Raw genomic sequence first — 72089 nt, 5'->3', positions numbered from 1 at the left:
GTCCATTTATAATCTCATTGGTCATGTAATATAAAAAGACACATATATATGAATAATAATAACAGATAAATATAAATTACATAATAAAAATTAAACTGTCATAAAATTGAGAGACTGGGACCTCTTGGCAGATATTGAGAAAGATGTATTAAAGCTGAACCTCATAGGGAAGACTTAGTTTAAAATATGAAAAGGTAAGGAGAGGAAACCAAACTATTAAAGAATTTAACATCAATGAATGCATAAATGAATATACTGTGTTCAGTCACTAAGTCATGTCTGACTCTGAGACTCCATGGACTGCAGCATGCCATGCTTCCCTGTCCTTCACTATCTCCTGGAGTTTGCTCAAACTCGTGTCTGTTGTGTCGATGATATCACTCAACCATCTCATCCTCGATCCACCCTTTCTCCTCCTGGCTCAATCTTTTCCAACATCAGGGTCTTTTTCAGTGAATAGGCTCTTTGCATCAGGTGGCCAAAGTACTGGAGCTTCAGCTTCATCATCAGTCCTTCCAATCAATATTCAGGGTTTATTTCCTTTAAGATTGACTAGTTTGATCTCCTTGCTGTCCAAGGGACTCTCAAGAGTCTTCTACAGCATCACAACTCAAAAGCATCAATTGTTTGATGCTAAGCCTTCTTTATGGTCCAACTCTCACATCCATACATGACTAATGGAAGAACCATAACACTGAATACATGGACCTTTGTTCACTAAGTGATGTCTCTGCTTTTAAATACACTGTCTAGGTTTGTCGTAGCTTCCAAGAAGCAAGCATCTTTTAATTTCATAGCTACAGTCACCATTCACAGTGATTTTGGAGCCCAAGAAAATAAAATCTGTCACTGTTTCCACTTTTTCTGCATCTATTTGCCATGAAGTAATGGAATCAGATGCCATGTTCTTAGTTTTTTGAATGTTGAGTTTCAAGCCAGTTTTTTTTTTTTTTTGCTTTTTGACCCTCATCAAGAGACTCTTCAGTTCCTCTTCACTCTCTGCCATTAGAGTGATATCATCTGCATATCTAATGCTGTTGATATTTCTCCCAGCAATCTTGATTCCAACTCGTGATTCATCTAGCCTGATATTTTACATGATGTGTTCTGCATGTAAATTAAATAAATAGGGTGACAATATACAGCCTTGTCATACTCCTCTCTCAATTTTGAACCAGTCCATTGTTCTATGTCTGATTCTGACTGTTGCTTCTTGACTTCCTTCTTAGGAGACTGGTAAGGTGGTCTGGCATTCCCATCTCTTAAGAATTTTCAACAGTTTGTTGTAATCCACATGGTCAAATGAATATACACATAAAATCATTTATTTATTCTTTTAAAAATAAACATTTAAGATAGCTAGGTAAAATAAACAATGCCTTACCTGGTTAAATTTAAATTAAAAAAACAGTGATTTTTTAAGTATACATATGTACCATATATTGCGTGAAATATACTTTTAAAGGTTTAACATTGAAATCAAATTTCTGAGCATCTTGTATTTTCATTTGTTACATTTGACAACCCTAATTTTATTGACTATGCCCTGAATATGTTCTAGGTGTTGTGAACATGAATTTGAATCAAAGACAAGCACATATTCTTGATTTGCCTGTTGTTTGTTAGAAGGTATACATATAACCCTGTTGAAGGTTGACTATGCTGAGGGGAATGGGACCAGAGAAACAGAAAATCTGTTACATGTAAATCATTGAAATGTAACATAATTTTTGTAAGCCTATTTGGTATTTTTTAATATACCAGAAGTCAAAAAGTAATGAAAATGACCCCATTCTGCCTAATATCTGTAAAATAGCAGTATTTGTCTCAGATGAGAAAAGCAAGGCTTAGAGAGGTTTCCCTAAGATTGGACTTATTCCGTGACACCACTCTGGCCTTCTTGACCCAGAAAGACTTAAGTATCAAGGCTCAATGTTCCCATAAACTACTATCCTTGAGGTTCTGAAATGTTTCCCTGTACCATCCCTCCTCTCTCAGTTCACCATGGGCCACAAATTGGAAACATCTGTGAATTCTTTTCCTCCATTTCTCCTCTCCAGTACCCTTTCCCTGCAGGAGGTCAAGAGCATCTCTGTGCCTGGCACTGGCTGCTTACATACAAACCTAGGATAACATCACTAGGGTAGCATCTCCATTGAGTAAAATGGTCTCTTATTTTGTTTGTCTTTGGGTGCAGTTGAGAAAGACTTCAGGCTTCTTCCCTGGGAGTGGCTCCTAAATGAATCTATAGACCAGGATCTCATCTGCAGCTCAAGCTGAGAGAAAGAAGTGAGACTCCCTAACTGTTCTTCAGGAAAAACCATTTCTTTGTAAAATGTTAGGATCAAGGCTGACGCTTCTGTCTCCTGGAGATAAGCTGCATTCCCATCATATACCTCAGGGCATTTGCAGGGAAAAGCCATGGTTAGGATAAGGTGGCACTAGTTAAGGTGTGTCTTACCCCCATTTATGGGGACTTCCAAAAATTAATCTACTTGCTGTGGATTGAGTCATATTTCCCCAAAATTCATGTGTGGAATCCCTAATCCCCAAGGTGATGATATTTAGAGACAGAGCCTTTGGGAAATAATTAGGGTTAGATGAGGTCATGAGATGGGAGCTCCAATGAAAAGGGACTCAGTTCAGTTCAGTCGCTCAGTCGTGTCTGACTCTTTGAGACCCCATGAACTGCAGCACGCTAGGCCTCCCTGTCCATCCTCGACCCCAGGAGTTTACATAAACTCACGTCCATTGAGTCGGTGATGCCATCCAACCATCTCATCCTCTGTCGTCCCCTTCTTCTCCTGCCCTCAGTCTTTCCCAGCATCAGGGTCATTTCAAATGAGTCAGCTCTTCGCATTGGGTGGCCAAAATATTGGAGTTTCAGCTTCAACATCAGCCCTTCCAATGAACACCCAGGACTGATCTCCTTTAGGATGGACTGGTTGGGTCTCCTTGCAGTCCAAGGGACTCTCAAGACTCTTCTCCAACACCACTATTCAAAAGCATGAATTCTTCTGCATTCAGCTTTCTTGATAGTCCAACATGAACATCATGTAAACTCCTGGAGTTGAGGATGGACAGGGAGGCCTGGCGTGCTGCAGTTCATGGGGTCTCAAAGAGTCAGACACGACTGAGCAACTGAACTGAACTGAATTGTGTGGGAAGAGACTGTCAAGATAGGGGTGCAAAGAAACAGGAGGGTTTAAAAGCAAGCACTAAATGAAAGTAACTCCAAACATTCCCCACGAAGCTGGTCCACTTATTGCCAAGGTCAGTGGAGGTCTCAAAGAGGCACAACTGAAAGAAACCTCTAAGTCAACTTGCTGATATTTGTATTTTGCAGCTGGCACTCATGGAAGTGTTCATTTGGTCTATTTGACAATTGAAATGCTCAATAGAAGGAAATGAGATCTTTCTGGTTTTGAGATGTCAGCTTCTGAGAGATGTTTTAAAGTGCGTCTGTCCTGGGAAATGGAACCACTCTGAATGCTGACAATTCAGGTGTCAAGCCTCCAAGACAGAATGGTGCTCATACTGTGGCTCTTCCTCAAGGTGAACAGTGACCTCAGGATACTCTAACTTTTCCTTGATGGCTCCCTGTATGTTTAATTATCTTTCTTTTTCAAATGGCAACAGGATCCCTAATAAATCTAGAGCCTCTGTTCATCTCAAAAAATCTAATGAAGCCAAATGTAAAACTCTATGTCTTTATCTGTTTCGGGTTAACCATTTTTAAAAATACTTTACCAATTTTACCCTTGTCCCCACTTTCTCCTCCAGAAGTCCTGTTACATTTAGGGGATTGGATGGTAAGGACCATCTCCCTTCCTTAACCATCACTTTCTGTCTCAACTGACATTTGTTAGAAGACAACAAAGTAAATGGTTTTTCTCCTTCACCACTGCCATTCATTATTTCACCAAAAGTCAAGTAAGCTGATAGGGTGGTTGATCACTCCTTTAGAAGCATAAAAACCAAGAGATGAAATTGAAAAAAAAAAAATGTGTCTTTTAGGAAACAAACAATAATTTTCTTGCAGAAAAATATCTTACAAATTATCAGCAAATTAGAATCAGAAAATACTAGGACTGGAGATGAGTTTAGAAGTCATCTAATCTATCTCTTTGATGTCATGATTGGGGAAATTGACAAAACAATTGGAGAGGGAGACGAGAAGGAGAATGAGAGAGAGGATGATTACGTTGGAGTCTGTAATTGAAGCTAAATGCTTCCATGCCACAGTTTGTTTAAAATTCTAAAACATTCAATGCAAACAGAAAACTGCATAAAACATGAATGAGCACCTCAATAAATTATCACTAAGTGAATATACATGTGAAACCAGAGCTTCAGGTGGAGAATTTAAGCACTGATGACATTTCAGACTTACTCCATCTTGCCCCATCTCTATCATTACTAAATCTTTCTGAAGGTAACCAACTTATCACTTATGATATTAACATCCACATCTTAAAATGGATAACCTTACCATTCATGCATCCCTAAATATTGTGTTTTAGTTTCTCATTTTCAAGCACTTTGTAATGGTAACATAGAACATGTATACTTTGTCTGTCTATACTCATTCAGTATTTGTATTCATCTGTGTTGTGAGGCTAGCTGTGGTTTGTTGGTTTTCATTGCCTAATAAAATTTCATGCTATGAACATTCTGCAGTTTATGGTCTAACTTTTCTGTTGATAGATAATTGTTTTGAGATTTTGCCCATAATGAATGATACTGGTGTGATTTGTTTAGTTATGACTTGATGCATGTGCTAAATCATACCATATGTATATATTTAGGATATTACTGCAAACAGATTTTACTGCGAAACAGACCAATGCCTACAGGGAGCAAACGTCACCTCCTAGTCTGGTCATTAGAGAAATAAAAATAAAGAGAACTTTAAAAGATATAAGAAAGTTATGTAAATATCTGGGAAGCTGAAAAAAAATAAAGTTGCATGGAGTATCAGGAAATAAGATAAATAATCTGAATTTTAAAATTTAACCAAAAGACCGGAAAGAAAAGAAGCTATTTCTTCCAAGTGCATCTACATAAAATTCTTGGGGCCAGGTTGCCCCTCATAGACAATGGCAATTATTCATAAATTATTTTACTTGCTGAAATATAGTCATATTAACCTTCCATAGTGCTGTTTAGTTAAATCTCTATAACTAATCAAACTTCATTAATTTCATTTATTATGAAATGTCAGGATATGGTCATATGACCAAGGAAAAAGAAATATTATAGATACTGAGACAAGCATTTTATAATTAAAGTCTCAAATTAGTATGAAATATAATTTTCATCTCTTCTTTGTTTGAAACACTTTAAATAGGCAACTACTGAGATTTTGAATCATCTTTCCTATCATTATTTTGAACTATTTTACAGGTAGTTTATTTCCTCTTAATTTATTTGGTCCTTTTTTTACTTTGTTCCTTTATTTGCAAAATGTTTCTCTGTCTTTTAATTTTGTCTGACTTGCTGTGTTTAAGGTCTCATTTCCCCAGGCTATAGGTTGTAATTCTTGCTATTGTTCTCTGTCCTTGGTGAGTTAAGTCGGTCTAGTGGCTTGTGCAAGCCTGTGTTGGGAGGGATTTGTGCCTGCATTCTGGTGGGAGGTGAGTTTTTCCCCTTGGATGGTGATAGTCCATGTGAGGTGATGTGTTTTGGGCTGTCTGTGGGCAGCCTATCTGCTGATGATTTGGTCTGTGTTCTTATCTTGCTTGCTTGCTCGAGGCATCTGCTGCTAGATGTTGCAGCCAGTTGGGTGGTGCCGGGTCTTGTATTCAGTGGAGGATTTCACGGGAATACTCTCTGAGATCAAGAGTTCTTTGGTAGTCCAGTGTCCTGGACTCAGCCCTTCCATCCCAGAGTCACAGATCTGACTTCTAGTTGGAGAACTAAGATCCCATAAACTGTTTGTTATGGCAACAAAGGGAATTAAAACAAACAAACAAAATAGAAAACAGACAAAAAAAAAGAAAAGAAAAACAACAGCCAAAAAAAACAAGAAACATAAAATGAATCCCATACAAATGGTAAAAGCAAAATAAGGCAAATAGAAACAAAACAAAGGAACACACACACACACACACACACACACACTCACACACACAAATGAAACCAAAACAAAGAAAAGAAACAAAGTACGAGAGTGACTCAGCAGACAAAGAAAACAAAAATGATATCAACCAATTAATAACAAAACTAAGACAAAATAAGACCAAAGCAGAGTGTCAATTTAGGAATTAAGCAAAGAAAACAAAACAAACACACAGCATGGTGGGAAAAAAAACTATAAAAACAAAGTTAAAAAGGACTATATATGTACTAAGGCAGAACTACAAGTAGAGAACAACAAAATCTGCAGAACTGCAGAAAGCCAAAGTAGAAGTAGAAATAGATACAGGAAATTTAAAAAATATATGATTAAAATTTCCAAAAGCTTAAATAGAGATAATAATAAAATGAACAATGGAGAAAAAGCTGAAGAGAAAAACAATCCAGAACCAACTACAGAATGAATTAAAACATCATCATCATAATAAATGTTTTTCTCAGGTCTCAGCTGTCAGTATCCTTACCTCTGCTATGAGCCACAGCCTACCTCTACCTCCCTAGGAGGCCCTTCAATCCTGGGAAGGGCTGGTCTCTGGACCTGCTGTAGGGACAGCTCAGATTCTAGTCTGGCCCTACTCCTGCATATGCTTGCCTCCAATGCCCACAGCTGCCAGAGCTAGAGCATTTTCTTTTGTGGAAACACTCATTGTCCTTTTATGTATTCCACAGACACAGAGTCTACCTATTTGATTATGTGGATTTAATCTGTAGCTTGTACAGCTAGTGGAAATTTTTCTTTCTTAGTCACTCTGCCGCTGGAACTCAACTGTGGTTTTATTCCCAGCTCTGCATGTGGATTATCCATAGGAGTTAGCTTATGAAGCTTCAATAGAGGACTTGGGTCTGTTCCAGTGAGGACCAGGCATGGAGGTGGCATGGCTGCTTGGATCATAGGGATTCTGATGGAGCCAGGTGCACAGGGAAGCCAGTGGCCATGGGCACAGGAGATATGGGTCTATTAGGATTCTTTTTAAATAGGCAATTATCTACGTGAGAAAAGAGTTAAATGAATTCAGCAGGTCCAGAAATTTGAACACTCATGGATGGTTTGAATCCAGAGGATTAACTGAAGGCATGCTGAAATTGTAGCAGGAAATAAAACTATGCAACAGTGGTTCTTAGATCACTGGCAAGCAAAAAGTAAAACAGCATTCTGCATTCAGTGGCTGAATTGCTTCCATGGTTTCTGGACAAATTGAGAACAAGTGTCAGTCTGCAAAATCAAAAGAAAATAATTCAGTGCCTCATCATTGCGTATATAACACACATATTCTCTTCCAAAGAAAAGAAAAAAAATGATAACAAGTTGGTGCATTGTAGAACAGAAATTGATGGTGTTTCAACCTAGAATACCTGGAGAAGGAAATGGCAAACCATTCCAATATTCTTGGCTGGGAAATCCCATGGATAAAGGAGCCTGATGAGCTAAAGTCCATGGGGTTGCAATAGAGTCAGACATGATTTAGCTTCCAAGGAGTAAGCATCTTTTAATTTCATGGCTGCAGTCACCATCTGCAGTCATTTTGGAGCCCTAAAAAACAAAGTCTGACACTGTTTCCACTGTTTCCCCATCTATTTCCCATGAAGTGATGGGACCAGATGCCATGATCTTCGTTTTCTGAATGTTGAGCTTTAAGCCAACTCTTTCACTCTCCACTTTCACCTTCATCAAGAGGCTTTTTAGCTCCTCTTCACTTTCTGCCATAAAGGTGGTGTCATCTGCATGTCTGAGGTTATTGATATTTCTCCCTGGCAATCTTGATTCCAGCTTGTGTTTCTTCCAGTCCAGCGTTTCTCATGATGTACTCTGCATACAAGTTAAATGAGCAGGGTGACAATATACAGCCTTGACATACTCCTTTTCCTATTTGGAACCAGTCTATTGTTCCATGTCCAGTTCTAACTGTTTCTTCCTGACCTGCATACAGATTTCTCAAGAGGTAGATTAGGTGGTCTGGTATTCCCATCTCTTTCAGAATTTTCCACACTTTCTTGTGATCCACACAGTCAAAGGCTTTGGCATAGTCAATAAAGCAGAAATAGATGTTTTTCTGGAACTCTTTCTTTTTCCATGATCCAGCAGATGTTGGCAATTTGATCTCTTTTTCCTCTGCTTTTTCAATTTGAACATCAGGAAGTTCACGGTTCATGTATTGCTGAAGCCTGGCTTGGAGAATTTTGAGCATTACTTTACTAGCATATGGATGTGAGAGTTGGACTGTGAAGAAGGCTGAGCACCGAAGAATTGATGCGTTTGAACTGTGGTGTTGGAGAAGACTCTTGAGAGTCCCTTGGACTGCAAGAAGATGCAACCAATACTTTCTGAAGGAGATCAGCCCTGGGATTTCTTTGGAAGAAATGATACTAAAGCTGAAACTCCAGTACTTTGGCCACCTCATGAGAAGAGTTGACTCATTGGAAAAGACTCTGATGCTGGGAGGGATTGGGGACAGGAGGAGAAGGGGATCACAGAGGATGAGATGGCTGGATGGCATCACTGACTTGATGGATGTGAGTCTGAGTGAACTCCGGGAGTTGGTGATGGACAGGGAGGCCAGGCGTGCTGCGATTCATGGGGTCGCAAAGAGTTGGACACGACTGAGTGACTGAACTGAACTGAACTGACTGAGCTACTTAACAACACAACAACCTAGAATAGTGGAAAGTCTAAGGGCTTTAGAGGCAATATTCACCTATGTTAACATACCCTGTGACCTAGGCAAGTTTACTTAATCTTCAAAATTTCTGATTTTCCTTTTTGTTCAATGGATTAAAATGTCTTCTGGCATGGTAGCCATGAGCAGTAGGAGTAGGAGTATTAATGGAGTATTACCATATTCCTAGGCCCCTTGCAAGAGCTCAGTCACTATCATTTTCTTTGCATTCATTCAGCATTCAGTTCAGTTCAGTTGCTCAGTCATGTACAACTCTTTGCAACCCTATGGAGTGTGGCACTCCAGGCCTTCCTGTCCGTCACCAACTCCCAGAGTTTACCCAAACTCATGTCCATTGAGTCGATGATATCATCCAACCATCTCATCTTCTGTCATACCCTTCTTCTCCTGCCTTCAAACTTTCCCAGCATCAGGGTCTTTTCAAATGAGTCAGCTCTTCAGTGGCCAAAGTCAGGTGGCCAAAGGATTGGAGTTTCAACATCAGTCCTTCCAATGAACACTGAGGACTTACCTCCTTTAGGATGGACTGGTTGGATCTCCTTGCAGTCCAAGGGGACTTTATTTTTTTGGGCTCCAAAATCACTGCAGATGATGATTACAGCCATGAAATTAAAATATACTTACTCCTTGGCAGGAAAGTTGTGATCAACCTAGACAGCATATTAGAAATCAGAGACATTACTTTGCCAATAAATGTCCATTTAGTCAAGGCTATGGTTTTTCCAGTAGTCATTTATGGATGTGAGAGTTGGACTATAAAGAAACAAGTAATTACTGAACACCTAACATTTGCCAAACCACAGTCAAAGCAATGGCTTTTCCAGTAGTCATGTATTAATGTGAGAATTGGACCATAAAGAAGGCTGAACACTGAAGAATTGATGCTTTTGAACTGTGGTGTTGGAGAAGACTCTTGAAAGTCCTTTGGACTGCAAAGAGATCAAACCAGCCAATCCCAAAGGAAATCAACCTTGAATATTCATCGAAAGAACTGATGCTGAAGCTGAAACTCCAATACTTTGGCCACCTGATGCAAAGAGCCAACTCATTAGAAAAGACCCTGATGTTGGGGAAGATTGAGGGCAGAGGGAGAAGACGGTGATAGAGGTTGAGATAATTGGATGGCATCAGTGGATATGAGTTTGAGCAAAATCTGTGAAGGACAGGGAAGCCAGGTGTGCTGCAGTCCATGGAGTCAAAAAGAGTTGGACACCACTTAGTGCCTGAACAACAACAGTAATGTTTGCCAAACAGTAATGTTTGCCAGTTCCTGGTGCAGAGGATAAAGTAGCTAGAAAAAGAAAAACAGAAACCTCCTGCAAGGAGCTAACAGTATAGTGTTTGTGAAGGGAAAGGAAAAAGGAAAAAAATCAAGCAGCTACGACACATACCATTTGGATCTCCTGTCAAGAAATTACCTGCTGTCCTATTACTCAGGTGTTAGGATGCAGTTAGTTGCAATGTTTGAGCTCAGGACACACCTCCCAGCAGCCCCTAGCTGGTGACTCAGTATGGCTTATGTTCTTGGGCCTGGCTGTTTTTGTGTGATGTGGGGTTCTTTGCATTCAAGTTCATCGTTGATCTGGCCAAGATTTTTTCATGGTCATACAACATACCAAGAGCTGGGTAGTCTGAATCTTTTCCTACCCAGCCCTCTTCCCTTATTTCACAAGGGTCAGAGTAGAATGATGGCTGGCAGACTCTCCTACTTCTACTCCCCTACGTTTAATTTGTCATAGTTGTTCCCCATCTTATTCTTCTTCCTTTGTCTTAGATCTGCTTTCTGGAGAATGCCACCAACACATGTGGTGTGTTTGAAAGTAAAATGTGTAGAAAAGCACCCCAACGGAACCATACAGAGGCAGTTCTGTGCACTGTTTGTGAGATATTTTCTGTGCCCTCTGAAGGACTCCTGCCCAACCCACACTGAAGCCACATTTTACCCTATCTTTGTGGGGAAGAGGTTGTTCAATGCTGATACTAAAAATACACAAATAAGTACTCGGTTGAAGAAAAAGTTTTCCCAACCACATTGCCTTGTTCATATAAGTTTCAAAATCAAGAGAGTGCAATTAATTCACAAATTCCAGCCCCCCCACACCTTCTTCCACACTATAATGTCAGGTTGAAAGATGAGAAGAAAATTATCACAGCTCTCTTGACATCTGCTGCGTGGAGTGAAATGGAGACTCATAACTGCTGCAGGCTGTGCTATCATGAAATTGCTTCTTTTTATTTAGAAAATCCCATTGGTGATGAATGCAATTCTGCTTTCCTGGCAGCTGCAGTGGAACTCCGCAAGCAGCTCATGTCATCAGTTAATTCTTTGAAGGCTATTCTTCTGACTGGCTGAAGGCCAACTGATAAACCAAACACTGGTAGGGCTGACTGGTGTGTAGAAGCTGAGTCTCTAGGTTATGCACAAACACATTTTAACAAGAGTCTGATGGATTTTGGGGAAGTTCACTCTGAAATGTTCTCAAGTTATTTAAATGTCATTTAAGTGAAGCCCATTTTTGCCCTGGTGTTTCTTTTTCTCCCTCTTTGTTCACAAAATCTGTATCTTTCTCCTTGGGTTTACGGCAGGCACCACTCCTCTCACGACTCTGGGAATTCGTATTAACTAGTGTTGCTTGTGCTCATTTTTGCATTTGCTTTTCCAGCTATGAATGTTCTTCTCCTGCCATCTCCCTTTAGTAGTTCAGTGGGTACAAATTGATGCTTGTGATGAGAGTCTACAGATTCCTTCACTCATGCAGGATGTATTAAGGAAAAAAAGTCTGTATTTGAATGTGTGTTAGGGTTATAAATAGGGCACCAATTGCTTCCAGAGAGCATAAAATTACCTTTCTAGAATGGAAGATACTTATATAAACAAATAATATCAATAATGCAATTTTTTTTACTGCAATAGTATACAGATGAAAAATTATGTCAGCCCCGAGGACAAAGTGACTTTTGCTTGAAGGAATTTGATAAGGGAAGATCTAGGGGAATACGGACTGCCTGCTATCTCCACCAACCTTCTTCATGTCTCCTTCCCATGAACATATTCTCCCCCAACTTTACAACAAATAGCTGCCATTAAGAGAGAAGTTCTGGACCTGCCCCAACTTGAAACTTGTCAGAATACGCCAGGTGGTCAAGCAAGGTATTGCATGGTGCAAGGACAGCATATGCAGTGCTGCTGCTGCTGCTGCTGCTGCTAAGTCGCTTCAGTTGTGTCCAATTCTGTGCGACCCCATAGACAGCAGCCCACCTGGCTCCCCCGTCCCTGGGATTCTCCAGGCAAGAACACTGGAATGGGTTGCCATTTCCTTCTCCAATGCATGAAAGTGAAAAGTGAAAGTGAAGTCGCTCAGTCATGTTTGACTCTTCACGATCCCATGGACTGTAGCCCACCAGGCTCCTCCGCCCATGGGATTTTCCAGGCAAGAGTGCTGGAGTGGGGTGCCATTTCTTTCTCCGCATATGCAGTGACTCTGCTATTTAGTTGCTAGCAGGGCTAGTAGTGCTTAGTTGCTCAGTCGTATCCAACTGTTGGTGACACTTTGGACTGGATCCCACCAGGCTCCTCTGTCCATGGGATTTTTCAGGCAGGAATACTGGAGTGGGTTGTCATTTCCTTCTCCATGGGGTCTTCGTGACCCAGGGATTAAGCCCATGTTTCCAGCATTGGCAGGCAGATTCTTTACTATTGAGGCACCAGGGAAGCCCATGTGTACATATATGTATATATTAAGGTTTGCTTCATTGAAACTGTATATAAAGAAGCAAAGGGGAAATTATAAATCATTACATTTTCACTAAATATTTGAGTAGGATAATGTTGATAATTGATACTGAAAATGTAGTCAATAAATAGTTGGTGAAGTGCCCTTATTCTGTGCATTATATGCTGAGCAAAGTAGTCCCATCTTATGTGCACTATTTTGGAAAACACATGTCACATCACCAAAGTTTCTTCTATCTGTTATAGGAAGTGAAATGACCATTGATGTAAATTGATGACAATTTACCATTCACTAAAAATAGCTATTGCCAGAACATACTCTGAAAAGGAATTGAAAATATTTATCCTCTGCACTGTCAATTAGCCAAAAGAATTTCCTTTGTTGGCTTGCCAAGATGTATAAAACTCTAAGTATAGACAGTCAGTTCTTTATGGCTTTATCTTATTTCTATAAACATTCCTTCAATGTCTTTAGCAAAGCTAACAGATCTTGATTAATGACTTAGTGGATAAATTGATGACCGACCCTGAGAGAAAATGGCTAAACCTTGGGGGTCAGGAAATACCATGAAAGAACAAAATGGAGATATTGGGAACACTTTCCAATTTGGCCAATGGCCAGATGCAATTGCTTTCATTCATCTTGGGAATTATACCTTTGCACTGAAAGTGTTCTTTGCAATTTTGTTATTTAATAGCAATTTATGTCATTATCCTTAAGCCATAACAGAGTGAAATTGCAGTAAATACAAAGATATAAACTACAATGCAAGTCCTATCCTTGACAAGAAGAAAATGAAAACATGCTCTCAATATTAATACCTTCTTTGTGACCTCTGAAGCTTTAGTCATTCATTTTACAAAAGTTGGAAGGCTGCCAGATTCAGAAACAACATGTATGAGTCTGGGCACTATTGCAGAAAACTGAGTCGGTAGCTAGTTTCAGTAAGAAAACATTTACTACAGGAAAATGAATAGCTTAAATATTTATTGGGAGAGCTGAAAAGACGGATTTCCAATGAGAAGTTCTCAATCCTGTCTCTGCATGGGAATCAACTGAGAAGATTATGAAAATATCCATATCCCAAATTCATTCCCTGAGATGATAATGATTGTCTGGGGTGCAGGTAGTGGAACTTGACAGCCCCTTTAGGTGATTGTTATTTGTGACTAAGTTGAGACTGCTCCAAGTTGAGTAGTCATTGTTTCAAGAACCATACTACAGAATCAAGCCACTAAGGGAACTGCTGCTGCCTCTACAACCAGGAAACTTCAGGCTCTGTAATCTCATTGCTATCATCATGATCAGTTTCATGCAGTTCTAAACTTCTGACATTACACCTGGTGCCAGCATGCTCTTCAGCAGCAGAACAGATTTATTGTGCCTTGACACCTGCAAAAGTAAATAATACTAGAACTCAATTATTGTTAAAACAGTAAACATACACACACAAATCAGATGACTCCATGATCAAATTTATAGAAGAAAGAGAAAAACTTGCAGAAATGTAGCTTCATTTTCTCCTCTCAGACCTCGAAGGAATGCATTTTATTGACTAAAACAAAGTTATGTGCACTATTGTAGCTGCAAAGAAGCCTGGAATATGGCAATTTTTGCTCTCCATTCTCTGCAGCACTAGAAGAAACAATAGACAAAGAGTGAAATAGAAGTCAAGGACTAGTCTATTTTATCCAAACACAGCATATGCAAGAGAATCAATATTTATATTAGATATTTGAATTTAAAAATTATGTATTTATTCCCACTACTGCTAACTTGCTTCAGTCATGTCTGACTCTTTGCGACCCTATGGACAGTAACTCACCAGGCCCCACTGTCCATAGGATTTCCTTGGCAAGAATACTGGAATGGATTGCCATTTCCTTCTCCAATTTACTTATATGAATAATCAATGCTAATTTAAAACTTGACAAATAGGTTTATTTTAGTACATTAGGAAGTAGAATTGTTCAAAAGTATCATCTGCTTTCCACTCCAAAATGAGTCTGGTTCACAACAAGAAAAAATGTTAAACAAATACTAGCAACTCTTCTTAGATCAACTGGAAAAGAGAGGGCAAATGGATACATGAAAATATAGAGATAACTGAATACAGAGTATCATAGCTTACCAGGATCAGAAGCTGCCCCTGGAAACAGGAACTGGTAGGGACAATTAAATGGTAACTGAAAAATTATAGGAGGCTAAATATGAGCTAAATTGGAAGCTAACAATTCATGAAAACCCAGTCATAGGAAGCCCCACACTTTCATAAGCTTGGCCAAGTCTTATGGTAAAGGTAGTAGAAAAAAACCCTATGCTTCAAGAAGGGGAAGTAGAAGCAGTTATTTAAAAATACGACCAGAGAATTGTGTTCTTCGTGGCATGAACTTGTTCTTGGTAGAAAATAATTTGGAGAACCTTGCTTGACACAGCAGAAGGACAACCAGCTGTCTCAAGACCTTTCCTGACTTTCTATCTCACATAACAGAGACAAATATTGCAGCTAGGAAACACTTCTGAAGGTCATAGCCCAGGAACTCAAGCCCATTAATAAATAGATTTCAACACAAAGATTATGCCATTCTTTTTCTCTTCCCTGATGTCTTAACAACATATCAATAGAACTCCAATAACATAATACAACTGAGAGAACTGAAGGACACAGACTCTACTTAAGACGGAAACCTAAAGACAATAAGTAGATAACATCAATAAATACTAGAGGAAATAGAAGCCTCTCACATTTATAGCTGTAGCAAACATTAAACACAGCTTAACTCTTATCTAGATAAACACAAAGTGAAAAGTGAAAGCAAAAGTCTTAATTACTCAATCAGTTCAGTCACTCAGTCATGTCCGACTTTTGTGACCCCATAGACTGCAGTGTGCCAGGGTTCCCTGTCTATCACCAACTCCCGGAGCTTGCTCAACTTCACAGTGATGCCATCCCACCATCTCATCCTCTCTTGTCCCCTTCTCCTGCCTTCAATCTTTCCCAGCATCAGGGTCTTTTAAAATGAGTAAGTTCTTCACATCAGATGGCAAATTATTGGAGTTTCAGCTTCATTATCAGTCCTTCCAATGAATATTCAGGACTGATTTCCTTTAGGATGGACTGGTTGGATCTCCTTGCTGGCCAAGGGACTCTCAAGAATCTTCTCCAACATCACAGCTCAAAAGCATCAGTTCTTCAGTGCTCAGCTTTCTTTATAGTCCAACTCTCACATCCAGACATGACTACTGGTAAAACCATACCTTTGACTAGATGGACCTTGTTGGCAAAGTAACATCTCTGTTTTAATATGATGCCTAGGCTGGTCATAGCTTTTCTTCCAAGGGGCAAGAATCTTTTAATTTCATGGTTGCAGTCACCATCTGAAGTGATTTTGGAGCCCCCAAAAATAAAGTCTCACTGTTTCCATTGTTTCCCCACCTATTTGCCATGAAGTGATGGGACTGGATGTCATGATCTTAGTTTTCTGAATGTTGAGTTTTTTTGTTGTTTGTTTTTTGTTTTTTTAATGTTGAGTTTTTTTTAATATATAAATTTATTTATTTTAATTGGAGGTTAATTACTTTACAATATGGTATTGATTTTGCCATACATCAACATGAATGTTGAGTTTTAAGCCAACATTTTCACTCTCCTTTTTCACTTTCATCAAGAGGCCCTTTAGTTCTTCACTTTCTGCCATAAGGGTGGTGTCATCTGCATATCTGAAGTTATTGATATTTCTCCTGGCAATCTTGATTCCAGCTTGTGCTTCATCCAGTCCAGCATTTCTCATGATGTACTCTGTATACAAGTTAAATGAGCAGGGTGAAAATATACAGCCTTGACATACTCCTTTTCCTATTTGGAGCCAGTTGTTCCATGTCTGTTTCTAACTGTTGCTTCTTGAGCTGCATACAGATTTCTCAGGAGGCAGGTCAGGTAGTCTGGTATTCCCACCTCTTGAAGAATTTTCCACAGTTTGTTGTGGTCCACACAGTCAAAGGCTTTGGCATAGTCAATAAAGCAGAAATAGATGTTTTTCTGGAACTCTCTTGCATTTTCAATGATTCAGCAGATGTTGGTAATTTGATCTCTGTTTCCTCTGCCTTGTCTAAATTCAGCTTGAACATCTGGATGTTCATGTACTGTTGAAACCTTGCTTGGAGAATTTTGACCATTACTTTAATAGCTTGCGATATTAGTGCAATAGTCTGGTAGTTTGAGCATTCTTTGGCATTGCCTTTCTTTGGGATTGGAATGAAAACTGACCTTTTCCAGTCCTGTGGCTACTACTGAGTAGTATGGCCACTTAATTGCTCAATAGCGTTCAACTCTTTCCCACCACATGACTGTAACTTGCCAGGATCCTCAGTCCATGGAATCTTCCAGGCAAGAATACCGGAGTGGATTGTCATCCCCCATTTCAAACTTGACACTAAAGGGCCTGTTTCCCTCAGCCTCTATTACTGGATACATCATTTACAATGCTCAAGACAAATCACAAGGCATGAGAAAAGGCAAGAACAAAAGGGTGTAAAGATCAATACCAAACTCAAACATGGCAGAGATTTTGGAATTATGAGAACAGAAATACAAAATAGCTGATTAATATGGGCTTCCCTGTGGCTCAGACAGTAAAGAATGGGAAAACTCATCAGTGGCCATAGGACTGGAAAAACCACTCAGCCTTCTTTGTTGGGAGTGTTGGGATATCTCATGCCAAACAACAAGTTGGGTGGGGAAACAGCCCTACCCGTTAACAGAAAGCCTGCCTAAAGACCTCTTGCGCTCACAGTTGCCTCTAGACATGCCCCCAGACAGAGCCTTGCCCACCAGAGGACCAAGACCTAGCTCCACCCACCAGGGGGCAGGCACCAAAACAGTAAAACTATTGCAAGACTGCAAAGTCAACCCACTCTAGGCAGACACTATCGTTGGATCAACTGGTCACTGGCCCTTGAGTGACAAGTAGGACCTGCACATCTGGGATGCATAGGACATCTATACAGAGGACACCTTCTCCAAGTTGAGAAATATAACTAACCTATCACACACATAAAAATACACATAACAATTGAAATACAGTGAGACAACAGAAGAACACATTGCAGACAAAAGAACAAGATAAAACCCCAGAAGAACTAAGTGATGTTTAGATAGGCAATCTACTCAAGGAGCTTAGAAGTTTAGCATAATGATTACAAAGATGATCAAAGAAATTGGGACGAGAATGGTCGCAAAGAGCAAGAAATTGGAAGTTTTAACAAAGAATTAGAAAAGATAAAGAACAACCAAACAGAATTGAAGAATACAATAATGGAAATGTTTTCACTGAAAACATTTAAAAATACACTAGAAGGTACCAGTATTAGACTAAATGAGACAAAAGAACAGATAAATGAGCTGGAAGACAGAGTAGTGATGCTGCCAAAGATAGAAAGAAAAAAAAGGATGAAAATAAATGAGGACAGTTTAAGAGATCTCTGGAACAACAGGAAGAACACTAATATTTGCATTTTAAAGATTCCAGAAGGAGAAGAGAGAGCGGAAAGGACCTGAGAAAATATTTGAAGAGATAATAGATGAAAAACTTCCTTAACCTAGGAAAGGAAGCAGTTACCCAAATCCAGAAAGCACAGAGTTCTACATAAGTTTAACCCACAGAGGAACACACCAAAACACACTGTAATTAAAACGATAAAAATTAAAGATAAACAGAATATTAAAAGCAGCAAGTGTTAGTCACTTAGTTATGTCTTTGCGACCCCGTGGACTGTAGCCCATCAGGCTCTTCAATCCATTCGATCTTCCAGGCAAGAATATGGCAGTGAGTTGTCTTTTCCTTCTCCCAGGGGATCTTCCCAACCCAGGAATCAAACCCTGGTCTCCTGCATTGCAAGCAGATTCTTTACTCTTTGAGTCACCGGGGAAGCCCCTAAAAGCAGCATAAGAAAAGCAACAATATACAAGGAACTCCCATAATGCTACCAGCTGATTTTTCTGCATAAACTCTGTAGGCTAGAAGAGAGTGGAACATTAAACTTACAGTGATGAAAGAGAAAAACCTACAGCCAAGAATATTCTACACAGTAGGGCTCTTGTTCAGATTTGGTAGAGAAATCAAAGCTTTACAGGTAAGCAAGAGCTAAAAGAATCCATCACCACCAATAACCAGTTTTACAAGAAATGCGAAAGGAACTTCTCTGGAAGATAAAGAAAAGGCCACAACTAGAAAGAAGAAAAATGCAAAATGAAAAAGCTCACTGGTAAAGACAACCATACAACAAAGGTAGGAATCATTCATGAACAAAACTAATAGGGAAGTTAAAAGACAAATTATAAAAATCATTTGTATCCACAATAAGCACTTAAAGGGTACACAAAATACCTAGATGTAAAATCTAAAATCAAAACCAGTAACCATGAAGGGATGAGAATACAAATCCATGGTATCTAAAATGCTTTTGAAGTTTAAGAGATCAGCAACTTAAAACAAGTACATTTATCTATAGGATCTTATACAAAAACCTCATGGTAACTGTAAACCAAAAATTTATAATAGATAAAAACATAAAAAAAGAAAACAGAATCCAAACTTAACACTAAAGATAGTCAACAATTCATAAGAAAACAAAAGAAGAAAAGGGAAATAAGACCTACAAAAATGAATTCAAAACAATTAACAAAATGGCAAAATGATCATACAAACAAATGTAAACAGAGTGAATGGCACAACCAAACGGCACAGATTGGCTGAATGGATACAAAATAAGATTCATATATTTGTTACCTACAAGAGAATCACTTCAGATCTAGAGACTCAAACACACTAAAAGTAAGGGAATGAAAAAGGGTATTTGATAGAAATGGAAATCAAAAGAAAGCCAGAGTTACAATACTTATATCAGATAAAATAGACTTGAAAATAAATACTGTTACAATAAACAAAGAAGGACACTTTATAATGATCAAAGGATAAATCTAAGAAGATAAAATAATTTTAAATATATATGCACCCAACATAGAAGCACCTCAGTGTACAAGGTAAATGTCAACAGACATAAAAGGAAAAATTGATAGTAACAAAGTAATAATAACACCTTACTTACATCAATGGACAAAATCATCCAGAGAGAAGGTCAAGAAGGAAACACAGGCTTTAAATGACACATTAGATCAGATGGGCTTAACTGATATTTATAAAGAATTCCATCTGAAAGCAGCAGAATACACATTATTTTCAAGTGTACATGGAGCATTCACCAGGATAGATTATATTCTGGGCCATAATGTATGTCTTGGTAATTTTGGAAATGCTTTGCAAATGCATGGAAATCGTATCAAGCATCTTTCTGACCACAGTTCTATGAGGCTACAAGTCAACTACAAGGAAAAATATAACTGCAAAACCACAAATACATGGAGGCTAAATAATAGGCTAAGAAAAGTTATGACCAACCTAGATAGCATATTGAAAAACAGAGACATTACTTTGCCAACAAAGGTCTGTCTAGTCAAGGCTATGGTTTTTCCAGTGGTCATGTATGGATGTGAGAGTTGGACTGTGAAGAAGGCTGAGTGCCCAAGAATTGATGCTTTTAATTTTTCTTTCTTTTTTTTGGGGCGGGGATGTTTATTTATTTATTTATTTATTTTACTTAACAATACTGTATTGGTTTTGCCATACATTGACATGAATCTGCCATGGGTGTACATGAGTTGCCAATCCTGAAGCCCCCTCCCACGACCCTCCCCATATCACAGAATTGATGGCTTTGAACTGTGGTGTTGGAGAAGACTCTTGAGAATCCCTTGGACTGCAAGCAGATCCAACCAGTCCATTGTAAAGGAAATCAGTACTGAATATTCATTGGAAGCACTGATGAAGCCAAAACTCCAATACTTTGGCTACCTGATGCAAAGAGTTGATTCATTCGAAAAGACTCTGATGTTGGGAAAGATTAAAAGTGGGAGGAGAAGGTGATGACAGAGGATAAGATGGTTGGATGGCATCACTGACTCAATGGACATGACTTTGAGTAAACTCCAGGAGTTGATGATAGACAGGGAGGCCTGGCGTGCTGAGATTCATGGGGTCACAAAGAGTCGGACATGACTGAGTGACTGAACTGAACTGAAGTGACCAGTGGGTCATTGAAGAAATCAAAGAGGAAATTAAAAAAAAAAATACCTAGAGAGAAATGCAGAGAAGGCAGTGGCACCCCACTCCAGTACTCTTGCCTGGAAAATCCCATGGACGGAGGAGCCTGGTAGGCTACAGTCCATGGGGTCGCTAAGAGTCAGACATGACTGAGCAACTTCACTTTCTCTTTTCACCTTCATGCATTGGAGAAGGAAATGGCAACCCACTCCAGTGTTCTTACCTGGAGAATCCCAGGGATGGGGAAGCCTGGTGGGCTGCCATCTATGGTGTCGCACAGAGTCGGATACGACTGAAGCGACTTAGCAGCAGCAGCAGAGACAAATGAAAACCACACAATGATCCAAAGCCTATGGGACACAGAAAAAGCAGTTCTAAGAAGGAAGTTTATAACAATACAATCTTACCTCAGGAAACAAGAAAAATCTCAAATAAACTACCTAACCTAATCCTATACTTAAAACAGAGAAAGAACAAGCAAAATATAGATAGATAAACAAAGATAAACATAACCGATAAACCATTAGCCAGATAAACAATTGATAAACCTTTAACCAGACTCATACTGGCACAGAAAAGACACATAGATCGATGCAACAGGATAGAAAGACCAGAAATAACCAGTGCACTTGTTATGATCAAATCTGTTGATATAACAAAGGAGGAAGGAATATACAATGGAGAAAAGACAGTCTCAGGGTCTTTTCAAATGAGTCAACTCTTCACATCAGGTGGCCAAAATATTGGAGTTTCAGCTTGAACATCAGTCCTTCCAATGAATACCCAGGACTGATCTCCTTTAGGATGGACTGGTTGGATCTCCTTGCAATCCAAGGAACTCTCAAGAGTCTTCTCCAATACCACAGTTCAACAGAATCAATTCTTTGGCACTCAGTTTTCTTTATAGTCCAACTCTCACATCCATATATGACCACTGGAATAACCATAGCCTTGACTATATGGACGTTTGTTGGCAAAGTAATGTCTCTGCTTTTTAATATGCTGTCTAGGTTGGTCAACTTTCCTTTCAAGAGGTAAGCATCTTTTAATTTCATGGCTGTAATCACCATCTGCAGTGATTTTGGACCCCATAAAAATAGTCAGCCACTGCGTCCATTGTTTCCCCATCTATTTGTCTTAAAGTGATGGGAATGGATGCCATGATCTTAGTTTTCTGACTGTTGAGCTTGAAGCCAACTTTTTCACTCTCTTCTTTTACTTTCATCAAGAGGTTCTTTAGTTTTTCTTCACTTTCTGCCATAAGGGTGGTGTCATCTGCATATCTGAGGTTATTGATATTCCTCCCAGCAATCTTGATTCCAGCCTGTGCATTATCCAGTCCAGCGTTTCTCATGATGTACTCTGCATAGAAATTAAATAAGCAGGGTAGCAATATACAGCCTTGATGCTCTTTTTCCTATTTGGAACCAGTCTGTTGTTCCATGTCCAGTTCTAATTGTTGCTTCCTGACCTGCATATGGGTTTCTCAAGAGGCAGGTCAGGTGGTCTGGTATTCCCATCTCTTTCAGAATTTTCCATAGTTTATTGTGATCCACATGGTCAAAGGCTTTAGTCAATCTATGCCTGATTGGCATTGTCAATCAAGCAGAAATAGATATTTTATGGAACTCTCTTGCTTTTTCAATGATCCAGCAGATGTTGGCAACTTGATCTCTGGTTCCTCTGCCTTTTCTGAAAGTAGCTTGAACATCTGGAAGTTCCCAGTTCACATATTGCTGAAGCCTGGCTTGGAGAATTTTAAGCATCACTTTACTAGCATGTGCAATGAGTGCAATTGTGGAAAGAAAAACAAAATAAATAAGTAAAAAAAAAAAAAAAAACTAAACTAAACTTAAAATGACCACAGAGTAAATTATAAACAAAACTAGAAGATAATCTATGAACTAGAAAAACAATTTGCAAAAAATGCAAACAATGGGACTTTATTTCTAAAATATACAAAGTGCATTCAGGTTAATATCAAAATACCAACAACCACACCATTAAAAAATGGGCAGAAGACCTAAATAGACATTTCTTTAACTAAGACATACAGATGACCAAGAAGCGAAGAAAAGATGCTCAACATTGCTAATTATTAGAGAAATGCAAATCAAAACCATAATGAAGTATCACCTCCTACCAGTCAAAATGGCTGCATTAAAATGTCTACAAATAAGAAATAGAGGAGAGAGTATGGAAGAAAATTAACCTTCCTATAGTATTGGTAGGAATATAAATTGGTACAGTCACTATGAAGAACAGAATGGATGGTCCTTATAAATGAAAGCTAGAGTTGCCATATCATCCTGCACTCCCAATCCTGGGCAATATCCAGAGAAAACTCTAATCCAAAAAGATACACGTACCCCAAAGTTCATTATACCACTACTTCAATAGCCAGGGCATGGAAACAATGTAAGTGTCCATCAACAGATGAGTGGATAAAGAAAATATATAATGGAATATTACTCAGTCATAACAAATAATGAAATAATGACATTTGCAGTAACACAGATGGACCTGATGCTGCTGCTAAGTCGCTTAAGTTGTGTCCGACTCTGTGCAACCCCATGGACTGCAGCTTTCCAGGCTCCCCCATCCCTGGGATTCTCCAGCCAAGAACAAAGAACACTGGAGTGGGTTGCCATTTCCTTCTCTAATGCATGAAAGTGAAAAGTGAAAGTGAAGTAGTTCAGTCATGTACTGGAGTCGGGTGCCATTGTCTCCTCCCAAATGGACTTAGAGACTATCATATTAAGTGAAGTAAGTCAGATAGAGAAAGAAAAATATCATATGATATCACTTATATGTGGAATCTAAAATATGATACAAATGAACTTATTTAAAAAGCATAAACAGACTCACAAACATGAAAAAAAAAACAAGCTTATGGTTAATTAAGGGAATAATAGACTGCAGATGGTGATTGCAGCCATGAAATTAAAAGATGCTTAATCCTTGGAAGAAAAGTTATGACCAACCTGGATAGCATATTCAAGACATTACTTTGCCGACAAAGGTCCATCTAGTCAAGGCTATGGTTTTTCCAGCTGTCATGTATGGATGTGAGAATCGGACTGTGAAGAAGGCTGAGCGCCGAAGAATTGATGCTTTTGTACTGTGGTGTTGGAGAAGACTCTTGAGAGTCCCTTGGACTGCAAGGAGTTCCAACCAATCAATTCTGAAGGAGATCAGCCCTGGGATTTCTTTGGAAGGAATGATTCTAAAGCTGAAACTCCAGTATTTTGGCAAACTTACCTGAAGAGTTGACTCATTGGAAAAGACTCTGATGCAGGGAAGAATTGGGGGCAGGAGGAGAAGGGGACGACAGAGGATGAGATGGCTGGATGGCATCACTGACTCGATGGACGTGAGTCTGAGTGAACTCCGGGAGTTGGTGATGGACAGGGAGGACTGGCGTGCTGCGATTCATGGGGTCGCAAAGAGTTGGACATGACTGAGTGACTGAAATGAACTGAACTGAACTGAGACAGAGGTGGGCAGCAGAGATAAATTAGGATTTTGGAATTAACATATACATAATATTATATATAAATTAGATAAAGAACAAGAACCTACTTACAGCATTGTATCTTATATAGGGCTAGCAGAGGAAATAATGATGAGTAAAGACTGCTGCAATAATTACAGAAATAATAATACAATAATAATTACTTCATGGAAAATAGATGGGGAAACAATGGAAACAGTGAGACTTTAGTTTTGGGGGCTCCAAAATCACTGCCACAGGACTTCCCTGGTGGCTTAGATGGTAAAGCGTCTGTCTACAATGCAGGAGACCCAGGTTCGATCCCTGGGTCGGGAAGATCCCCTGGAGAAGGAAATGGCAATCCACTCCAGTACCATTGCCTGGAATATCCCATGGACAGAGAAGCCTGGTAGGCTACAGTCCATGAGGTCGCAAAGAGTCGGACACGACTGAGCGACTTCAATCACTCACTCAAAATCACTGCAGATGGTGACTGAAGCCATGTTCAAAGATTCTTGCTCCTTGGAAGAAAAGCTATGACCAACCTAAACAGCATATTAAAAAGCAGAGATGTTACTTTGCCAACAAAGGTCCATCTAGTCAAAGCTATGGTTTTTCCAACAATCAGGTATGGATGTGAGAGTTGGATTATATACAAAGCTGAGAACTAGAGAATTGATGTTTTTGAACTGTGGTGTTGGAGGAGACTTGAGAGTCCCTTACCGCAAGGATATCCAGTAAGTCCATCCTAAAGGAAATCATTCTTGAATATTCATTGCAAAGACTGAGGCTGAAGCTGAAACTCCAATACTTTGGCCACCTTACACAAAGAACCAACTCATTGGAGAAGACCCTGATGCTGGGAAAGATTGAAGTCAGGGGGAGAAGGGGAAAAAGGAGGATGAGATGGTTGGATGGCATCACTGACTCAATGGACATGAGTTTGAGTAAGATCCAGGAGTTGATGATGGACAGGGAAGCCTGGAGTGATGCAGTTCATGGGGTCGCAAAGAGTTGGAAACAACTGAGTGACTGAACTGACTGAGGCAGTTCTCATAAAGATTTGCTATGAGTATAACACACATCCCATCCCATTTACATAAAGTTCAATATTATTTACATGCTAAGTGATAATATTGAAATATATTAGGCAAAATAGAATTGAAAAATTATTTTCATCTCTTTTGTTTTGCTTTTTACTTTTTTACTCTATCTAATACAATGCTTAAAATTATCTGGCTTGCATTATGTTTTGGTTGAACATTAAGAGTTCAGAATGTACTTTTCTGTGTACTGAGACAAATAAATTACCTGTATTTTGGTATTTTATATTCTAAACAAAGGAAACAGACCAAAACAAAGAAAATATATATAAGCAAGATATTTTTCTGTTAAGTTGTATAATTAGAGCAAAATAATGTGATGTGAAGGAAAGATGTTGGTGGTTCGTGGGTAGAAAGATTAAGACAAGAAGACTTCACTGAGATGGTGCCTTTGAATTGTGATAGGAATGGTGAAGATCCATTATGCTCTCCAGCACCACCACCCCCAGAATATTGATGAAATCTATGAGTAAAAGACATTGAAGTTTGCATTTCTCTGTCAAATGGGCTTAGAGAATGCCCCATAACTTCTGAGGTCTGGTTGCAGAGTAGCTGGCAGTGTCATGGGGCAAACTGCTCCCACTTCAAGGCCAGCATGAGGCAGGTTCTATATATGACACTCTTGGTATTGAATGCTTTTGAGCCTTCTGATGTTACTATTGCTGAATTAGACAGAAAGTTGTTAAAGATGACTTGCTCAGTCCCTTGGTCACCTCAGGTCTCAAGCACTCAGTCTTTGCTAGATGAATTACCTAGGGACTGTTTCTCAAAGGAAAAAGAGTCATAACTGAATAAGTTTTATTTAAAAGTTGGGGGGCCTCCACTGGCTTGCCTCTTTAGAGTGAGTATTCTATTGGCTGTTATTATTTTCCTGAAGGTCCCACTTGGATCAATGACAGGGTAGCAAAGCAATGCACCTAAGCAGTTTCTTGCTTAGGGAAACACTCAAATCCATCAACATTTCAGGTCAGAGCATAACACACAAGTTATGCTGCCTGTAAAATTCAAAGAGGCTTCCTTGCCATTAGGATTGGGAGACCTCAAGGACTCTTACCTTTACAAAGGCCTGGTGGCTCAGATGGTAAACCGTTTGCCTGCAATACGGGAGACCCAGGTTTGATCCCTGGGTTGGGAAGATCTCCTGGAGAAGGAAATGGCAACCCACTCCAGTATTCCTGCTTGGAGAAGCCCAGAGACAGAGGAGCCTGGTAGGCTACAGTCCATGGGGTCGCAGAGTCGGACACGACTGAGCCACTCCATTTCATAAGCCCTAGATCAGTGGTCCCCATCCCCTGGGGCCATATACTGGTACCCGTCCAGGAATCAGGCTGCTTAGCAGGAGGTGAGCAGTGGGCAAAGCGGGCAAGTGAGCAAAGCTTCATCTGTATTAATAGCCGCTCCCCATCACTTGTATTACTGCCTGAGCTCCACCTGTTGTCGGACCAGCTGTGGCATTAGATTTTCATAGGAGCGAGAACCCTACTGTGAACCATGCATGCGAGGGATCTAGGTTGTGCACTCCTTATGAGAATCTAACGCCTGATGATCTGAGGAGGCGCTGAGCTGGTGATGCTAGAGCTGGGGAGTGGCTGCAAATACAAATTATCATTAGCACAATAAATGTAACGCACTTGAATCATCCAGAACACATTCCCCATGTCCCTGCCTAAGTTTCAGTCTCTGGAAAAACTGTCTTCCACAAAACCAGTCCCTGGTGCCAAAAAGACTGGGGACTATGGCCCTACACCACAGGATTTCAGTTAACTTTACTAACTCTTTTCATGGAATTTGCTTCCTCCCTCTTAGAAACCTAGGAATATTCTGAACCCCAGATCCTATTAGTGAAGCATCAACATGATAAACTGGAAAGAAGATGTAGTCAAGGTCACACATGGCTTAACTGTTGACAGATATGTCATGTGGCTATCAATATATAAGATTATGTGTGAAAAATCAAGCTGCTGTCCTAGCTCAGTGAAAGTCCTTTGGTTTTGATATTTTGGGGCATCGCAATGGGAAAGGAAATAGTTCTACCAGATTGAGAGCTCTATGCCCAGTACCAGAGGCTTTGATAATCTGTTTTAACAAAGAAAACAGCACTGGAATAAGTAGCTAGAATAAATGGAGTTGTTTAATTTTGGAAGCAGACAGGCTAGGGGTTAAAAGCACAAGTTCTGACCACCTGAGTTCTCTTGCACAGTTTTGTTTAGATTTATTCCATATTTAAAGACTTTGATGCTTGTATAAATGATCTCTTTTCATTCAATTTTATTTTCTAGTATTGTATGGCTAATATAATCAGTTACCTTGACAATTTTACTTATTAACAATTTTGCTTGTTAATTTAAATAAACTACAGATTCTTTTGAATTTTCTACATAGACTAGATCATATACAGAATAGTAACAATTCTTTTTTTTTTAATTTTTTTAACAATTCTTATTTCTTTCTTTTCAACTTATATATAATTTTTCACCATCTTATTGTGCTGACTGAAATCTTCATGACAGGGTTGAATAAAACTGAAGATAGCAGGCACTGAAAGTTTTAAACCTCTGGTTTTATTATGGTTGCTTGAATTTTTATTTGTAGATCTCCTTTATCAGATTTAGAAAATTTCTTCCTATTTCCAGTTTGATAAGAGTACCTATCACTAGTACCTATCATTAGTGCATGCCAATTTTTGTTACTATTTTTCTGTGTATATTGAGATGGTCCTTTATTCTATCAATGTGATGGCTCTCATTAGCACGTACTGCAGTCTTACATTTAAAACATATGTTTCATAACCTGTAGATAATTAGGTATATTTTTATCCAATTTGACAATCTTTGAGTTTTAATTGAAGTATTCCATTTTCACTTAATGGATTATCCTCTTTAGAGCTAATGAAATTAGTGATATTTTCAGGTTAAATCTACCATCTCCCTGCCTGTTTTATGTCCTCTGAGGACAATAATCTTCATCCTGGAGGAAACTGAAAATTGATTTCAAGTCAAATTGGAAGGTATAAAAACCAGTTACAAGAGAGAAAGTTAATGAATAAAATAATATGAACACACTTTCTTCAGTTTCCTGAAATTTAAGATAGTCATAATAAAGAATATTAAAAACTTTTCCATAAGCATTATACACCTACCACCATCATGTGAGAAAGCACCAAAAAATTAGAAAATAACCCTCCAGAGTTTTCCTATCATCAGTTCTCCAATTTGATGTATGTAAATATGTGTGTATACAAAAACATATTCAGTCTGCATGTGTGTGTGTGCACACATGTCTCTTTCATGTACTTATCCTCCTGGAAAATAAAATATCTTTACTGACAAAAAATTATTTTATGCTGTGGGGTTCCAAACATTACTGGGTATTAGAATCAAAAGAGGATCGCTTTAGGAAAAAAACAATTTCTAGGTTCAATTTATTTTAATTTCAGATTCTAGATTTTATTTTAGAATGACTTTCTTCGCAGGTGGTTCTGAGGTTCACTCTACTTCAGCAAATAGTGCCTTAAAGGATTCTGAAATAAACGTAAATGGTAATGGTAACACAAAAGCACACTATGTGTGACTCATATCACTTAAATCTCGGTCAAGGGTTGTTTTAACCAGAAGAGCTAGAAACTGATTCTAAAACAGATATACATTTTCCCAAAATTCACAGGCATTTGACAACTATCTATGCATAGTGTAGGTATGGTTAAAGAGATTTAGATCTAAAAGAGAAAGGAACTTCTTTGGTGCCATTAGAATTGCACCCATAGCTTACACTGGCATACAGTAGACATCATAAACAGTTCTCAGACTGCTTGTGTGGGAGGCCATGAGGAAGATGTTTATTTTCTATGTGGGATAAAGGGCAGCCCCCACTCACCTACCACAACAAAACAAAACAAACAAACAAACAAAAAACAAACAAAACCTTGGCTTAGGAAAACAGAGCAACTGAGACATCTCCCAGAATACTCAGGATCTTGCGGCCATCCCGAAGATGGGCTCCCTCCTGTTCCAGTTTCCTTGCATCCTCCTTTTCCTCTATGAAAAAAGAAGAAAATAATTTGGTTATTGCTGTGGGAAGATTTTCAAGTATTGCTTTTGAAAGAGCAATTAAAAGTGAATTGTGGGCAGTATTTGAAAAGAGTGCTTTATTTCTACAGCTATTGAGATAAAAGTTAAATTAAGCCTACAAAAGTTCTCTCAAAAGCTATTTCAGATGAGTGCTATGCAAATTGCAGTCATGAGGGACCCTGCATAAACTCAACATTGAACTCTATTGTTCAGCAACTGTGTTGAACTCATTTTGAAGCGATTCATGACTCGATAATAACAAATCAGAAAAGAATTTTATGACAAAATACCAATCAGAATAGGTCAGAAACCAAAAGAATTGTAAAAAAAAAAAAAAAAAAAAGTCAAGTTCTCGTGGCAGGTTGGTACTTGCAACAAACTGTTGGCAGGTGCAACACATAAGGACCAGAAATGCTTTCTCCCGCTCTTTACTTCATCTTCCAAATTCAGATTGTTATTCAGCTCTCTGCACCAGGTGGCTACCCCAGTGGGCTCCTCTGTCTATGTAGTTCCCATTGGATTTTCCAGTGGGAAGTTCCAGCAGGAAGTCAGAGGGAGGGCAGACAGAAGTCAGATAGTCACAGGCAAGGCAAACTTGGGTGGACTGAGTTCCTTCCCTGGCATTACTGCTCTTTCTAAGCCTCATATAAGTTTCTACTGGCCAGACCTCCCAGTCTGGTTAGGTTTGAGGCTGGTAATAATACTTACCTTGTGCTATCCCTGTGGCAACTCTACAAACTTCCTGTATATTATCAGTCCTTTAAAAAAATTCTCTTCAATTTATCCTACTTTGGAATCTGACTGTTACATTCTAATATATTTTATCAAGAGAGATAAATATTTCAGCATAAACATTAATTACAGGAAATAGAATGGAAACTGAGTGGAAAATAATTTACAACCATATAAAGAAAAGAAAAAATACTTTGATGCCCCCTTATTTTCCTTTCTTATGGTGAAAACTCTGCCTTCTTCGAAGTCATGTTTATAACTAAAGGTCAAGTTAGGTTTTTCTGTTTGTTTATTTGCTTTTTATGGAAGCCATTTATACAGACAGCAGCAGCTCATGCTAGTTGACCAAGAGGACACTGAACAAATGACAGATCTTTCACCTCCTCATTCTCAAGCACTTGACAGTTTTAGTTAACTATTTATCTATCTATTGATTGTTCATCATTCAAAAGATACAGAAATGCATTCTTATCCTAAAAGATTTCAGCAATCTCAGATTATTTAAAATAAAACATAAAAGAGTTCATATATCTTGCATATCTCATATTCTTTTTTCTATCCCATATTCTCTAAAAACAATGTTGGCAATTGAATATGTGATTTTTTATTTTACTACTCTTGCACAAATTAAAAAAAAACACTTTAAATAAAAAATGAAAGTATGGTATTTATTGTTGCTCTGCCACTCAGTTGTGTCTGACTCTTTGCGACCCCATGGACTGCAGCACGCCAGTCTTCCCTGTCCTTCAGTATCTAGCAGAGTTTGCTCAATCCATTGAGTCAATGATGCCATCCAGTCATCTGATCCTCTGTTGCCCCTTTCTCCTCCTTATCTCGATCCTTCCCAGCATCAGGGTCTTTTTAAATTAATCAGCTCTTCCCTTTGGAATTTCATCTTCAAGATCTGTCCTTCCAATGAATATTCAGGACTGAAATCCCCTAGGATTGACTGGTTTGATCTCCTTGCAGTCCAAGGGACTCTCAACTCTTCTCCAACACCACAGCTCAAAAGCATTCATACTTTGGCATTCAGCGTTCTTTATGGTCCAACTCTCACATCCATATATGACTAACAGAAAAACCATAGCTTTAAATATACAGACCTTTTTTGGCAAAGTGATGTCTCTGCTTTTTAAGACACTGTCTAGGCTTGTCATAGCTTTTCTTCCAAGAAGCAAGTGTCTTTTAATTTCATGGCTGCAATTACCATCCACAGTGATTTTGGAGCCCAATAAAATAAAGTCCGCCACTGTTTCCATTTTTTCCCCCAATCTATTTACTATGAAGTGATGGGACCAGATATCATGATCTTAGTTTTTTGAATGTTGAATTTTAAGCTAGCTTTTCACTCAAATATATATGGTAAGTATGTATTTGTATAAAACTGACTTTTCATTTAATCATTGTGTTTCAGAGTTTGCTCCTAATCAGTAAATATATAGAGATTTTTACAGTATTCCTTTGAGGAACATATAGTAATATATAAGAATGTGTAGAAGGATACAAGCAGTATAGAAGGATGCCATTTAATTTAGTTGGTGCTGACATATTTTATTGGTTTTACATTTTTCAACTCAGCTATGAAAATTTTTGTATATAAATTTTTCATAAAATAGTCTTGCTGAAATTAATTCATATAACATATGTGTTCATTTATTTTTAGTATATTTACAGAGTTGTGTGACTATCACTACAACTGATTTTAAAACATTTTTACCATCCACAAAATAAACATAATAACCTAAGTAGCCACTCCTTAGCCTCAAGCCCATAAGATGTAGGTAAACATTAATTTACTTTCTATTTCTATCAATTTGTCTATTCTCTACATTTAAAGTAAGTGGAATCGAATAATATGTAGCTTGCTTTCCTTTTCATTGTTTACTTCACATAATGTTTTCAAGTTTCATCCATATTGTTGCATGTATCAGCACCTCCTTTTTATTGCTGAATAATATTTTGATATATGAATATACCACGTTTAAAAAATTCATCCATTGATGGAATTTTGGGTTGTTTCAACTTTTCTACTGTGAATAATAATGCTATGGGTATAAACCTAGGAAAGGAATTGTTAAGTCATATATTAACTCTATATTTAACTTTTTGAAGACGTGCTAAACTGTTTTCCAAAATGATTGTGCTATTTTAGATTCCCATCAAAATTAGTCATTTTCTTTTAAAAATAGCCATCCTATTGGGTATAAAGTGTATTTAATTGTGACTTTGATTTGTATTTTCCTGATGACTAATGACATACAGCCTCTTTTCACAGATAATTTGACCATTCATATAGTTTATCTGGGGAATTATCTGTTTAGATTCTTTGCCCATTTTGAATTGGGTCATACATTCTTTTATCACTGAACTATTTATAAATGCTAGAAATGAAACACTCATCTGATATATGATTTTCAAATATATTTTTCCCATTTCCTAGTTTTTTTCACTTGCTTTATGGTATTCTTTAAACATTAAACTTTTAAGAATTTTGATAAAGATAAGTTAAATTTTTAATAATTTTATAAAGTCCACTTTATATTTTCTTGCTTGTGTTTCTAGCATTATATCTCAGAATGCTCTGTCTAACCTAAGGTCACAAAGATTTATACTTATAATTTTCCTGTGAGTTTTATAGTTTTAGGTCTATAATTTGAGTTATTTTGAAAGTTCAAATACAATTTTGTTTCTTCTAAACAGATTCTTTAACAGAGAATTGCTCATCCAAAGGTCATGTGGATTTTTTTAAACTTTGAAATATACTGCCAAATAAACTTCTAATGCAGTTTGTTAATTTATTCTCGCAAAAAGTAACCGTGAGAGTAAAATGCCTGGCTCAGGCCAACAGTAGAAGTGTTCTGCTTTAAATTTTCTGGTTTTTTTTTTTTGCCAGTGTAAGAAGGTTTACCTCATTTGAATTTGACTTTTGCTAATTACAGATGAGCAAGATATTTCCAACTGCTTCTAAGACATTTAATTTTAGTTTTCTAAAAATTGTCTACTAATATTTTTTACCATTCTTTTCTACCAGAAAATTAGTATTTTGTTTCATCTATAGCTTCTTTTAAACATTTTATCAATGTAAGATCTCTGATTGTTAAGACTAAACTATGATAAATGAGGAAAAAATAAAACATATTCATCAAAAATTTAAAGTATAAGTACAGAAAGAATTTAGAGAGTTTCATGAGATTAAAACTAACTAACTAAATAAAAGGATTAAGACTGACATCAGAATTCTCAACAGCAATATGGCATACAAAAAGAAAATACACGGCCATTAAAAATACCCTTTAGAGAAGTATTTCAGGAAGAAGATAAACACATTCTTTTTTTTTTTTTGATAAACACATTCTTGAAGACATAATGAAATATGAATAATATAATATAGAATAAGGATACATAAATAACCTAGGGAATTTTATTCAGCCTTGTAAACTGGACTCTACCTTGGAGTGGCAAAGAAAAAGCTATTGAATTTTAAAAGAAAAACAAATTCATAATTATAACCTGATTTTTCTGTTTTGGTAAAGTTATTATTATTTTACACATTATGTTATTAAAAGTAGAAGCATTTATATACATAATAATTACAATTTCTACACTGATAGGTATTTACAATCAAACAAGCTTTTGCATGACACAGGAATATCCAAGAGATATTAGAGGTTTAGTTCCAGACCACCACAATAGACCAAATATCAGAATAAAATGATTCAGATAAATTTTTTGGTCTCCTAGGTTATACAAAAGCTTCATTTAGACTATAATCTATTAAGTGTGTAATATCATTGTCTAAAAAGCAATATATATGCCTTAATTTAAAAAAAAGTTTTACTACCAAAAAATGCTAGCCATCATCTGAGCCTTCGGTGAGTTATAATCTCTTTGTTGGTGGAGGATCTTGCCTTGAAACGGTTTAAAATGTTGCAAAATTTATCAAGATGTGGCACATGAACGTGAAGTAAGCTAAAGCTATTGAAAAATTGCACTGATAGGCTTGCTCAATACAAAGCTGTCACAGACTTTCAATCTGTAAAAAATGCAACATCTGCAAAACACAATGAAATGAGTTCTAAGAAAATGAGGTATGCCTGTACTCTAAAATGACAAAGTCATCCTGAACTCTAAGATACATCTATAGCAATCCAGAATGAAGATTTTGGAATATAGCAATAGAGTAGTTTGGTGGTAACAAGAGAGAGAAAAAAGTATGGGCATATAAAACTAATCACTTGATTCAGGGTAAAATTGTAGATATTAATACACATTTGAGGTCAATAGAAAAATAATAAACCATCTGAGAAAGTTAGAAATAATTATGAGAAAAATAAAATTAGAATTACTATTTTTCATAAATGTAGACAAGTAAATATACCCAATGTAAAATGGGAAAGAAAAAAAATTAACAGAATTCATAAAATAAAAAAATTCCAGTTGGGTAATCTATAATAAACACAAAGTAATAAAGACCTTGACTAAATACATGTGTAGTCTGACATCAGCAAGATGGTGGAATAGGAAGTCCTAGGCCCTCATTCCCCCATGGAGAAAGAAATTTAAAAACAGTACCTGGACTCAAATTTCTTTGTGAAGACTTCAGATTAGGGGTGACAGCTTCCCAGGCAAGCAAGCAAAAGTCAACAAGGGTCACATGGAAATAAGTAAGAAATTTTGCTGCATTTTCCCACATTAGTCTCTCCTCTACTAAGCCACTGAGGCAAATTGGGAAAAACACTCCCAACTCCTGGCTTTTAATTGGAAGGAAAAGAGAAGAGTAGACTGTGCAGCAATGTTTCGGACTTTGGGGACCTATGAAGGGACTGGTTTTTGTAACCCTTGACTGTGTTAAAGGAAGAGAGGTATAATCTGTACGCGAGGTTGGGGGCCTTGAGAACAAAGGTTAGTTCCATAGCTTGTTAAAGCACCAGAGGAACTGCAGTATCATAGGCAGGCGCCAGGTGGAGGAAGAGATTCAGTTCAGTTCAGTCGCTCAGTCATGTCCGACTCTTTGCGACCCCATGAATCGCAGCACATCAGGGCTCCCTGTCCATCACCAACTCCCGGAGTTCACTCAGATTCACGTCCGTCGAGTCAGTGATGCCATCCAGCCATCTCATCCTCTGTCGTCCTCTTCTCCTCCTGCCCCCAATCCTTCCCAGCATCAAAGTCTTTTCCAATGAGTCAACTCTTCGCATGAAGTGACCAAAGTACTGGAGTTTCAGCTTTAGCATCATTCCTTCCAAAAAAATCCCAGGACTGATCTCCTTCAGAATGGACTGCTCGGAACTCCTTGCAGTTCAAGGGACTCTCAGCGTTCACAGTCCAACTCTCACATCCATGCATGACCACAGGAAAAACCATAGCCTTGACTAGACGGACATTAGTCGGCAAAGTAATGTCTATGCTTTTGAATATACTATCTAGGTTGGTCATAATTTTTCTTCCAAGGAGTAAGAGTCTTTTAATTTCATGGCTGCAATCACCATCTGCAGTGATTTTGGAGCCCCCCAAAATAAAGTCTGACACTGTTTCCACTGTCTCCCCATCTATTTCCCATGAAGTGATGGGACTGGATGCCATGATCTTCATTTTCTGATTGTTGAGATTTAAGCCAACTTTTTCACTCTCCACTTTCACTTTCATCAAGAGGGTTTTTAGTTCCTCTTCACTTTCTGCCATAAGGGTGGTGGCATCTGCCTATCTGAGATTATTGATATGAGCAAGAGATTATGGGACGCTAAAAGAAACAAAACAAAACAAAACATCTTTAACTGCAATTTACATACACTAACCAAGAAAGGATACATCCTTGGAAAAGGCCAGAGAGGGTCTGGTAATCTCTAGCCATGATTATTCGTGAAGGCCTTTCTGAGTCGGACATGACTGAGGTGACCCAGCAGCAGCAGCAGCAGCAGCCTGTAAGGACAGAGAGAGGTAGGTGTTTGGTTTTTTTTTTTCATGCCAAAGAGTCAACAGAAGATCACAAGACATACAAAGAAACAACTTTATATTTTCATGAAACAAAGGACATTAAAGAAATGAAGATTAATTACTTGACAAAGAATTCAAAATATCTGTCTTAAGGATGACCCATGAGCTAAAAAAAAAAAAAAAAAAACAGATAAATAAATAAACTCAGGACAAAGATGCATGAACAAAACGAGAATATCAGTGAGATAGAAACTATAAAAAACAACTAAAAAAAGTATGAACAAAAAAATACAGTAACTGAATTGAAAAATTCACTAGGGATTCAACAGACTTCAAACAGAAGAAAGAATCAGCAAACTTGAAGAAAAGTCACTTTAAATAGACAAATGGAAGAGGGAAAAATGGATTAAAAAGTGAGAAAGACACCTAAAGAATTTTTGCAATACTATTACATAGATCAGTTGTGCGTTATAGGAGTCTCAAAGGGAGAAGAATGAGAGAAAAGGGCATAGAGCCAGATCGTAGAAATAATGACCATAATCTCAATAACCTCAGATATACAGATGAAATCACCCTGATGGTAGAAAGTGAAGAGGAACTATAGAGCCTGTTGACAAAAGTGAAAGAGTAGAATGAAAAAGGTGGCTTAAAATTCAACATTCAAAAAACTAAGATCATGGCATCCCATTCCATCATTTCATGGCAAATAGATGGGTAAAAAAAAAATGGAAACAGTGACAGACTTGTCTTCTTGGGCTCCAAAATCACTGCAAACGGTGACTATGATTCTCATAAGGGCATTAATCCTATTCATAAGAGGTCTTGGCTTATCACTTCATCTATTCCTTATTACATTCCAAAGGCATCACCTCCTAATACCATCACATTGAGAGGTGGGTTTTCAACAAATTAATTTGGGGGTTGAGACACACATTTTTGATCCATTAGATTTTTACCTTGCTCCCCCAATTTATGTCCATCTCACATGCAAAATACATTCATCAAAACAACTTCCAAAAACCTTAACTCATTCTAGCATCAACCCTGGACTCTAAAATTCAATGTTTCATGGAAATAGCACCTAAATCAAGTGTGGGTGAGGCACAAGATACTTGAGGAAAAATTTCACTTTAGTTGTGAACTTGTGAAACCAAACATTATTTTTTAAAATACAATGGTAGGATCAGCATAGGATAGACATTCCCTTTCAAAAATGGAGAAAAAGGAAAGGAGGAAAGAGTGATGGGTCACAAGGATATACCAAATGTAGCAAAGCAAACTTTATGAGATTTAAAGCTCAAGAATAATCCTGTGGGCTTTATACTCTACTCTACAGGCCCACTGGAGTGTCAGTCCCATCTTTCAGATCCATAAAGATATGACCTTCTGGACTCACTGAGGTGGCAGCCCATCCCCGCAGCCCATGCTGTGGTTTCCTGCTGTGGCTTCTCCCATGCTGTGTCTCTCTGTGGTATCTGTCCATGCCTTCTTGGACTTCTTCTGGAGTGAGAATGCACTCCCAGGTCTCTGCATGGGCTCTCTATTGGGCTTCGATCCCTGCCTTTGAAATTAAGGGGGAGGCAAATCTGCCCCAGGCCTACACATGCTGATCCTGTGGTAGGTCTGGCAATCTGATGATTTCTGAATTGCCTCTAAGGGTCCTTTTCCCCTAATCCTAAAGAATAGTATAGGTTCACAACTTACTTCTAGGGTTCAGCCCTGTAGAGTCTAAGAAGTTCAATAGTTTCCATTCATTTTGTCCCACTTTCCTTAGTTACAATTGGTTAAACTGAGAATTTTCTAAATCTTTCAGTTTTGCTTAAATTTTTCATTTTAAGATCATCTCTCTTCTCTTTCATTTTACTATAAGGAGTCAAACTATAACTTCAACAAACTGCTTGGAAATTTTCTTAGCTAAATATTCATTTCATTGCTCATAAGTTCTACTTTTCACAGAATACTAAAACGTAATTAGACCAAGTTTTGCCATTTTGTTACAAGGGTAACCTTTTCTCCATTGTCCAGTAACATATTTTTATTTCCATCTGAGACCGCATCATGATAACTTTCACTGCCATATTTTTTACCCACATGATTAGTTATATATTCACTAAGAAGAATAACGCTTTCTCTACAGCTCTCCTTCTTTTCCAGCTTCCCTGGTTGTTATTGCTGTCCAGTTGCTCAGTCATGTCTGACTCTTTGTGACACCATGTACTGCAGCACACCAGACTTCCCTGTCCTTCACCATCTCCTGGAGCTTGCTCATGTCCACTGAGTTGGTGATGTCATCCAACCATCTCATCTTCTGTTGTTCCCTTCTCTTCTTGCCTTCAATCTTTCCCAGCATCAGAGCAAAGTATTGGAGCTTCAGCTCCAGCACTTCCTTAAGGATGGACTGGTTGGATCTCCTTGCAGTCCAAGAGACTCTCAAAAGTCTTCTCCAATACCATAGTTCAAAACCATCAATTCTTTGGTGCTCAGCCTTCTCTATGGTCCAACTCTCACATCCATACATGACTACTGGAAAAATCATAGCTTTGACTAGATGGATTTTTGTTATAAAGTAATGTGTCTGCTTTTTAACATGCTGTCTAGATTGGTCATAGCTTTTCTTCCAAGGAGCAAACATCTTTTAATTTCATGGCTGCAGTCACCATCTATAGTGATTTTGGAGCCCCCAAAATAAAGTCTGTCACTGTTTCCATGGTTTCCCCATCTATCTGCCATGAAGTGATGGGGCCGCATGCCATAATCTTAGTTTTTTGAATGTTGAGTTTTAAGACAGCTTTTTCATTCTTCTCTTTCACCTTCATCAAGAGGCTTTTTAGTTCCTCTTCATTTTCTTTCATAAGGCTTCAGTGGTGGGTCAGGTTTAAATAACCACCTGCAGTGTGGGAGACCTAGGTTCAATCCTTGGGTTGGGAAGTCCCCCGGAGAAGGTAATGGCTACCCATTCCAGTATTCTGGCTGAGAGAATTCCATGGACAGAGGAGTCTCGCAGGCCCCAGTCCATGGGGTTGCAAAGGGTTGGACACAAATGAATGACTTTGACTTTCAAGCTTCCCAGGTAGCTAAGGTAAAGAATCCAACTGCCAATGCAGGAGACCTGGGTTTGATTCCTGGGTCAGGAAGATACTCAGGAGAAAGAAATAGCAACCCACTCCAGTATTCTTACCTGGGAAATCCCATGGACAGAGGAGCCTGGCAGGCTAGAGTCCATGGGGTTGCAAAAGAGTCGGAAATGACTCAGTGACAAAACAACAAAAACAATCCCTTTTTCCAACAGCATCCTCACCGAAATCACCTATGAAGTCCTATTTGCAGCAGTAGTGTGTTATCTAGTATGCATCTGCAAACTAGTTCAGTCTCTAACCATTATCCTGTCCCAAACCCACTTCCACACATTTAGGTATTTGTTACAGAAACATCCCTACTTCTCAGAACCAATTTCTGCATTAATGTGTTCAGGCTGCTATTTTAGCAATACCATTAACTGGATGGGTTATAAAAAACAGAAATTTATTATTCAGATTCCTGGAGACAGCATCCATCCTCAAACTCTTTCAAAAATTTGAAAAGGAGGAAAGATTTCGAAGCTCATTTAGGAGGCCAGCATTATTTCAACACAAAAGCCAGACAAAGACACAACAGGAAGAAATGAACAAAATACTAGAGGAAAAAATCATCAACAGTAGCAAATCAAATTCAAAATTTCGAAGCTCATTTAGGAGGCCAGCATTATTTCAACACAAAAGCCAGACAAAGACACAACAGGAAGAAATGAACAAAACACTAGAGGAAAAAAATCATCAACAGTAGTAAATCAAATTCAAAAGCACATCAAAAGAATTATACATAATAATCAATTGGGATTTATTCTTGGAATGAAAAGGTGGTTCAACGTAAGAAAATTAGTCAGTAAATTTTGTCATATCAACAGAATAAAGGACAAGAAACATATGATTAACTCTTGATGTATAAAAGATATTTGACATAACACCCTTGTGTGATAAAAACACTTAATAAACTAAGAATAGAAGGAAACTACCTTAACAAAATAAAGATCATACATGAAAAAATATTACAGCTGACATCATACTTTATGATAATAGGCTGACAGATCCTTTTCTCCAACATCAGAAAAAAGTCCAGGATGTCAGCTGTTACCACTTCTCCCCTGCATGCCACTGAAAGTACAAGCAATCAGATAGGAAAAACCTAACCAAGAAAGTGAAAGAATTGTACTTTGAAAACTATAAATCATTGCTGAAAGAACCTGAAGAAGACACTGATGAGTCTATTTGCAGGGAAGGAATGGAGATGCAGATGTAGAGAATGGAGGGGTGGACACAGCGGGGGAAGGAGAGAGTAGGACGAATGTAGAAAGTAGCACTGACATATATAATCTGTCATGTGTAAAATAGACAGCAGGTGGGAAGCCAAAGAAAGGCAATGCCAAAGAATGTTCAAACTACCGCACACTTGTGCTCATCACACACACTAGCAAAGTAATCCTCAAAATTCTCCAAGCCAGGCTTCAACAGCACATGAACCGTGAACTTCCAGATTTTCAAGCTGGATTTAGAAAAGGCAGAGGAACCAGAGGTCAAATTGCCAACATCCCCTGGATCGTCAAAAAAGCAAGAGAGTTCCAGAAAAACATCTACTTTTGCTTTATTGACTATGCCAAAACCTTTGACTCTGTGGACCACAACAAACTGTGGAAAATTCTGAAAGAGATGGGAATATCAGATCAGCTGACCTGCCTCCTGAGAAATCTGTATGCAGGTCAAGAAGCAACAGTTAGAACTGGACATGAAACAACAGACTGGTTCCAAATCTGGAAAGGAGTACGTCAAGGCTGTATATTGTCACAATGCTTATTTAATTTATATGCAGAGGACATCATGAGAAATGCCAGGCTGGCTGAAATACAAGCTGGAATCAAGATTGCTGGGAGAAATATCAATAATCTCAGATATGCAGATGACACCACCCTTATGGCAGAAAGTAAAGAACCAAAGAGCCTCTTGATGAAAGTGAAAGAGGAGCGTGGAAAAGTTGGCTTAAAATTCAACTTTCAGAAAACTAAGATCATGGCATCCAGTCCCATCACCTCATGGCAAAGAGATGGGTAACAATGGAAACAATGAGAGACTTTATTTTGGGGGGCTCCCAAATCACTGCAGATGGTGACTGCAGCCATGAAATTAAAATACGCTTGCTCCTTGGAAGAAAAGCTATGACCAACCTAGACAGCATATTAAAAAGCAGATATATTACTTTATCAATGAAGATTGATCTTGTCAAAGCTATGGTTTCTCTATTAGTCATGTATGGATGTGAGAGTCAGACTATAAAGAAAGCTGAGTGCAGAAAAATTGATGCTTATGAACAGTAGTATTGGAGAAGACTCTTGAGAGTCCCGCTTGGACTGTAAGAAGATCCAATCAGTCCATCCTAAAGGAAATCGGTCTTGAATATTCATTGGAAGGACTGATGCTGAAGCTGAAATTCCAATACTTTGGGCACCTGGTGTGAAGAACTGACTCATTGGAAAAGACCCCGATGCTGGGAAAGATTGAAGGCAGGAGGAGAAGGGGAAAACAGAGGATGAGATGGTTGGATCGCGTCACTGACTCAGTGGACATGAGTTTGAGCAAGCTCCAGGAGATGGTGAAGGACAGGGAAGGCTGGTGTGCTTCCGTCCATGGGCTCACAAAGAGTAGGACACAGCTGAATAATAACAACAGTCACTGTAGAAAACAATATGAAGTTCCCTAAAAAAATTAAAAGTTACCATATATTCTAGAATTCCCACTTCTGCATATATATATATATATATACTCAAAATAATTGAAAACAAGATTTACAAGAGATATTTGCACAGCCATTTTTATTATAGCATTGTTCATAGTTTTCATGAGGAGGACCCAACCCAAATGCCCACCATGGTATGAATGGAGAGAAAAAATGTGCTATATACATATGATGGAATATTTTTCAGCCCTAAAAATCAAGGAAATCTTTTCACATTTTGCCACATGGCTGAACTTTGAGGACATTATTTTAGGTGAAATGAACAAGTCATATTGCATAATTTCATGTATATAATGTATCTAAAATAGCCTAGTTTATAGAAACACAAAATAAAGTGATAGTTGCCAGGAGCTTTGGAGAAAAATATAAGGGGAGTTGTTGTCAATGGGCATAGAGTTTTATAAGATGAAAACATGTGCTAGAGATTTGTTATATAACAGTGTAAATATACTTAGAACCACTGAACACTGCCCTAAAAATAGTTAAGATTATAAATTTTACCTTATGTGTTTTCCACTACAATTTGAAAAATGAGTCACAAACCTGAAAAAAAGGAGTATTCACTAATTCTGCTTCATTGTTAGCTCAAAGGAAAATACTTGACATTTGAGATATTTTTTCCTTTTCGGATGAGAGGTAGGTATTCAAAATTCAAAAACAAAAACACAAACGTCATTTGTGGAATTATATAAAAGGTGTGTTCTCTTATGTTTTATATGTAGAAGTGAAGAGGGTGAATATGTTGTTTTCTGTTTTAATGTTCTATTGTTAGAAGAATATAAGAAATCAAATCTTATCATCAGTACTTAAAAGTCATCTTATTTGACTTCTAAAGCAATTGAAAAATATCTACAAATTCTGATAACTGTGCAGTTTCTATTGAAATCACTTCATTGTAACTAATTTCTTTTGGAATGAGTTTAATATTTAAAGTTTTTAAAATGTTTGATACTCAATATTTACCTATCTCTCTATCCATTGGTTCTAGTCTTCATAATTACATAATGAGATTTTAATCTCCATGTTACAACAATATTTCAAACATGTAAGGTAGACTATACATCCTCTCTGCCCTAAACCATCACTTATTTAACCTGAGGAATATACTGACTCACCGACTGGCATACGCTGGCATCACTGACTTCATGGTCATGAGTTTGAGCAAGCTCCAGGAGTTGGTGAAGAACAGGGAGACCTGGTGTGCTGCAGTCCTTGGGGTCACAGAGTCAGATACAACTGAGTGACTGAACTGAACTGGTACCGTAAGGCTCCTTATTTACATAATGTCCACATATTTTGTCTCATCAGCTGAGTCCTCTTTTTGTAACTGTCCAGTTTGTTAAATTAAGAATGCTATTAATCATAAAGAAGACTGTTGCCTTAACTTTCCCTTGGTCTGTAGGACTTCAGCCTCTCCCTTTCAGTTCTAGGGTCACCATAACCAATTGGCCAGTGTCATAGGTTTCCATGAGTCAGACTTTCTGATTACAATTTGGGCTTCATTGTTCATTATAGCTACCAGCCCATCTCATCTTTGGGGACTAGGTGTGGGTCCCTATTTCCCAGGAATTCCATCATCCTCACTGAGTTTTGGGAAATCCAGTTTGATAGCAGCAGTTCCCAATGTGACTTTCTACAGATATGAGGCACCATAAAGCTTTTCAAGGATGGTGGACTCCCCTCTCAAGTCATGGTAAAGGATTCTCTGGATTCTGAAGATACAAATTTTAATCTGTACAAGAGCTCATTAACAATGCAGATTCTTAACTTGAATCTTAAAGATAACAAGTCAGAAGTTGAGGGGCACTCTGGAATCTCCCCGAGTGATGCTAATACACATCCATTGTGACCTGCCCACCTCCCATTTTTTTTGTCTCATTTCAATATAACGGCAAGCATGGACCCATGGATAAGTGATTCCCTAGAATGCTGATAGTTATTAACATCTTCCAGAGCTCCTTCCCTATTGCAAATTGCTACTTACCCCCTTTCGAGGTAACCACAGTCTAGAAATATGTCTGCTGCTTTTGTAAAATATAATTTTACTATAAAAACATTTTTAAAATCTTAAGTAAACTTTTTTCTGTGGTTGTTTTATTTATCATTATATGCATGGACATAACCTTGTGGGACTAGCCCATACAAACTATATTGCTGAGATTGACCCATATGGTTTGATACACTTGTTTTGACTATTACACAATACTCTATTGTGTGAGTACACCACAGTTAATTTACCCATTCTTCAGTGATAGACATTTTGATTGTTTCCAAGATCTTTCTAATAAAAACAGGACTATATTAAACTTTTAAACACATGATTTCTGTTGAGCATTTATAAGAGTTTTCTTGGATATGTTCCCATAAATGGAACTTTCTAGTCATAGTGAGATATGCAAATATTCAACTTTATAACATAATTCTAAATTGTTTCCTAAAGTCATTATACCAGCTTACATTTCTACCTATAATGAATAAGAGATTCTTCATTCATATCATCTACAAATCTTAGTATTTGAAAGTTTGTTAAGTAATGGTAATATAATAGGTGCAAAATATTTCTTTAGAATTTCACTTACATACCTCATTAAAGTGGTTAAAGATATCTTTTAAACATTTACTCACCATGTATGTGTTCTCCTTTAAGGAATGCCATTCTTACCGTTGGAGGATTTTTGTCCTGTAACTATTTACATCTTACTCTTTATTACTTTATTGTATTACATTTGTATTTGTCACATGACAAATTACCACAAACTCAGTGGCTTAAAGCATCAGAAACTTACCACCTCACAGTTTCTATAAGTCCAAAGAGTAGTAGATTGTGGCTGGATTACTTTGCTTACAGGTTGAAATCCAGGTATCAACCTTCTCAGAGACAGAGTTCTCTCTTTCAAACTCGCTTGTTGGCAGAATTCACTTCTTTGTGCCTGTGTGATGGATATTCTCATTATCATGTTAGTTGTTGGCCAGAGAACACTCAGCCAGAGGCTGCTCACAGATGCTTCTCATAAACACTCACGGACAGTTCACAGTGTGGGTGTACACTGTTGTCCAGGACAACCGGTGTGCATGCCTGTTTCCCTATTTTCTACAACTAGCTGGAAACTGAATGAGCTCACCAGGTTAGGTGAGGTTCATCTGAATAATCTCCTCAACATTAGGGAGACTGGGGAGCTTAATCACATCATAACAATCCCTTCATAGCAGCACATACTGTCTGACTAAATGAAGAAGTGTGTCTACTAGGGACTGGGAATTTCAGGGTCAGTATAGATTTCTGCTCACTTCAACGTCATAGATACCATCTAACAGTTTTAAACTCAAATTATTGGTTTCCTTAAAGTTTCTTATTTTTTTCAATGAATTCCTTTTTTATTATTAATCTTCATTCTTTAATCCCATTTTACTAATTTGTTTTGTTTTTTTCCCTAATGTCCTTTTTTGTACCAAGATTCCATCCAGGTTACTATGTTATCATGTTTAGTCACCATGTTTCCTTGGGCTTTTCCTAGGCATGATAGTTTCTCAGACTTTGTTTTGTTTTGTTTTTGATGATTTTGACAGTTTTGAGGATTACTGATTACGTATTTTGTAGCATGTCCCTCAATTTGAGTTTGTCCCACATTTTTATATGGTGAGGCTGGGGTTATGGATTTTGAGGAGGAAGATCCTAGAGGTTGAAAACCATTTTCAACACATTCTATCAAGGGTATATGCTCTCAATATGACTTATCACAGAGGATGTTGACTTTAATCATTTGGCTAAATTAGTGTTGGCCACGTTTTACCACTTTAGTCACAAGGTACTGTGTATCACCATTTTTATGCACTGTAGAATTTAGGCTGTTATATTGTTTAAGATAATTATAATCTATCTATATGTAGTTATTTGAGTCAAATCAGCCTATAATGTTCTTTTCGTGTACTGTACTTATGTTTTGCTACATGATTGTACTATTTCTTACAAAATAAGTTGACAAGGCATTCTTTTCTAATCTATGTAAAAGCATGTATAAATTGGGATGACCCTATCAGGTGAGAACTTGTAGAACTCACTTAGAAAACCATATGGCAATAGTATTTGTCTTCATCAAAAGTTTTGACCTTTGTTTAAGTTTCTTTTTTAGTCTCAGCATTCTTCATGCAATCTAATTTTACCTGTTAGATTAAGTTATATATTAAAAGAATTGTTCATTTCTTCAAAGTTTTTAAATGTTGCACTGTTACTAATATCATTATCACAGAATATTATTAATGACTGTTCTATCTGTGGACCTGTGTTTTTCCATTCAGAATAATATTGTGTCTTCTCTTTACTTCTTTATCAATCTTACCAGAATTTTTGCTCTTTGACACAGGATGATTGCAAAAATTGTCCTTCAAGCCAGGAGAGTGAAAGGATAACCCCAACATAATTAAAATTATATAAATATGACAATATAATAGATATTTTTTCTATTATAAACTAAAAGACTTATTTTATAAACTCTTTAAAATAACATATTTCCTTTAAAAATATATGAATACTAAAGCAAATTTAAAAACAAATGTGCCTGCTGGTAATGAAATTCCAAACATCAAAAATTATGAGTGGTTATTCTTGTAAATATTTATTTATTTTCATTTCTTAGTTGTAATATTCCCTGTTCAATGTCATTTACATTGTTCAGAATAACATATTTTTAAATATATGGTCTTTATTATGTAAAATTTTAAACATAAAATCCATAGAAGTCTCCTTCAAAGTTCAGCTCAGTTCAGTTCAGTCGCTCAGGGGTGTCTGACTCTTTGTGACCCTGTGGACTGCAGCATGCCAGGCTTCCCTGTCCATCACCAACTCCCAGGGTTACTCAGACTCATGTCCATCGAGTCGGTGATGCCATCAAACCATCTCATCCTCTGTCGTCTCCTTCTCCTTCTGCCTTCAATATTTCCCAGCATTAGGGTCTTATCCAAAGAGCCAGTTCTTTGCATCAGGTGGCCAAATTATTGGAGTTTCAGCTTTAGCATCAGTCCTTCCAATGAATATTCAGGATTGATTTCTTTTAGAATGGACTGGTTGAATCTCCTGTTGTCCAAGGGACTCTCGAGTCTTCTCCAACGCCAAAATTTCAAAAGTCTAACGTCAACAGTTCCAAAGCATCAGTTCTTCGGTGCTCAGCTTTCTTTCTTCTTCTTCTTCTTCTTTTTTTTTTTTTTTTTTACTTTATTTTGCTTTACAGTACTGTACTGGTTTTGCCATACATCAACATGAATCTGCCACGGGTGTACATGAGTTCCCAATCCTGAACCCCCCTCCCACCTCCCTCCCCATACCATCTCTCTGGGTCATCCCAGTGCACCAGCCCCAAGCATCCTGTATCCTGTATCGAACATAGACTGGCGATTCATTGCTTGCATGATATTATATATGTTTCAATGCCTTTCTCCCAAATCTTCCCACCCTCTCCCTCTCCCACATAGTCCAAAAGTCTGTTCTATACATCTGTGTCTCTTTTGCTGTCTCACATACAGGGTTATCATTACCATCTTTCTAAATTCCATATATATGTGTTAGTATACTGTATTGGTGTTTTTCTTTCTGGCTTACTTCACTCTGTATAATCGGCTCCTGTTTCATCCACCTCATTAGAACTGATTCAAATGTATTCTTTTTAATGGCTGAGTAACACTCCATTGTGTATATGTACCACAGCTTTCTTATCCATTCATCTGCTGATGGACATCTAGGTTGCTTCCATGTCTAACTCTCACATCCATAAATGACTACTGGAAAAAACATAGCTTTGACTAGATGGACCTTTGCTGGCAAAGTAATGTCTCTGCCTTTTAATATGCTATCTAGGTTGGTCATAGCTTTTCTTCCAAGCAGCAAGTGTCTTTTAATTTCATGGCTACAGTCACCATCTGCAATGATTTTGGAGCCCCCAGAATATAGTCTCTCACTCTTTCCATTGTTTCCCCATCTATCTGCCATGAACTGATGAGTGCAGATGCCATGATCTTAGTTTTCTGAATGTTGAATTTTAAGCCAACTTTTTAAGTCTCCTCTTTCACTTTCATCAAATGGCTCTTTAGTTCTTCTTCACTTTCTGCCATAAGTGTTATATATAACCTTCAAAGTTATACTTTATGATTAATGAATTTAGCACTTCCTTTGTGAACAGTGTTTTTTCATTGTGAAATAACTCAGTGGAGCTGAAGTACCTTGACAGTGCAGAACTTGATGGAAACTACTGCTTTTAATTTTTTTGGACTGAAATTGTAAATATTTTAGGCAAATTATTTTCACAGGAACTACTTTTTTACTATAATTTAAAATGCATGTCATTGACAAATATTTTTAAAAGACAAAACTTGTCAAATAGTCAGTCTGTTTTTCTAATATTTTGGAATATTTTGCCAAATTTAGATTCTGAAACATCGTTAGTCATCCTATTTTCATTCAGCATTTTCTTAGATATTCTTCTGCTTTCAAGACTTCTCATTTATTTGACATAAAACACAAAACTAAATTTAGAAGGGTCATGAAAATCAGTATTATTGTTGATAGCATGGATTACTTTACACAGTTGTTCTTCAAAGTTTCAAACATCTAAAATAGGATTTGTGATAGACAAACAGGTTTAAAACACATTCCATTATTCTATTTAAAATTAGATAGATTTTCCACAAAATTTTGTATTTCAGTTACTTAGCTGTGTATATTTTAAATATTTTCAAATTTGGCAAACTATATTTAACTTATATGCAGGTACATCATGAGAAATGCTGGGCTGGAAGCACAAGCTGGGATCAAGATTGCCAGGAGAATTACCAATAATTTCAGATACACAGATGACACCACTCTTATGGTAGAAAACAAAGAACTAAAGAGAATCTTGATGATAGTGAAAGAAGAGAGTTAAAAAGCTGGCTTAAAACTCAACATTCAGAAAACTAAGATCATGGCATCTGGTCCCATCACTTCATGGCAAATAGATGGGAAAACAATGAGAGACTTTATTTTTGGGGGCTCCAAAATCACTGCAGATGGTGACTGCAGCCACGAAATTAAAAGATGCTTGCTCCTTGGAAGAAAAGCTATAACAACCTAGATAGCATATTAAAAATCAGAGACATTACTTTACTAACAAAGGTCTGTCTAGTCAAAGCTATGGTTTTTCCTGTAGTCATGTATGGATGTGAGAGTTAGATTATAAAGAAAGCTGAGTGCCAAAGAATTGATGCTTTGGAACAGTGGTGTTGGAAAAGACTTGAGAGTCCCTTGGACTGCAAGAAGATCCAACCAGTCCATCCTAAAGGAAATCAATCTTGAATATTCATTGGAAGGACTGACACCGAAGCTGAAACTCCGATACCTGATGGGAAGAATCGACTCATCTGAAAAGACCCTGATGCAGGGAATGAATGATTGAAGGTGGAAGGAGAAGGGGATGACAGAGGATGAGATGATTGGATGGCATCACCGACACAATGGACATGAGTTGAGTAAGCTCTGGGAGTTGGTAATGGACAGGAAAGCCTAGCGTGCTGCAGTTGGTGGGGTTGCAAAGAGTCAGACTTGACTGAGTGACTGAACTGAACTGATTTTTATTTCAATTGGTAGAACAATGCAGTTTATTTGGACAAAACTATGAATTATGTGTGCTCTCCAATTACTTTTTAATATATTTTTGCTCACAAGTTTTTTTTTTTTAATTATGAAAAGAAGTTTTTTTGTTATCATGAACTTTGGCACCACTAAAAATTTTATTATAATTACAAATACAAATACTTCTATCTTTCTGGCTGAACATTTAAGTTGAAATCCTGGTAACATTCACATATCAGGTACATCACCTTCAAGAGACTAAAATTCCAAAGGGCTGCATTAATTATGTGAATGAAATGAAAATATCAAATCGGTATGGAAATTAAATAATTTTCTGTTTCAAGTCAAATCACTGATAGAAATCTGGTATCATTTATTTATTTTCTATGCTTGTCTGCTAACTGAAGCCCAATTATGAAGAATCAAATAGCAATCAAGCTAAGAAGGAAGAAAAAATAATTTTATTTGAGCTAAACTGAGGATTATAACTCAGGAGATAGACCTCTAGAAGCTCTGAGAACTGTTCTATGGTTCAAGAGTTAGAGATGCCACATTATACCTTCTTGAGGACTTCCCAGGTGCCTCATTGGTAAAGAACCCACCTGCCAATGCAGGAGATGTGGGTTTGATCCCTGGGTTGGGAAGATCCCTGGAAGAGGAAATGGCCAACCACTCCTGTATTCTTGCCTGGAAAATTCCATGGACAGCAGAGCTGGGCCTGCTGCAGTCCATGGGGTCTCAGTGAGTAGGACACAGCTGAGCACACATTCATGCACATTCTTGAGACCAAGAATTATGTATCATAACTAATATATAAAGATCATACAAGATGTTTTGGTCAGGTTTACAAGTACAGAGTGAGTTTTCATGTCATTGTTATCCCAAGTAGGGATGAAAAAGAAAATATTAACCTTAGAACTACAATTCTGGAGTCTGAGGAAAGGGACTGTTCTTTGTAAACGTTAATTATAGTCTCCTGCTTTGAGGTTCGGTTAATGAACAGTGAAGATGCTCATTGCACGTCAGGAAAGGCCTGTCACAAGTGGGGATGTGTTGAGACATTGTTACTTGTCTCTATAATTCTTAGTTTGATCATCCTGGCATAGAGAAGTTTATAGTTACCCCTCAATAACTATTGCCTCAGTTTTTATATATGCCAAGAAAATGTGAAATTCAAAGTGGAAAGTTATTTGATCTAGATGAAAATTCTTCTTTCACAGCATGTGGTGAAAACACATTTTCTCAAGATGTGTTCAGTTTTTACTTTTAGGCATAGTCTTCTTATGATAACTGTTTACCTGATTCCCATGTTGTCACTTCTCATTTCCATGTGATCTCTATAGTCCCCATCGTAGAAGATCAATGCTAACAAACATTGATCTTGAGAAATACCATTTATGTTTATAACTTTAATTAAACATGAACTTTTAAACTTTATAGTTCACTGCTACAAAATAATCACAAAAAAAATGATGAACTGTAAAACTGAAGTGTTACTAGACAATAAAATAATTAATTATAGGTTTGCATGTATTAAAAATGAAAAATAAAAAAAATAAATAAAAATGAAAAATGTTGTAACCAGAACATTCAGACTATATACATGCCATGGAAAGATTGGTCATACATATTTGTCATACCTATTTCATGTATAAAATAAACTGTAATTTCCCATGTTTAATCATTGACCCCATTGACAGGTAGCCTCGTGGCCGTAGCACAACTAGTTGTTGTTCAGTTGCTAAATCATGTTTGATTCTTTTGCGACCCTATGGACTGTACCCACCAAGCTCCTCTGTTCATGGAATTCCCAGGCAAGAAAATGCTGGAGTAGGCTGCCATTTCCTTCTCCGAGGGATCTTGCTGACCCAGGAATCAAACCCAAGTCATCTTCTTGGCAAGCAGGCTCTTTATCACTGAGCCACCAGAGAAGGCTGTACCACAGCTAGCTGGTATACCAAATGCATGGCAGGAGCACAGCGCCAAGTGTCTCTTTCATGATCAGAAGATGTTAGCTGACCCTATTGCTTGTGTCAGGCCCACTTCAACTTATCAGAAAGCATTGCAGGCTGTTTCTCTGAAGGAGGAATTAGTCATGCATATCTGAAAAGATAGCCAAAGAGAAGCAAGTTATCACAGATCATATTTTAGATTTAAACACATGTTAAAATGAGAATTCTGTTCAGTTGCACACACTGCTAGGTGAGACCATGGAAGAAAGTAGAAAAGCATAGTAATGGTTTGCCAAATTTATGCTAAATTAACAGAATTCAACTATTTATAACTATATTTAATTAACAATTAATAATCTGAGACACAAGCTAAATGGAAGGTGACCCCAGACAGCTGAGAGGAACTAGGTCTATCTTAGATAAGTCAGGTATACAATAATCCAAGTTTTGTACATATTTTCAAAGAAGTAACTTTTACTTTGATGATTCTATTCAATAATTTTGTTTCCATGCTTTTTGTTTCCTTCTTTATACTTTCTTGCTGCTGCTGCTGCTAAGTTGCTTCAGTCGTGTCTGACTCTGTGCAACCCCAGAGATGGCAGCCCACCAGGCTCTCCCGTCCCTGGGATTCTCCAGGCAAGAACACTGGAGTGGGTTGCCATTTCCTTCTCCAATGCATGAAAGTGAAAAGTGAAAGTGAAGTCTCTCAGTTGTGTCTGACTCTCAGTCATGTCTGACTCTTTGCGACCCCATGGACTGCAGCCTACCAGGCTCCTCCGCCCGTGGGATTTTCCAGGCAAGAGTACTGGAGTGGGTTGCCATTGCCTTCTCCCTTATACTTTCTTAGGGATTGTCTATTAAAGGTCTAAATTTCACTGAAAACCCTACCCTACTGTCTTCATAAATTTTAATCAACCCAGCTAGTTTTGATAAACTCAATTTGGTTATTACAAGTGCCTGAAGTGAGCAATCACACTAGTGACTATTTCTAACTTTGGAGGAAAAAACATGATGAGAAGCTGACAATGATTTAACTAGCTATTGAGCAGAGTGAATGAGCATTTAAGATACATTATACATAAAAACTTATTTACAATGTTTTATATTGTAAAACAAAGGCATCAATTACTCCTCCTTGGCACATATAGGAAGCACATATGCAATCCAGATAGAATTATGTGACTAATGTCAGCTCACAATTATTAAAGAAGTACAAAAATGCAGATACATTCTGGAATATTTCAGAAGCTAGAAAAAATTTATAAAGCTCTTAGTTGTCATGGAAACAGATAAAATATTATATCAGCAATTGGAAAAATCAGAAATTGGGCATTTGTATGACCATTACTTTTTAAATATTTTTTCAAGGGATAGCAGAGAAGAATTTCTAATTAGGTAGTTCGTCTGATACCAGAGCCTTATTTCTCAGATGATTTTGGAGGAAGGTATTAGCCAAGATTATAGGTTACCCAGAAGGAGTAAGCGAGTATAAAGACAGAGGCTGGCTTGCAGGTTATGTGCCAGGCTCCCCAGGTGGTGTTAGTAGTAAAGAGCCCGCCTGCCAATGCAGGAGACAAGAAACACAGCTTTGATCTCTGGGTCAAGAAGATCCCCTGGAGGAGGGCATGGCAACCCATTCCCAAACCCATTCTTGCCTGGAGAATCCCATAGACAGAGGAACCTGGCAGGCTTTACAGTGCACAGGGTCACAAATAGTCAGACATGACTGAAGCAACTTAGCATGCACATACGAACAAAGCGCGTGCCGTCCATTCTTGTCTACCATGCTCCTATAAAAATGACAAAAACACTGAGAGGCTCGTGACAAAGTTGCTTTGAGATTCCTGTTTTCATGAATTGCTTGCAACTCACTTACATGTATCATGAGTGTTGAACTCGCCCCCTTCCTTGCCCTTTTCTCTCACAAACTGTAGCTTTGCTAGTCTACCAATTAGGAAGCTTTAGCTTACTTTTTTCCTATCAGGATCTTCTTCAGTACACTGTGAGTGATGATCCACTGCTGACGATCTGCTCCAAAAATGTGTTAAGAAAGGCGTGAAGAAGAAGGGTGGAAGTTTGAAGTCCTAGTGGAGGCACTTGTTTTCTCCAACCACCACAGATTCCCTTAAAATTTGGGTCTTAGGTAGGACCCCTTCTGTAAATTCCTTGGTTAGGTGATCATCCTCCCCATGGACACAGTCTCTCTGCTGCCTGGGAATCAGCTTCACTTCTTGGTTCCACCCTGCGTCTTCATGTCAAGCAGCTCCCATGGTTCTTCCAGGTGAGTGGTGGTATTAGCCTCCGTCCTGACCCAGAGTCTCCAGCAGAGGAAAAGACTGCAGTCACTGTGAGATGCTGAAAATAAGTCAACAAGTTCAGGTTGATATCTCAAAAGTGATTATAAAATATGTGAAAGAAAAAAAAAATTGCTGAAACTTAGGACAAGAGACAAAGGCTCATTATTTGCTGTTTTGATATGAGAGAGCATTTCCTATGAGGCCTGTTTGACTCCTAGAGAGCTTCCTCTATGATTCAGTGGGTAAAGAATCTGCCTTCAATGCAGGAGACACAGGAGATGTGGGTTCCATCCCTGGGTCAGGAAGGTTCCCTGGAGGAGGAAATGGAAAACCACTCCAGTATTCTTGCCTGAAAAATCCCATGGGCAGAGGAGCCTGGAGGGCTACAGTCAAAAGGGTTGCAAAGAATTGGACATGACTGAGCAGCTGAACATGAGCACACTTAGGAAAGGTGTCTTTGTTGTCAGAGTATATAGAATTCTTCTGAAGACTGACTAAGTTATATTAAGCATGTTTGGGTATAACAGATTTGAAAAACTACACCTTTCTTAGGATGACTATTTTGGAAGTATACAGTGCTATTTTCACACAATCACATCAAATGTCTACTCTACATGAACCAATATTTTGATATTTCAGGTGAGGATTTACTTACTAGAAGGATACTATAGCTTCACTAGAAGCAGCATTTTCGAGCTGGAACACTCTGTGTGAAACCAAGTTGAGTTTCTGCTGTGTTCAGATGAACACAAGGTGTTTTGCTCTGCTTATGTAAGCTCAGAGAGTGATGAAGAGGTAGAATCTTCTAGCATCTTTAGTTTGTGTGCAAAGTATAGCATTGACAGAAGTTTTCAGGCACTGAAAACATTTTCCTTTGCTGTAACTTTAGTTCAGTCTGAGTGTAAGACAATCGCAAATTGCATGAAAAAGGAAAATTATCAAGAAAGGGTACAGGAAGAAGAATATGCCCTTTAAAGGATGTCTCCCCACACACCATTCACCATCCACTATCTGGTCTTCTCACTGTAACGAGCATAAGAAACCTTCATTACATTCCAACACTGTGAATAAAAGGACTTCATGTCCGTGTTTACTTGTCACAATTGTTTATTAAATGCATGAGCTTCTTTCATTGTTCAACCAATGTATGTTTGAATCTCTGTGTAAATGGTTTAGGCTGCTTCACTAATTTTTCCTGTTAAAATTAGTGTAACTCTTTTCTCGTTAAATGGCTTTCACTTAGCCGCTGGATTGAAGTATAAATGTATTTGACTACAATTAACAAGAAAACACAGTTGGATTACAGCAAAGATAATCACAGTTGGATTCAGATGCAGCAAATCTGAATCTTTGGATTCAGATTAGTGGTTGACGCAAAAAGATTGGTGAGAATGGGCACTTTCACCGCTTGGAAGATGAATTATCCCAATGTTGTTAGGGGATCTGTGTCCTGTGAAACTTAACCAGCCTCACAAGTGGTTTAGCCTTCTTAGTTAGGACTTTCTTTCCTCGACTGAGTATTTCTGTTTCTCAAATGATCCTGGAACCAGTTCTTTTTGTCTTCTGCTGGTGCCCTCCCAAATGAGTTCATAAAACTCTTATATTTCATCATGATTAATTTGTTTGTAAATTTTTTCATTAACAGTCACAACTCGAAGCACGTATTGAGGAAGAAACAGTGTTCTCTCTTCCATCCCTGTCCTTGCAGCTAGGAACAATGAAGCTTCCTTTTGTGCTGTGACATGGATCCTTGTAGCCCTACCTACCATTCCCAGATGGAGCTTCCACTGATCACGAGGTGGTGAGGACCCCAACCCAGAATGTGGACATTCTTGGGCCCTGTCCTTGCTCTTAGTGGGAAAATGGCTTTTCTAGAGTCTTTGTAACTTCCTCTCTTGCCTCTGTGTTGTGTGTTAGTCGCTTAGTAATGTCCGAATCTTTGCCCCCCTTGGACTGTGGCCAGGCAAGAATACTGGAGTGGGTTACCATTTCCTACTCTGGGAGATCTTCCTGACCCAGGGATCGAACCCAGGTCTCCTGCACTGCAGGCCAGATTCTTTACCATCTAGATCACCTGGGATAGAATTTAAGTGTGACAAGCCTTCTGAATCCGACCCAGTGGTGCATCAGCTCTCTAGTTTCTCCCAAATTGCTGCACTATGACCTCTGACCTCCTGTCATTAACAAAATCTCCTATGTTCCCAACAATTTCTCCCAGGGTTCACCTCCTGGCTTTCGTGGGTCCTGACTGTCCTCAGAACATACTTCTCCTGCAGTCTTTTCAGAAGAGGCAGACCTGATCTCCCCCAGTTTCCCTACTTCTGGAACAGGAAATGAAGTTGAGCTTACTTTTCCTCCATGGTTCTCCTGCACCATGAAACAATGCTGGTTTTCAGGTTCAGGCCACTCGCTCCATTGCCTGCTGCCTTCATATGTGGCTCTCCTGTTGTCCTCATAGACACTCCCTTCCACACCATGTCATTCGAGCATCAATATTGATGACATCCAGCGTCTGGCCTGTTTTTCCTGAACCTCCTTGTTGTCAATGACGGTTGCTTCCATGCGGCCTCATTTGCCCGCACCCATGGTCCACACCACCTTGCTAACAGTCTGTGCAGCCAGGAGGCCAGTGTAACTGGAGCACGGGGGACTATTCTGAGTCATGCACAGCAGGGTCAGTACAATCATCACTAAATAGAACTCCGTGCAGCACAGGCAGAGCACACGAGCCAGCCTCAGGGAAGCCCTTCCCTTCACAGCACTGGCAATTTGCTGTTAGTATCAGAAATCCTTCCCACGATCAATAAATAATCAGAGACTGGAGGGGACACATCCCCAGGATGGCTTGCTGAGAGATACTGACCAGACCCCTGTGTTTCTTTCTTGGGGAGATTTCTTCAACCCCAGGCTTTAGGAGCAGCTGAAGAAAATATGAGCTAACACCTCCACAGTGGAAAAGATTTCTCCCATCCTTCTTACTAATAGCCTCTGAGAAGGCTGATGTATCAAGAACCCCTCATTAAAATCAAACCCCCACAGACGTATTGTACTCACAAGTCATTGCTGCAGGCTTTGATTGTGTATGGAGTTTTGAAAAGTACACATCAGTAATTTAAAAAGTTAACTTGGTAGCTAATACAAAAATAAAAATATAGTAGTGTCTGACAGGGGCTTGACAATCTGTATTATGAGTGGGCTGCATGACTCATCACTCATTATAAGTTACACCTCAGAACAAATTTTCTACTATCGTCAGAGACTCTAAAATGAGCTGCAGGCAGAGAATGTGCTTGGAACCACATTTTAAAGCATGTCTCCATCTTTTCAAAGTCCCTACTCCCACACATAATGTTTACTGGTAACACAAGCATATTCAGGTAGAAATGTGTTTTCTTTAAAACAAACAAAAAATTGCTAGTAATGGCTGAAAATGGATGGAAACATTTTTCTTTGATCCTTCTCCCTGCAAGAGTTAGATGAAAGTAATTTAAACTCCCATAAGAGTGTCCAGATATTTATGCCTCTGCATCCCCTAGAAGGAGTACATCAAGGCTGTATATTGTCACACTGCTCCTTTAACTTACATGCAGTGTACCTCATATGAAATGCTAGACTGGATGAAGTACAAGCTGTAATCAAGATTTCCAGGAGAAATATCAACAACCTCAGATATATAGATGACACCACATTTATGGCAGGATGTGAAAAAGAACTAAAGAGCTTCCTGATGAAAGTAAAAGAGTAGAGTGAAAAAGTTAGCTTAAAACTCAATATTCAGAAAACTAACATTATGGCATCTGGTCCCATCACTTCATGGAAAATAGGTGGGGAAACCATGGAAATAGTGAGAGACTTCATTTGGGGGGCTCCAAAATCACTGCAGCCATGAAATTGAAAGATGTTTGCTCCTTGGAAGAAAAGCTATGACCAACCTAGACAGCATATTAAAAAGCAGAGATATTACTATGCCAACCAAGGTCCATCTAGTCAAAGCTATGGTTTTTCCAGTAATCAGGTATGGATGTGAGAGTTGGACTATAAAGAAAACTGAGCACTGAAGAATTGATGTATTTGAACTCTGGTGTTGGAGAAGACTCTTGAGACTTCCTTGGACTGCAAGGAGATCCAACCAGTCCATTCTAAACCAAATAAGCCCTGAATGTTTATTGGAAGGACTGATGCTGAAGTTGAAACTCCAATAACTTGGCCAACTGATGTGTAAGAGCTGACTCATTTGAAAGGACCCTGATGCTGGGAAATATTGAAGGTAGGAGGAGAAGGGGGTGACAGAGGATGAGATGGTTGGACTGCATTACCGACTCAATGGACATGAGTTTGAATAAGCTCCGGGAGTTGGTGATGGGCAGGGAAGCCTGGTATGCTGCAGTCCATGGGAGTCACAAAGAGTCGGACACGACTAAGCAACTGAACTGAACTGATCCCCTAGAAATCTTTATTTTCTCTGTAGGAAGGGTATGAATCTTCCTTAATAAACAATGGTGTAAAAATGTAGACTAGATAATTGTGTAGCTTTAAAAGGAATCCAATGTGGAAAAGAGTAGAGACCAATGACCGATCCCAGTTTTGTTTTGAGAAATGAATCACTGCACAGGAGAGGGTTCACTGCTCTGTTCTGTTCCTGGCTTGGCTGCTTCCTGTTGGTAAGCAAGTTGCATAATCTGTTCATCCCTACTTCACGGGCTGTTATAAGGATAACAGACTATGCCTAAGTTGTGTGAAACACAGCTCCAAGTGCACAGTGTGATGGCTTTCTGAAGTGTCTCTCTGGCTCTGCTGAAGTACAATCTCCAGAACTACTTTGTATGTTTCTGGTTAGGGGGCTCTATGAAGGCTACTCCCTGGTGGGAACTGGAGGATAGAGGGAAGCAGTGTCGTTTTGTGTCCGGCACAAATGTCCTAGTCATTCAATCAAACATTAAAGTAGATGTTGCTGTGAGGGGCTTCCTTGTTGGCTCAGAAGGTGAAGAATCCACCTGCAATGTGGGAGACCTGGGTTCGATCCCAGGGTCAGGAAGAGCCCCTGGAGAAGGAAATGGCTACTCACTCTGGTATTCTTGGAGAATTCCAAGGACAGAGAAGCCTGGCAGGCTAGAGTCCATGGAGTTGCAAAGAGTCAAAATAACTGAGCAACTATCTGGTGGTTGTGAAAGGACTTTCCAAATGTGATTAAAAGCTTTAATTACTTGACTGTAAATTAATTCAAAATGAGATTACCCTAGGTGGGTCTGACTTAATCAATTAAAATATCTTTGAAAGAGAGTTTTGGCTTCCCTGATGTAGAAACAAATGAACAAAGCTAGCGGAGGTGATGGAATTCCAGTTGAGCTATTTCAAATCCTGAAAGATGATGCTGTGAAAGTGCTGCACTCAATATGCCAGCAAATTTGGAAAACTCAGCAGTAGCCACAGGACTGGAAAAGGTCAGTTTTCATTCCAATTGCAAAGAAAGGCAATGCCAAAGAATGCTGAAACTACTGCACAATTGCACTCATCTTACACACTAGTAAAGTGAATGAACTTCTAGATGTTCAAGCTGGTTTTAGAAAAGGCAGAGGAACTAGAGATCAAATTGCAAACATCTGCTGGATCAGCAAAAAAGCAAAAGAGTTCCAGCAAAACATCTATTTCTGCTTTCTTGACTATGCCAAAGCCTTTGACTGTGTGGATCACAATAAACTGTGGAAACTTCTGAAAGAGATGGGAATACCAGACCACCTGACCTGCCTCTTGAGAGACCTGTATGCAGCTCAGGAAGCAGCAGTTAGAACTGGACATGGAACAACAGACTGGTTCCAAATAGGAAAAGGAGTACGTCAAGGCTGTACATTGTCACCCTACTTCTTTAACTTATATGCAGAGTACATCATGAGAAACGCTGGGCTGGAAGAAGCACAAGCTGGAATCAAGATTGCTGGGAGGAATATCAATAACCTCAGATATGCAGATGACACCACCCTTATGGCAGAAAGTGAAGAAGAACTAAAGAGCCTCTTGATGAAAGTGAAAGAGGAGAGGGAAAAAGTTGGCTTAAAGCTCAACATTCAGAAAACGAAGATCATGGCATCTGGTCCCATCACTTCATGGCAAATAGATGGAGAAACAGTGGAAACAGTGGCTGACTTTATTTTTCTGGGCTCCAAAATCACTGCAGATGATGATTGCAGACAAGAAATTAAAAGACGCTTACTCCTTGGAAGGAAAGTTATGACCAACCTGGACAGCATATTGAAAAGCAGAGACATTATTTTGGCAACTAAGGTCCGTCTAGTCAAGGCTATGGTTTTTCCAGTGGCCGTGTATGGCTGTGAGAGTTGGACTATAAAGAAAGCTCAGTGCCGAAGAATTTATGCTTTTGAACTGTGGTGTTTGAGAAGACTCTTGAGAGTTCTTTGGACTGCAAGGAGATCCAACCTGTCCATCCTAAAGGTGATCAGTCCTGGGTGTTCTTTGGAAGGACTGATGATAATGCTGAACCTCCAATACTTTGGCCACCTGATGCAAAGAGCTGACTCCTTGGAAAAGTCCCTGATGCTGGGAAATATTGAGGGCAGGAGAAGAAGAGGATGACAGAGGATGAGATGGTTGGATGGCATCACCGACTCGATGGACATGGGTTTGGGTGGATGCCAGGAGTTGGTGATGGACAGGGAGGCCTGGCGTGCTGCAGTTCATGGGGTTGCAAAGGGTCAGACACGACTGAGCGACTGAGCTGAGCTGAGCTGAGCTGAGTTGAACTGATGTAGAAACTCAAAACTCCAGCTGGGTCTGTGATCCTTCCTCTTCCTCTGAACTTCCTTTCTGATCTCTGATTGGGCAACATTAGCTCAAATCTGTGGGTCTAGACTGCCAGTGACCTTCCTCTCCTGCTGTCTGCTCTTTGACTTAGGACTGCACAGGCCATTTCCTTGGAATAAGTTCCCTTCTATAATAAATTCCTTTACTTTTTATCATATATCTGTACATGTATATGTGAATATGTCACTGGTTCCACTTCTCTGGATGAACCATTTGATACACATGATACATAATAAATTGTACCCAACAAGTGATAAGTGAAGTTGCTCAGTCGTGTCCGACTCTTCGCGACCCCATGGACTGTAGCCTACCAGGCTGCTCTGTCCATGGGATTTTCCAGGCAATAATACTGGAGTGGATTGCCATTTCCTTCTATATAGTTTTTCTATTGATCTCTAGCTACCTCTTCTCCTTTAACTCTTATGTTTCTTATATCCAGTTGTCCTACTGCAAGTCCAGATAGCCCTTGGGAGTATGAATTTATAATCAGTTCTGTGAAATGAGTTCTCTTGACTCACAGCATCACATGTAAGTCGTACAGTCTCATCATTCCAGAGACTCAAATAACATTCCAGGATCTGTACCTTATTAATTGTGTGGATTTGGCAAGTTCTTAATTTCTGTGTAATGGAGATAATAAAATTGACATGATAGTGTTGTCATGAGCATGAAATGAAATAGTACATGTACAACATCAATAAGATGGGTAACACAAAGTTCTTGGAACACTAATTATCGTTGGCACTGCTGCTAATTCTGGTTCCCTCAATTCCCTGGTGGAGGTAGAATTCACCCTTTGTTTGGTAAATGTTTGATTGTCTATTTCTATTTCTGTGGATTAGAGAAAGGGATGAAATTTCATCTTCAGCATCTGTGTGCATGTATTACATGTCAACAAAGGACAGGGCCAAGTTTACTGTTTTAAAATGTAGGTTTTTATCCAGGCGTAATATAGCTGACAGATCAGGAAACAACTGATGCTAAAAAGATGGTTGATTAGTCACAGTTCCCAAGAGGAGGGTCCATGTTATACTCTACAGGGCCACAGGGAAAGCACTGGGGTGGGTGAGGCCGAGAGAGTGGAGGTAACATGGACCAGAACCTTCACTGTAGATTCTTCAGGAAGCAATAGGTGAGGCAGCATGAGTAGATTTAGGATAAGCTAGTTTGAATAATTTCAGCAGGCCCTGGGGCATAGGGGTGATGATAATTAGGGCAGGTGATAGTGGTATGAGTTTTAGACCCCCATAAAAGGGTAGGCTCTGGACTGGTTTGGTTTCAAATGAAAGGTAAGCTTTCTGGGAAGTCCCTTACTGTGGCATGCACGCTCAGTCGTGTCTGACTCTTTGTCACCCCATGTACTGTAGCCTAAGTTTCTCTGTGCATGGAATTTTTCAGGCAAGAATACTGGAGTGGGTTGCCATTATTACTCCAGGGGATTTTTCTAACCCAGGGATCAAACTCATGTATCCAAACTCCTGCACATCTGGCATTGGCAGGCATATTCTTTACCATTGTGCCACCTGAACAGCCCCTCCAGAGTCAGCAAGGCCTTAATTTTCAAAGCATCAAAAATACAGGAAATAAAAAGACATGATAAATTCATCTATCATCAATAAGAAAGGAATATAAGCACAATTAATAATAAAACCCCAAGGCCAAAACACACATAAAGTTAAACCATATTCAAGGAGGCCATAATGGGGAGGCTATTACAGTCATAGATGCCGAGTAAACCAAGGCCAAGTTCATGGATTCATTGCAGTATAAGCATTGATGGATTTGACCTATTTCATCTGGGCAGTGTCAACTGTGCACACTTGTCTTGGTGACAGTGGATTCATCTACAGTTGTTCAGGCTCTCTGAAACCTAATCTGGGAAGATCTAAACCTCACTTCTCTGGAGATAAAATAATGAGCATAAATTTGGGACATACATTCCAAGAGGACAGAGAACAAATTTAGTAATCACCTTTGCCTCTATAAATGTAGCCATTTTCCACTAGGTTGCCCCCCAGTGGAGGAACCACTGATGGTGTTATTTTCTGACACAAGATTCTGGATTCCACAGCTTGTAGTTCATGGCCTCCTTCCTGTTTGCTCCCTAATAAATTCTGTCCAACACTGGAGAGATTTGGAGTGATATACTTCGGTATTATCAGCATTATCCAAAAGCCACGTTTCTACTTTTGAATAAATACTTTTGTATTGTTCTAAGGTTGACGATACAAAAGATCAGTAGTTAAAAAATAAAAAATTCCTTCTTGGATATATAAACATCATTTGCGATGAAAAACTGATATGTCAGGGTTGAATGTAAGCACTGAAGAGGTTTAGGCAAAATGTCTTAAGAACACTCCTGGGTATATATTCGAAAAAAAAAAAAAAAAGGCGAAAACAACAATCTGAAAAGATACATGTGCCTCAAGTTTCCTACAGCATTATTTATAATTACTAAGATATGATTATGTAACTTGTATCCATCAATAGATGAATAGATACAAATGTGGTATATATAAATATTTATAATAGAATAATACTCAGCCATAAAAAAGAATCGGATTTCCCACATGGTTCAGTGGCAAAGAATCCACCTGCCAATGCAGGAGACACAGGAGATACAGGTTGGATCCTAGGGTTGGGAAGATCTCCCGGAAAAGGAAATGGCAATTTGCTCCAGTATTCTTGCCTGGAAAATCCCATGGACAGAGGAACCTGGTGGGGTATAGTCCATGGGGTCACAAAGGAGTCTGACACGACTTAGCAACTGAGCAAGCACACATGCATTGAAAAAGAATGCAATTTTGCCATTTGCAGCACATATATGAACTTGAAGGGCATTATGTTAAGTGAAATAATTCATAAAAAAGCAAATACTATATGATATCACTTTACTATATTTTCTAAAAAAAATACAACAAACTCGTGACTATATCATAAAAGAAGCACACTAATGTAGAGAATAAACTTGTGTTTACCAGTGTGGAGAGGGATGGGGTAGGGGCAATATAGGGTGGAGGAATGGGAGAGCCAAACTGCTAAGTATAAAATAAACTAAAAGGATGTATGGTTCAATGCAGAGAATATAGCCAATATTTTATAATAACTATAAATGGAATATAACCTTTAAAAATTGTGAATCACTGTATTGTACACCTATAACAAAATATTCTATAGCAACTATAGCTCCTGTTGAAGAAATAAGTGAAATGGTGAAGAGCTTAGCTAATGTTAATGGTATTTTGTTAATAGATTTTGTGTCTTTTTTCAAATATCAAATTACATTAGTAAAGTATGATATCTAAATGGTTTTGTTCACAAATTAGTAACTCAAATGCTTTAACATTCTGAGAATCTTTTCCTTCCATACTATGATATATATATATTTTTTTTCTTTCTTTTTTTCCTTCTTACTCAAACTTCTGTGGCTGATATGATAGTGTGAAGAAAGAGTTTGACACTTTATCAACATTTTAAAACTTGCTGATGGAAGGCTGTAATTTTAACATAAATTGTGTCCCTCCTCCCAGTGCCTCTCCCACTGTGGAGACTTATGCACTAATGTGATGCTCCTCAACTGAAATATTGCAATGTCAGGTCAGTTTGGTTCAGTTCAGTTCAGTTCAGTCGCTCAATCATGTCCGACTCTTTGCGACCCCATAAATCGCAGCACGCCAGGCCTCCCTGTCCATCACCAACTCCCGGAGTTCACTCAGACTCATGTCCATCGAGTCCGTGATGCCATCCAGCCATCTCATCCTCGGTCGTCCCCTTCTCCTCCTGCCCCCAATCCCTCCCAGCATCAGAGTCTTTTCCAATGAGTCAACTCTTCATATAAGGTTGCCAAAGTACTGGAGTTTCAGCTTTAGCATCATTCCCTCCAAAGAAATCCCAGGGCTGATCTCCTTCAGAATGGACTGGTTGGATCTCCTTGCAGTCCAAGGGACTCTCAAGAGTCTTCTCCAACACCACAGTTCAAAAGCATCAATTCTTCAGCGCTCAGCCTTCTTCACAGTCCAACTCTCACATCCATACATGACTACTGGAAAAACCATAGCCTTGACTAAACGGACCTGAGTCAGCAAAGTAATGTCTCTGCTTTTGAATATGTTATCTAGGTTGGTCATAACTTTTCTTCCAAGGAGTAAGCATCTTTTAATTTCATGGCTGCAGTCACCATCTGCAGTGATTTTGGAGCCCAAAAAATAAAGTCTGACACTGTTTCCACTGTTTCCCCGTCTATTTCCCATGAAGTGATTAAGAGTCCACAAAGTCTGCATTTCCCTTCACCCAACCCCGACTCTGATTTCCCAGAAACAAACTATCTTAGGTGTTTTCTCTGGGATTTCCTTTGTTGTTTAATCATTTCCTGTGTTTGAGTTGCAGTGTTTTGGCTGATTTTTTAAAAATTTGTATTGAAGTATATTTTATTAATAATGTTGTGATAGTTTCAGATATACAGCAAAGTGATTCAGTTATACATATACACATATTATCTGCTAATTTCCTGATATTAAAACTAAGTTTTTTGCTTTCTTACATGGTTCATTCCTTTACACCTCAAAACACATACTTTTTCTTTGACCCAACCCTTTTCATTTCTTGAGAATGAGATCTTAGCACTGGCCTCCATCTGGGAAGAGCAGGGGGAGAATTCTTTTTTGCTTTTTGCTACACTGTACAGCATTTGGGGCTTCCTCAGGGGCTCATCAGTAAAGAATCTGCCTGTGATGCAGGAGACACAGGAAACACTTGTTCGATCCCTGGGTCAGGAAGATCACCTGCAGAAGGGCACAGCAACCCACTCCAGTATTCGTGCATGGGAAATCCCAAGGACAGAGGAGCCTGGAAGGCTACAGTCCATGGGGTCGCAAAGAGTCAGACACGACTTAGCACCTAAACAACAACAGCATGCGGAATCTTAGTTCCCTGATCAGGGATTGAACCCATGCCCTCTGCATTGGGAGGGTGGAGTCTTATCCACTGGACCCCTAAGGAAATCCTGGGAAGAATTCTTCATTCTCTCATCACTGTCCTTCACCCCACATGGCAATTTACTCCTATCTACTCCTTGATGAAATCTAAAGTAACCACAAGATATTGCATGTCTTTCTTAGATAATAAAATGCATTCTTGTTATTCCTTATAACCAAACAAAATTCACAATTAAAACATTCAGTTCTATACAGAATTCCTGCCTCTTAAACCCTCTGTCCCAGGACAGCAAGCCTGTAGTGGAAAAGGAAGCAGATCTGATCCTTCCTTGTTCTTTCCCAAGGGTTAGATCCCCTACACTAGGATGGAATTTTACTCCCCTGAGGATTAAAGGATTACTTAATCAGTTGTGGAGAGGTGGATTGATGTGTAAGAGGGGAGAACTGAGGGGCAGGCCTTTGCTGACAAGCGACAAAATGGTGTGGCTGCTTTGTAGGATCGCCACGGCTCTCTGTTTTTCTCTGTTGCTCTCTATTCTGTCTCTCTCTCTCCTCTAAGGTGATGCTTCCCTAACTCTGCCCTTGGCAATAGCCTTCCCCTTGGCAGTGCTTCTACTCTATTCTATTAAAATCATCTTCCTCTTGGATTGATTCCACTTGAAATCCCCATTACACTGGCTTCTGCCTAAGTAGACCACATCGAGTCCATGGGAAACATACACTCATTAAGAAAAAGAAAAGTTAAACTTGGAAATTAGTTTTTCATTTTTTTTAAGAGGTCTGGTGTGCTGCAGTATGTGGGTCGCAGAATCAGACACAACTGAGCAACTGAACTGACTGACAGAAGTGGGTAGCGTGTTTTCTTCAATGTCATGTTGGGAGCACAATCCTAGCTGAGAATTACTTAATCATTTAGGAGGATGCACCCTGATTGATTTAGTTAGTTATTTTCTAAAGGTCCCAGATTTACTGAATTTACATATAGATCTGTAGATTTTTATACAATAGAGATGATTTCTAAATGGGAGCCAGAAAGGTTAGTTTATTGCCCTGTCAATCATTAACAAATGTTTTGGCCAACAATCTTACACACACATTCATGTATCATGTTATCCATATAGATCAGCTGTTTAGAAGTTCTTTGAGTCAGCCATATCATCTTAGTGATTCCCTCAGGAATTAAATCATTGCCATTTGCTCATTAATGCATTTGTATAAGCCCAGCTATTTGACAGTATCTAGGGAGGACCAAGGACGTCAATCACAGCTTATGCCTGAATTCTTCACACCCCTTCCTCTCTCTTCTCACATGAAGGGTCCAATTCCTGTTCTCAAAAAAATCTCCACAACATTGTTTCTTCAATACTCTTTATATCTATTAAGATTCTACATTATCATCACTTCACATGTACTTTTTTTGTTGTTGGATAAATATGCAGGACTTAGAGTACAGAGATTTTATAAATGCTGGTAAGCTATAGATGATTATGTTGAACTGCTGTCTTTTTGAGTGGTTGAGAAGACCTACATCATTCAGATTCTCAAAAGTTTATCTACATTATCTTTTTTTCTTATAACAATAATTATAACCTAATCATCTTTGTTAATGTCCTGAAATTTTACATCGAGTGCTTTGTAGGAAGCATTTTTAAACTCCTTGTTTTACATTTCCAGCGGTGTTAGGGGAAGCACACTGACTGAAACCGCCCACCCTGGCCAGGCACCTTAGCAACTATCTGCATGAGTTGTTTTATGTCAGGAGGTCCTGGTAAGGAACACGGAACTAATAAGCCACCACCAACCAGAAGAGTTCAGAAAAGGTCAAGAGGAGACACTACATGTCCGGCCACCTCCCAGAATCCTTCTCTCTTGCAACCATCTTAGCTGAATAAGGCATGCACCACCAGGAAGGACTCTGAGTCAGAATGATCAGCTAAAGACAACCCAGAAACTAATCCCAGCACCATAAAACCCAAGACTTCGAGCTATGTGGCAGAGCAATTCTCCTGGGTTCCCTTAATCTACTGCTCTCTACCCAGGTGCCTTTCCCAATAAAATCTCTTGCTTTGTCAGCACATGTGTCTCCTCAGACAATTCATTTCCCAGTGTTAGACAAGAGCTCAGTTTTGGGCCCTGGAAGGGGTCCCCCTTCCTGCAACAGTGGTATTTTTAAATATGAAAAAATCAGAAACATACATATTTCCATTATAAAAAAAATTTCTTCAACTTTGTTTTTCATTTGCTGGTTTTTTCTTTCTCTATAAAATATAGATTGTTTGCTTAGAGATTTTGGAAAGATTACTTATTATTATTACTTTTCTCACGTTCTCTTTGCCTGTTTCTTTTAGCCTTCACTTCTGATAAATTTCCTTAACTTTGGCCGGCAATCATTCAATTAGACTTCTTTAAACTCCTGGGTAGTTAAAAATTAATTTTTATTCCTTCAGTGTTTACTTTCATAGCCACACGTTCTTGCTTCATGAATTCAATCTGTTCTGATTCCTTTGAAGATATCCATTGCAGTTAAAATATATCACTTTGTTCTGTTCTGTGCACAGTTTGTTTTTCTGAGTTTCCTCTACGCTGTTACCTTGTATGGCCTGTCTTTGGGCTGGGTCATTCCTCCAAATGTCTAGTGATCTAATATTATTATCTTGTGTTTAAATGTAGATGTGGAAAACCTGGGGCCTCCACTGCTGAGCCATCTTGGGTTTCATTGCTTGAGTCAACTTTATTCCAGGCTCTTCTTGACAAGCATGAACTCTAGTTTTCTGTCAGTTAAATTGTCCCTATGATCTCTAACTTCCAAACATTTTTCAGATATAGTGAGTTCCCCCATTATGTTTTCTCCTCTTACTTTACCTAAATAGATTAGAAGTTAAGGAGCTGTACTTAGGGGTCCAATTTGCCAAGTTTAAGCAGAAACATCATCCATTCATTCTTCTCTCTACAGTGATTGTCTTACTGCTGTAAAATTAAGATTCCTTATATTTTACTCCAAAATATCAATAGTTCCAAAAGAAGTTAATTCCAGAATTACAGTGGTAACTTTTAAAAATACCCTAAGTAATAAAGTCTTATGACTCTTGGCCCTATTGTGTCAGTGTTATAACTAAATAATTAAATATAGATTTCATTTTTAGCTGTTATCACTGTTTTCACAGTCCCTCTGATTGATTTGGGAGCTACTTTTATCAACAGATTGTCAATTATACTATTGAATCATAATTTTTTTCTCAGAACTAGTTCAGTACTCTTTAAAAAGGAATCCGTCTTTCTGGTGTGCCCTGCAACATCGCTCTGAATCTCACTGCCCTAAATCCCTTACATTTCATTGTAAGTAAGTGAAGTCGTTCAGTCGTGTCTGACTCTTTGCGACCCCATGGACTGTAGCCTACCAGGCTGCTCTGTCCATGGGATTTTCCAGGCAATAGTACTGGAGTGGATTGCCATTTCCTTCTCCAGCGGATCTTCCAGACCCAGGGATCGAACCTGGGTCTTCCGCATTGTACACAGATGCCTTACCGTCTGAGAAACCAGGGAACCACATGCTAAAATGTGGAACCATGAAGTTTCTTTTGTTTCTGATATATTCTCTTACTTTTTCATATCTTTTGCTTTTTTTAAGTCCTAATTTATCCAAAGAGTGACAAACTGGATTTCCTTTATATACCTGCAGGCAGTATTTAAAATTATCCTTAAATTTCTACTCCATCTGCTAGTCAGCTGTGCCTGCTTCCTTCTTCTTTGGGCTTCAGAGTGTTCTCCCAACTCCTCCTCAAAAGCTGCTCCCTGTTCCCACCCCCGTCTTCGTTACCTCTTCAGTTCTTCCTATACCCAACTTAAACCCCATGCAGGAGCAATGATTATGACTTAGGGTTCTCCATTTTCTTTCTTTTTTTTAATATATATATATATATATATATTATTTTGCATTGGAGTATAACTGATTGACAGTGTTGTGATAGTTTCAGATGGACGGTAAAGGGATTCAGCCATACATATACGTGTATCCATTCTCCCCCAAACTTTCCTCCCATCCAGGCTGCCACATAACATTGAACGGAATTCCCGGTGCTACACAGTAGGATGTTGTTGGTTATTCATTTTAAATAGAGAAGTGTGTAGCCATTCATTCCAAATTCCATAACTATCACTCCCCCCATTCTTCCCCCGTAGAAGCCATAAGTTCATTCTCTAAGTCTGAGTCTGGTTCTGTTTTGTAAATACAGAAGTTTATGTGCATCATTTCTTTTTAGATATATCTCCTTCTCTGTCTTATTTCATTCAGCATGACAGTCTCTAGGTCCATCTATGTTGCTGCAGATGGCATTATTTCCTTTTTTTTATGACTGAGTAATATTCTATTGCATATATGTACATTTTCATACATCCCTCTGTGTTTGGGAATGCATTATCTGTATCACAAATAGACCCTGCATTCATGGATTCCTGAGAAATACTCTAAGAAAAGCATCTATGATAGTTATTCAAAACTTGTTAATTCAAGTATTTCAGATGTAAATTTCTTATTGTCAGTGATTCTAACAAGACTGTTAACATATTGCTTGCTAATCCTTAATCTTTTTCAATATCAAAATCATTGTAGAAACTCAAGTGGCACGAAAGTTGAGCACCCTTCAGCACAAATTGACTGGTGACCAGAAGGAAACACAATGATTATATTCATTCTCTCATATTGAGATGTACATAGAATGTCCACCTGAACACTTCACCTGCTGAAATAAGATGAGCTAAAACACACACAGAGGAAATGACTCTCTTAGCATGTGTAAAGTAGTAGAAGAAACAAAGAAGTAAATAATGTAGTATTTTTAAGTAAAATATATGCTTATTGAAATCAAATTAGATAAGACTATGGGAACAGTATTATGGCATAGGAAAAAAGATTTGCTTCTGGTCAGACTAAAGCTGAGTCACATTTATGGGACTCATCTGCTAAACAAAGACATCTCATAGCATGTTCTCCTGCTGCTGGGTCTCTCTTTCTCTCTCTCTCCATACATACATAGTATTTTTTTCATTAAAAAATAGATGGCATGTCCTTTCACTTTTTTTGCTAAAAAAAGGGAAGATCTTGATCTTTCAAATATGTAAGCTCACTCAGCTATTAATGAAATGATTTATCATAGCTTAATAGTAGCATTTTAAAAATGAGCCAGCCAAAAAATTTGAAGGAAATGTAATTAGTTCTATCCATTTTATTTTTAATGCACTTTTTAGAAAATTGCATAACTGACTTGAGTGCTAATTATTTTTCTGGTAAGAAAGCAAATGCAATGTTCTTGTCTTTATGTAAGAACACTGTCTCTTCATTCTGAGCAGATACAATTGAAATTAGTTGGGGTCAAGATTTAGGACAGAGTCCTACCTACCTGTCAGGCTTCCTGTGACCAAGGTCCTCACTGGCCGTGGGAGGATATAAGCCGTTTTTCTCAGCTGCTAACATTCAGGTGACATTGCTGACAGCCTCTGCTTAACGATGCCCCCAGTGGTCAGATGCTAATGAGGTCTGTTGAAATTAAGAACGTGCAAAGCATGGTTCAGAGCTGAGCAGGTAGGCACAGGTTGCTCTAGGTTAAAGGTGAAGAGCACACATTTAAGAAGCAGAAGAGAAACTCTGGTCAGTGTTGACTTTCCCAGAAGCCAGCAGCCTACAGTGATCCTTGATAAACTCCCTCTGGACCTTCAGGGCATGGTGTTGGCCCCTTGCCCCAACTTCTTTACACGCTGTCAGCCCTTGAATCTTCTCCTTTGGACAACAAGCTCCTGGTTACCAGAGTATACTCACTGTGATCTGAGCAGTGAATTACTTGCAAACAGCAGGAGCTCAGAAAGCCCATCTAAAGTCTAAGGGCTTTCACACTGGGCTCAATCTGCCCCATTATAATCACGACATGTTGATAAAAGTAATCTCAGTGTCAGCATCCTCTATCTCTGATGTGAGGAAGCAGGTGGGAGGCATCAGCGATGGAAGGCACCATGCTCTAAGCCCACAAAATGAAGCAGGGCCAGATCAGAAAAGCAGCACACCATCTGGTCCTGACAAAACCTCACTCCCAGGAGGGCCCTGGCTGCCTGCCCCTTCCGCTTCACCACAGGTCCCTGCTATTTTTATGACGCTGTCATGAAAACGTCAGAGTCATCTCAAAAGATCAAATAATAATGCTGCACATAACACAGGCATGCTCTATGGAGTCACATTAATTCAGAGGTGGTTTCCACAGATGGTTCCAGAACACTCGACGCAAAACTCCTGAACCCAGATACAACAATCGGATATTTGTCTAATCCACTGCCACAGTTAAAGCTGGACAAGGAATGCATTAACATTTGAATCAATCTCAATGAGAGCAGAATAGAATAATCCTGAAAACCCCTGCTTAATCTTTTTGTTTGTTTTTTTCATGAATAAATGACAGCTTTCATTATCCTGGAAAGTGGCAACTGGAATTTATCACTGACCCACTCTTTCCATGCATTGCAAGTATAAACTTGTACATAAAGACCTGAGAAAAATACAAACCCATAAATAAATTTAGGAATAGATAGTGCAAGGTATTTACAGGCTGTTTAATATGTGCTTCTATGAGATTTTTGATAAAGAACAGCTG

This window comes from Capricornis sumatraensis, chromosome 6, assembly GCF_032405125.1.
Source record: "Capricornis sumatraensis isolate serow.1 chromosome 6, serow.2, whole genome shotgun sequence".
Lineage (NCBI taxonomy): Eukaryota > Metazoa > Chordata > Mammalia > Artiodactyla > Bovidae > Capricornis > Capricornis sumatraensis.
Note: the sequence above shows the minus strand (reverse complement) of the source record.